Raw genomic sequence first — 72,089 nt, forward strand, 5'->3', positions numbered from 1 at the left:
AACTAATAAGATTGCAGCCCAAATAAAGATAATAGCCACTAGTACTCATTTTGTCAAATACACAGCCTGCCCAGCCTGCATCTGAAAATGCAATGAGTTTGAGACTGCTTTTCTTGAACCACAAACCTTTATCAACTGACCTTTTGAGAAATCTTAACACTCTCTCGACAGCTTGAAAGTGTGTATCCGTTGAACAATGTAGAAATTGACATAGTTGATTAACAGTGAAAGACATATCAGGTCTTGTCCAAGTCAAGTACCGCAATGCACCAACTATGGATCAACATTCATTGGGGATTTGTTAAAAGAGAACTAGTATGATCCAGTTTTCAAGTGCCAAGAGGAGTAGTACAAGACTTATTACCTTCCATATGAGTTTTAATGAGAATATCCATTGCATATTTATTCTGGGAGAGAAAAATGCCTTTTGCAGTTCTAGTGACTTCGAGACCCAAAAAATAGTGCAAGGCACCCAAGTCCTTGACAGGAAAAAGTTGACCAAGTTTGTTAATGAAAGATTTGCAAAGTGTGGAATTGGGACCAGTAACCAATATGTCATCAACATAAACAAGCATTATTACCGCAGATGGTTCAAACTTCACAAAGAAAGAGCAATCAGATTGGGAATTAGAAAACTCAAGAGAAAGCAAGGTTTGAAAAAGTTTGTGATACCAAGCCCGAGGGACTTGTTTTAAACCATATAAAGATTTATTTAGCTTGCAAACATAAGAAGCTTTAGAAGGATCAATGAAATCAGGTGGCTGCTGCATATAAACTTCCTCTTTAAGAGTACCATGCAAGAAAACATTGCTGATATCTAGTTGATTCAAGAACCAATCAAATTGAACTATTAGAGTTAACAAAACCCTGATGGTAACTAGCTTAGCAACAAGATTAAATGTCTCTTGAAAATCAATTCATTCTTATTGATGGAAGTATTTAGCTATTAACCTAGCCTTGTACCTATCCACATAGCCATATAGGTTTCTTTTAATCCTAAAAACCCGCTTGTAGCCTACCGAATTTTAATAAGGAGATGAAGGAATAAGTGTCCAAGTCCATGTGGATTGAAGTGCCTAAAACTCCTCTAACGTAGAATTTTGCTAAAGCTTATGCTTGGATGCCTGAAGATGTGTAGTTGTAACAAAACTGAGAACATCAATGAGATGTTTGGTAGCTGCCAATGCCTTAGGTTTGAAAATACCAACTTTAGAATGTGTAACCATAGGATGTGTGTTTTTGAGTGGAGAATGAGGTGTTGCGAGACTAGAGGGAACATGATTAAAGGCTGCATTGCTGGAAGTAGCACTGCATGGCTGATCTGTGTCAAATGACTTAGGTTGTAATGCTGATGATTAAGTAGATAAACCAGAGATTGATCTTGACTGTGCTGTTAATGGTTGAGTGGAGAGATTGGGAGTTGAAAATGGCAGTGTAAACTGAGATAAGGATGTTGGAACATTGGTTGAAGATGATGCTAAAACAATCTTCAAATCATGAAAGGGATAATGATTCTCATTAAATAGAACATGTTGAGAAATGTAAAGTCTTGAAGTGAGGATCTAGCCATCTTCATCCTTTGCTGGAAAATGTATCCCAGAAACACACTGCAAATTATTAACATCCAATTTTGAAGTAGTGTAGTTTGAGCCATGGGAAGCATGGACACCCAAATACCTTGAGCTTTGAGTAATTTTGAGATATATTGAATAAAACTTCTCAATGAGACTTGTGTAAACCAAAAATAAGAAGTCTATTAATAAGATATAAAGTTGTAAAATTTGCTTCAACCCAGAAAATATGAGGAACTTTAGAGGCAATGATTGAAGTCCTAGCAATTTCAGTTAAGTGCCTATGTTTTTGTTCAACACATCTATTATGTTCAGGAGTGTGAGGGCAGCTATATTGGTAAACAATGTCATGTTGTAAAAGAAAAGAATTTAAAACTGAACTAGTGAATTCACCCCGTGAATCCAATATCAAAATCTTGATTTTATTACCAACAAGATTCTCTACATAGCTTTTGAAGTTTACAAAAATGTTGTACACTTCATATTTAGCTTTCAAAGGAAATAATCAACTATATTTGGTATACTCATCAACAAACAAAACATAGAATTTGCAGCCACTTACAGAAGGGATTGGTGTTGGACACCAAACATCATAATGGATCAGTTCTAAGCTATGAGATACTAAGCTAAAACTAGAAGTAAACGACAACTTATGATTTTTTCCAATTGCACAGTCATTACAAAAGAAAGAACTAGATTGTTTACCACTGTAAACAAGCTTATATATATTTAATATCTTTATGAGAATTAGAAAGGATGGATGACCAAGCCTTTTATGCCAGAGTTGCAGAGAAGCTTTGGCACTGTCAAAAGTTAAGGGAGAATGAGATGATGAGGGTAAGCCATGTAGTGGATAGAAACCTTGACTAACAAGCCCCGAAAAAAAGCAACTTTCCCGAAGAACGATCCTTGATTTTACAGCCATCATAATCAAGAGTAAGTTTACAGTGATTATCCTTTAAAAATTGATATGCAGAAAAAAGATTAAACTTCATATGAGGCACATGGAGTACATTATTCAAACAAAAATCTGCAGTAGGTGACACAACCCAACCCAAAATGTCCACCTGGACTCCGAATTGAGCTGTGATGGCCAACACCTGAAGGGTGATGAAGCCATAAAGTGTAGTGATGTGGAAAATGTGAATAAGTTTAAACCTAAAAGTGCCTAAATATAATGGTGCGCTTATGAGCAGGAATAAACCCATTTTACATGTGATGTCAGAGTATAAGTAAAGTACAGTAAGGTAGGATGAGAATTATACCAACGAAGGTAATCTCCAATACCAAAATTTGCCAAGAATCCTCATCCAAACAAAAGCTCAGCCACTAAAACCTGGAGGCGCGAAAAACAAGGGTGAGTGGGCCTAAAAATAAAGCTTTATAAAACCTTCTAAAAACGTTATTATACCTCACCGTAAAATAAGTATAGTTTCCAAAATATACATTCTACATATAGTATAAAAATGTTTACCATAACTAGCAATATTTCAAGGATGCCATACGTCACAACTTTCGTGAATAAGTACATAATGCTTGTAATCACATATTTTCACCTAAGTAAACATATCACATCGAATGCTCATCAATAGATGCTGACACACGAGTTCATGCAGAGGTATTCTGACATGAATAAGACTGGGTGTGATAATGATATATGATTTAGTACTACAATCACGTGAAAACTGGCGCTGTGCGCAGCACATACGAGTTGGAGTTGCCTATTGCAACCTGTACGATAGGACTGGCACCTATCGTGGATCCAAAGTGAGCATATGGTGCAATGTGCACATACACGTGAAAGACTGGCCCTGGCCCGGGCGAGTACTAACACCGGTGCAGCAATGATGAGCAAATAACTTATATATAATCATGCCACAGCAATTCGACACTTCTAGTCAATATAAAACTATTCAAGACCACAAATATTATTAAAGCGTCCCCTTAATAATAAGCTTACATGTGCATCCCGCGGGATTATTTCATCATTTCCCAACAATAACATTTCTTATAACGTTAATTTAATCATGGCAATCACGTAAAGAATTTATTAATAATTGTATATATGAAAACTAACCAATATATATATATATATATATATATATATATATATATATAAAGAAAAGACCCACTCACATATCATGTCGTCGAGTCAAACCTGTTCGAACTAGAATAGCCGAAGTCGCCGATAATAATCGCACCTAAGCATAATATTAGGACCCATTAGTAAAACTCCACTAAAACAATTAAATTTGGGAAAATGGAGTGCGAATTTGGAATCATGGCGTTGAAATATGCTAAGGAGAGTCCCTGGCAAATTTTGTAAAAAGTCAACGAGAAGGTCGACGGTCAACCCTAAAAAGTCAACCGAGACGCTCTAGTGCTCAACTACGTTAAAACTTTAGAATTTCACTAAATGGATGTCAAAAACGGATTTGGGCATCGAAATTAGTCAAGGAGGGTTCCTGAGAAAATTCCAAAAAATTAACCCAAGGAAAATTCCAAGAATAATATTCTCAAAATATTCTGAGCCCAATTCAGAAATAGGCTGGCCTGGGACAAAGGGGCCTAAGGCCTTTTTTTCCCGTCTTCTTCTCCGGTCGGGTCGACCAGGTCCCTGTCGCGGTTCTGTCGTCGGAAACTAGGCAACAAATTCCTGAGCTCGAAAAGAGCTCAAAACTCAACAATTTGTGATGAAATGAAAGTTAAAAAGGAAGCTCATGAAGTAAGGGTTTGAAATATACCAATAGTACAAGGAGTCATGGTCGGAGTTGGCCATAAAACGGCTTGCAACCATGCTGGTTTCGTCGGAAAAACGTGCAGTAGTTATCCCGAGTTGAGTTCTGTGTAAAAGCTACCCAAAACTTGCGAGTAAGCTCAAGATCGAGCTAGAAATCAAAAATTACAAGAAAATGGAGGAGTGCGAGTCCTTACCGAGGTCGAGAAGTGAGGGGATCACCTGATCCCCGTCGGCATTTTTTGTGCAGCGAGCACTGAGAGAGAGAATGGGTTCCTAGTTTGAGACTAGGAGGAAAAAAAAGGTGCACAACGAGGTGGTGGTCACTGGTGGCGGTGGATCTCGTCAGAGCAGCGAAAGCATGTCGATCGGCGCCACAGTTTGCAAAAGGAGAGAGCAGAGACAGACGAGAAGAAATGGAGAGGAGAAAGATAGTCCCAGTTTATGGTGGAGAATAAAGAAAATGTGGCAAAGAGAGAGTGGGGAGTTTTGAGATCTGTGGGTCCCACAGACCAAATATAAATAATAAATTATTTAAAATATCCTAACAAAAAATATTAAAATATTTAAAAAAAAACCCAAAATTCAAATTTCCTAAAACACCCTTAAGTTTTGTAGTTTCATAAAAACTTCATCGTAGCTCCAAAATCGATTCCACTTATGCCCACACATTCATACCGTCGAGTACTTCTAGAATATAGTAAAATAACAGCTCGTTTGCATCACGAATTGGCGGTCAATAAAGGTCAACAATCTCGCTTCAAGGGCATTTTCGTTCAATCACTCTTTTAAAATTAATAAAATCGTAAAAGTAGGGACATGTTGTCACAGTAAGTGTATGAATAATATATGTACCAGTATGCTAGATATGCATACCTTGACCATCACTAATATAGACCTTATCATGTCCATTATAAGGCACAGAATATTGAACAGATGATATGTCATTAGTAATATGAGATGTGGCACCAGAATCCATGATCCAAGTAGGAAAGGATGGCTTGGAATTGGTATGAGCACACATGGCATGCAGCTTGGCAGGAGGAATTTAGTTAGCAAAAAAGTGATTCCTCCTCTCTAAGTAATCAATTACTTCGTGATCTTGAGAGTGACAAATTTGGCAAGGAACTCGGTCACTAAAGTTGTTGCGATTACTGCCTCCATAATTGTGATTGTAATTGTTAGAATTCCCTCTGTAATTTCTAGAACTATTGTAATTGCCTCTGTAATTATTTCCACGATAATTTCCTTTACCATTATTGTTGTACTGTTTGGGAGAAGGATTGTAGTTTAAAGATTGTGCCACATACAGTTATGGGGTTGGCAACAAAGGAGACTGAGGACTTTGGTATTGAGTAGGAAAAAGCTTGAAAGGGTTAAGAAGCAGAAGGAATAATGGCATTCTTCTTGCAATTCATGAACATTTCTTTGTTGAGTAACAATCCATGAAGCTCATCCAGTGAAATAGATGATATACAAAGCATTATCGAATCAATAAAAGATTCATAGTCATCAGAAAAACCATTGAGAGTAACAGCAATTATGTCACTTTCAAAAATTGGCGCACCAGTAGCCATGAGTGCATCAGAGATATTCTTGATCTGCTGAATATACTCATAAATAAGAAGATCGCCTTTTTGAATAGAATGTAGTCGAGAACACAATTGATGGATGTGAGCAGTAGAAATTCCTCCAAATCTTTGCTTAAGATTGATCTAGACTTCACGAGAAGAGATAACTTCGATGGTGAATGGCACAAGATCTTTAGAAAGTGTGGAATTAAGCCATTCTAGTCCTTTTCATACTAGACATCGAATGCAGGATTCGGAGTTCCAGTACTTTTGCCTGATTCATCGAGGAAAAACGACAACAAATAGATTTCTTGCCATAAACAATTTCGGTCAATCAATACCAACGAAAGATCGAAGCAAACGGTGCATTCCAGATGAGGTAATTATAGCTTCGTAGGAACCATACAACTAATACTTTGGATTGTAATTGAAGAAATTGAGGGAGAAGAGATCACCGACGTGAAATTAGGGTTCATCGAAGAAGAATTAGGGGTGATGATTTTTGGATTCAGAGGTGATGAACTCGAAGAAGTCATTGAATCAAGATTCAAGATTGCGATGAGACAAACTAAGAAAAATCAAAACATCAATTGTGTACATGATTAACACAAACAACTAGAGAAAAAGTAAGAAATACTGACAAATTTGGAGATTGAATATTGCATAAATGCAATGTCCTAAAGATAAAATTCGTCCCTACTTTTGTACTTGTAGTTCAATAAGAGTCTGTCTCCTAGGATTCAACAATCTATAATCCGAAGTCGAAGTACTGCAATCTTCAGATTCTGGCGAACCTTATATATTATGTATTGTCAAGACATGATTCGGAATTGAACAATAAAGAATGAAAGACGCACAAGTTGGTTTATTTTTGTTATGCAAGGGAGAAAATGGTTGTGCATAAATCTCACTTAATAAATTACACAAAGACAACTCTGAGTAGCCAATTATTGACTTGACTTACTAAATGAATAATTCATAAAGATAATGGCAACCGCACAGCAATGATATTAACCAAAAGAGCATCAAAATCTGAAAAATTGTATTTTCCTTCGTCATTTTCTTTGTGAACCGGTTAGGAAGGCAGGACGTGTTTGTTTGCCCTCACTAGCATTCAGTGGATTAGACTAAACTAACTATAAGTGTAATCACGTGTTTGTTCCGCTACGGGACTAGCTTTAGTGGGATTTAAAGGATTCGCCTCGACTAAAAATGTTGCTAAACCGTCTTAGCGAGACACTCTCCCCCCTCTCCCGGCTAAGACCTCGCATCCTCTCTTCTCTCCGTTCTCACGAATAGCAGAGACTATCGCATACAATCACCAACTCCGGCGAGAGCAGACCACCACCACTCTCTCCCTCTCTCCTCGCCCCGAACCTAGAATCATGAACTAGACCACTGCGCCCTCATTCCTCTTTTTAATCGATGTGCATGTCTCTCTTTCTTTCTGAGCTTTATTTTTCAATTAATTTACTTTTGATTGGTTGAGCATTATCGATTAGTAATCGAAAATTGGGTTTTGAATTGATGAATCTGAAATCAGAAATTGTTCATGTAATTTTGTTCTAGATGCGAATTAGGTTTTGAATTGATGAATCTGAAATTGAAAATTGTTCAAGTTAGGTGTAGATTAGTAACTATATGGTATGAGCATATTTATGTGAGTTAGTTAGGTTGTTTTCTTGCATTTACATAGTTAACTTCTATTTATTATAGTGATTTAAGCTATTTTCGTATGTTTGTAGGTCCAAATGGCAAAGTTGGCAAGAAATGGCATTTTGGAGCATTTTAGAGCAGTTTTGAGCTTGGAATGGATAGCATAAGTATGGAGCAAGGTGGATGGACGAATTTGAAGATCAAGAGAGGCTAGGAATGTGCTTAATATCTGGAGAAACAAAGTTGGAAGCATTGAAGATAAGGAATCAGCTACAGAAGGAACATTATCCAAATTACCTTATCTTATCCAAACCTTATCCAACCTTATCTTATCTTATCTTATCCTAATCCTATCTTACCTTATCTCCAGCTGCAAGGGGGATTCCTTATCACATTAAACCACTTCCCATCTGATTTAAGGAGTCCTAAAATCATGCAAACAAGTAACCTTTTCCCCCTAGGAATCTGCTGCACCTCTCTCTCCTTTTCCTCTTTGGTTTCTGCCATATAGTTGACCTTTTCCTTATGGATTTGAAGTGTTAAAATCATTCTCCTAAGCTACTTTTGTGCCGCACCTAAGCCTATAAATATATGTCTATGCCGCATAATTCAATCACCACCCTCTACCATCAGATCACCACACCTGAAGAGCCTAAATTCAAAAAATCCCCATTGTGCTGCAGCAAGGAAAGAAGGAAGAGCCACCTGGAGCCGTGCTTGCCATTCAAGACGTTGGATTGTTGGAGCGTTTCTAGGTGTATTCTATTCTTTGTTTTCAATGTTTAAATTTAATTATTTTTGTTTTGCGAACATGAGAAACTAAATTCGTTTTAGTTAGAGGGGACTTTGAAACCATGATTATATTTGCAATATGAATTGATTAATTCCAGTTGTGATTTCATAAATCATGAATGCAATTTACTTAACTGTTTGATTGATAACTTATTCTTGTATGTTGATTAAGGATGCATACTTAGTTTGCATGCATGAATTTGATGCTAGAATATAAGGGAGTTTCACCTAATCGTTATGAACTTATATTCATAAGTAGTGGAGGTTGCTAGTCACAATCGTGTTAAGTAAATTCCTGGCAGGAGTATCATTCTGTTCATAGTTACGAATGCCTTGTCAATACTTATGATTTTCACAAAGCTTAATGATATTTGATTGTATCTCTATTATGTTGTTCATGTAGGGAACTATTGAAGAATAATTTGATTGCCGATGCGTATTCTATCCAATTCAATGACTTAAGGAAAATATGAGGGTTAATTAGTGTTGTTCATAGTTAATCTGAGGTGTTGAGGTTCATGGTTTGTTGGAAAAGCAACTAGAAATCGATTTGTATGCAAGTGCATCATGTGTGGAGAATGACCCTCTAGCTAGCTTATCACCTATCCATTCACCCCAATTTCGTGCAACTTAGTTTAAGTTTACATTCTATTTGTTTTTACCTTAATTTCGTCCAAAATCCAATCCCCCTTTACTTTGTTGGGTCAAATTAGTTAGAATCTGTCCAAACTTGTGTTTTTAAGTGTTTTGAGTCTTACAAGTCTAAAATTTGTCCAAATAACTCCTTAGAGTCTGTTTTGAGTCTATTTGCTAGCATTGTGCTGTTTAGAGTCTGTTTAGTGTGTTTTGAGTTTTTAGTGTCTAGTTGAGTGTTTCTAAGTCTAGTTTTCTGTTTTTGAGTCTAGTTTAGTGTTTTAGAGTTTAATTTGAGTAGATTAGCATTCCTTCTAATCTCCGGCCTAGAACGATCCCTACTTACACATACTATATTATAGGGTTTAATTTGTGTGTTAGAATATATCACATCACTATAATCCAAAATGGGAAAATGTTCAAATTAGGTGTAGTCTAGTTTCTTAGTTTGACACAACATTACTAAGTTAGTCCAGCTTAGTCTATTCTAAGTTAGTCCAATTTAGTTCGGTAGTCTAGTGTAAGATGGTTCGGTGCAACAAATGTACCCACATTGCATTAGGGAAATTCATTAATGGACCAAAACCCTTTGGTTGTGACTTGACTTAGGGCTAGTTTGGTATTAATGTGCTTTGAAGAAAAAAAACTGCTTCTGTACTCTGCTATGAGAATAAGCAGTTATGAAATAAAGCAGCAGAGTGTTTGGTAAATTTTTTTGTAAAAATGCTTTTTTTTTTTAAAAAAAAACAGTATTATAGTGTTTGGTAAACTATAAATTGGGGTGGTTATCCGCTCATCTACTTCATCCAACATTTCCTCTCTACCAATTTCAAACGCTTCTATAAATTTAATCCCACTGTTCACTCCCTGCTATGCCCTTTTTCCTCATGCCATTCCCTCATCTCTTCCCCACTCTAATTGCAAAAGCCCAAATCTCATAATTCAAGAATTCAGATCCAAAGCAAAAAACAGACATCGGTTCCTGCTTACTCGAGCACCTCAAAGCTCAGCCTTTCTGGGTTCATGTGCTCTTCACTCTCGGCTCTTTCTCTTTCCTCAAACTCTCTTTCTTTCCTCCAATAGGTCTACATAAATTTCCTCAGACCTGCCAAGAATCTAAAAAGGTACGGATCTTGGGCACTCATTACCAGACCTATCGATAACATTAGCAAGGCCTTCACCTTCCAACTAGCTTGGAAGGGGCTCAATATGATCTTGGTAGGTCGGAATCCGGACAAACTCAAGGACGTCTTGGACGCTATCTTGGCCAAGTACGGCAAAACCTAGATCAAGACCATCGTGGTCGACTTCACCGGCGACCTCGACGATGGCGTCAGGCACATTTAGGAGATGATTGAAGGGTTGGATGTAGGACTTTTGATTAATAACGTTGGGATTTCGTACTTGTATGCTCGGTTCTTTCATGAGGTGGATTCGGATCTGCTCAAATGAACTTGATTGAAAGCTGGTTTTTCAAAGCTGAGCTTTGCAGCTTCTTGTTTTTGGTTTTTTTTTTTTTCACCCAAAACTGTGAAAAACAAAGCTGAAGTTGAATGTTTACCAAACACAAAAAAACTCCCATCTTTTTTTTATACCCACTTTTTTTCAGAATCACCTCAATACCAAACTAGGGCTTACTCTTCCTTATAGAAATTCAATTTCACTTCCCAAGAGGCTGCAAATTGACTTGACTTACTAATTGAATTAATGAAACAGGGATAAGATGTTTGTGTCCAAACTAATCATGCCACGTTGGCCGTGTGAAAAACTTAAAACACGTAACCTATGCTAACTCGTCAAACCAATCATGTTTGTGTCCAAATCAGTTCATTTTCCACTTCGTCAATCACGCTACAAAGAAATGTATACCAACATAGGTGACCAACAAAACCCAAATTTCCACGATGCAAGTGAGAATGTATCAATTTTTTTAGTCTTGAAAGTAATTATTAGACTAGAAAACACAATAGTTGACTGACTAGCCATTTACAAGGGTTTCTTATTCTAGTAAAAATGTTAGGTATTTTGGCTAAAATGGTCTCTGATATTTGAAATTGATAGAAGTGGTTCCTAAATTTGTCCATCATCAATCCTTCCGTGAAAAATCACTTTTAAATAAAGACTAAAATGACAAAATAAATAAATAAATACTCCTCAATTTAATAAACAATGAGCCAAAATAATTTTGACAAAATTTGAGGGTAATTTTGTTATTTTATTTCTATACAAAGGAGATTTCTCACGGAATGACAAAAATGATTGACGGTGGACTAACTAAGGGACCAGTTATATCAATTTTAAATCTCAAGGGCCAAAGTGAGGAGTTGTAACAATCTCAATGACTAGTTTAGCTAAAATTCCAAATCAAAATGTATTTGCCCTGCCTTTGGCAAGAACTTTTCATGTGATGCTCCCTCAAAATTCAAAAGGCCAAACAAGACTTTCGTTGAATTGATGAATTGGGGACTTTCTTAGAATTCATGTAAATAGGACTTTTGTTGTATCACATAACTTTTCATGTGACACGTTAAGAGTAAGTCCAGCCCAAGACAGTAGGTAGCCTAAAGTCGAAAATTTGAGTGGGCACCCCCAAAAAAGGCTCCAACCGAGCCTAATAGGCTGGCACCCAGCCCAAGCCAGTCTCTAGGTCAACCCAGAATGTGCTGAGCCAAGGACCGGGCTACATGACATTAGGCTGACGTCAGCCACCTGATATCCTTTTTATGTCGCCAGCGGCCAACAGCATCACAGAGGTGGGGCCCACTATACAGGCGCAATATGGGGTTCTTCCGTGTGGATACATGGACAATGAGGATCGTTGGATTTCCAACGGCTATTTTTTTGGGCCGTTGGATTTCAACAGTAAAAAAATAAAAAATTTAATTTAAAATTAATGGCTACTAACGTGGCACAATGAGGACTGTTCGATTTTCAGATCAACAGTGCATATTTTTTGGCCTAAAAACTTTATAAAATAAATAAAATGTCAGAAATTAATAAAAAAAAATTATAAAGTCAGAAATTAAAAATCAAATTATTATTTTATTATAAAAATTAATAATATTTTAATAAAAATTGACTAGGCTATTTAGTTTTAGAGGTGGAGATGCATTTGGCCAATTCAACTATTCATAAGGTCTATCATTGTTCACTAAGTGGATTAAATGGGCTTGCTCTAAAGAATAGGAAGAAAAACTGTTGTTTATGACCTCTTTCTGTACCAGCATATACTCCAGCAACTTTGGACCATAGGGTGGAGGAGAACGGTATGAACTTTTGCTAACTTGGTATACCCCAGCTCGGAGCTTCTTATTTGCTAACCAATTGTGCCTGCAAAGTGACCCACACAATAATCAGATTAATGAACTTTTGAAAACAAGAAAGTGGAGCAAAGCTCAAGCCTGGAGACTGGGCTGTGGTGGTGTGTGGGCTGCCTATTTGGGCAAAAGACACCTCAACATCGCTTGGTGTGGTCGCCTCTTCTAGCAGCCGTGTTCTAGGTCGAGACCATCGGCCAAGGTTCCGTCGTGGGTGACTGCAAGTCATCGTGGACGGTGGGATTTCAATCGTGCAACTTGCATGAAACCCCGTCTTTTTGTCCTCAACTTGCATGAAACCCCTATCAAGTTGGCAATCACTCCTTGCTGCTTTCAAAACTATACTTGCTTCCTTCCTTCATAAGTGGGCGATTTTCCTCGGCTACAGGCAACGATTGGGAGGACGATGAAGTGTCATTTAAACACACAATCAAGTGCCATTCGTTACAACTCGTCCTGCAATCAAGAGTAAATCCCTTCTCTGACCCTTATTTGATCAATTTATCATCTCAATTTGATCACAAATTTCTCCAGCTTCTGCAACAACCTTAGTCCAACGTGCCAACATTCTTCCACCACCAGAAAACCTCGCGCCGAAGCTTTGAGCGTCCCCTTTGTGAGTAGATAATGCCCTCGACGGAGGGCCCTAGAGCTCGTATTTGACAGAAAATGAACTGGTGCTCATATTCGACGGAATTGTGGATAGAAATTGAACAAATTTGCCATATTGTCAAAATGATTTTGAGTGATAAAACTTTGTTTTTTTTATACGTTTGGATGTATTCAAATCTAACTTTGAATTTGAATCAATTATTGTAATTAAAGAGTTGAGTCCCAAAAAAATAGCTAAGAGAGGAAGTATATTAGCTAAGAGAGGAAGTATATTTAGCCAACCTGATGCCCCTTTGGCCAAATAATAACCGAGTAAGCTCCGTAAAATTATAGCACAGTCATCAGTTAGAAATGAGTTTTTGAGTAAATTAAGTCATTTTTTTGACTTTTAGACTTTTAGCCCTCTTCATTTGAGATGGCCTAAGAAAACAGTCAAGAAGTGAAAACTTGATGAGAAAAAAAATCGGTTGAGTTGGCTTAATTCTTGTTTAAATGTATGGTGAGATATAATATGCTTCCAAAGTGATGTATTCAGCGTTGAGCGCATAAGGGAGAGAATTAGAGAATAGAGATGATAACAAAATGCTAGGAACTAACGAGGAAGGCTCTGCCCACACTATCTCTCTGAGACTCAAGAAAGTGGTAACGAGAATAGATTACAGAGATGGCAACGGCCACTACCTCACGGTGCATAATCTGACAGTTGAGAAGAACAAAACCCATCACTATTCAAAGACCCCAATGACGGTTCGGCACGTCCACCAAACCAGTTCAAACACTACAAATAAGTCAAGGTTAAATACAAGAATCCGACTGGTCCAATGCTGAAGCACCAATGAAGAACAGGGTACCGAAATCATTATAAGATGACCATCATCAACTTGACATACAAAAGTAGCATAACGGCGGTTGGGAGATTGGCCAATGGATTGATCAACGAGCAGGCATCAGAAGCACTCCCAGCAGGGCCACCTATAGGGGATAATCCTGCTGGATGCACTCCGGGGTACACTGAAGGCGACTTGGGTATCCCTCCAATCGAACCATCTGACTGGGGTGCAGGTGCAGAGGCAGGTGCAACCATTGTGTCATGGATTACCGAGGTAGGCGGGGCTTTAAGTGGTGGAAATTTCTGTGGACCTGCATCGCGTTTTGAAATAGAGTTCTTGAGTAACAAATTAATCAGTCTGGTTTCTGGCTCCAAGAAGCCTTTTTCTTTTCAGTTAAAGAAATCACAATGCAAAAAGCGATTGATCTTCTATTTTCTAATAAGATCTTATTTTCAATTGAAAGTAATATACAATCTGCTTATATGCCTTATAACACTAGTAACTGTTTGATAATAATCGAGTCCATAATTTGAAATTAGAATTTTACAGTACTATAAAGAAAAGTATTAAAACATGAACCAAATTTTAACAAAGAAAACGGGCAAAACTTCCTTCGGTTTAAGAAAATAAGACAGCCAATTTCACATAGACATTCATATTTTATGTGATATCCAGAAACCTACAAGTGCAATCAATTTCTATAGTTTTGTTACTTTTAATTAGCCAAGCAGCAAAAAACATAATAGCATCAATACGTTTACCTGGGCAACGGGGCTGAAGAGATGAAGACAATCTGCAGAGGATGAAATCAGATTGACATTAAAGCAGAATTCCTACATTTTGAAACAGCTATAATAAGAGTGAAAAAGTAAAAGCATAAAGGATAATCATACGTTGTGATGATGCTGCCATTCACAAAACCACCATAGTTACAAGAAGTGACATTGCAACCACCACCACTCTGCTGAACTGTAACATTCCCGACCATGAGGTTACTGTTCTTACATTGCATGCTCGAACATGAAACTGCTAATGAAGCAGGCTGGCAGTACAAACTGTAGAAAATAACACGATTGTGTGATTAATACTCAACCTGCAGAAGAAGTTGGAGAACATGTAGATATAGAAGCAAACTCAATTACTTGAGACTCCCAGGCCCACAACTGCATTGCAAACAGTGACTTGCTGTAATGGCATAGCTACCATTGGGCACCATCAAGCCGTAATCTTTAGCATATTTAGGAAATTTTGATGCACAGGCTGCACTCAAGAGAAACAAAATTAAAACATATATAGGAAACAAGTACAAAATATTAGTTACCATTCACCAATAAGTAAAATATACGTGACATGTTTCAAAGACGAAAAACAATTTCCATATGTGACGCACTACCAGCACTCAAAGGAAGCAGAGGTGCATATTTCACGACTTCTTTGAGCAATATCTTTAAAGAAACTCTTTTCCAAATTCATTTTCTCTTTCTTCAGGATAATGTGATGTTTAAGGTTGGTTTGCGTCCTGAGCATACTACTTACATAAAGAAGTCATATACGAAGAGGCAGAGCATTCTCAAGGAAAGGTTGAAGATTTTCTGTCTTGGAATTTATATGGTAAAATATTTTTGAGAACTTTGTAGTCAATTGTTTAACTGAAATTGTTACACAATTACCTAATGGTTTCTTATTAATTATACTGAAGCATATTTCTAGTGCACCAATATATTTTAGCGGCTTTCGTCTCAAGTTGGATTTGCGAAAGAACCAAACCAACCACTTGATAAATTTTAAACACAAAAACTATGTGATGGTTGTCTTGATTATTAATCATTCTACAAAGTCTATTTACGCAAAAGTATATGATATACTTTAAAGATGAAAACTTTATTCGAATCTGTGAGACAGCCAACCATAATAAGGGCCTCAAGGATTCCCAGAAACCGTATAGCTATGGCGGTAAACTAATCTCAAACATAAATGACATGGTTATTAGTCCGAACGTTGAACTAATTAAAACCCATCAAAATGCACAAACTTTAAGAACTCCGACTCTCTACGATGAAGTATCTTATAACAATAACAAGTACAGCAACTGAAACCAAGAACAAAACAGCGCAATTAGAAACCAGCAACACAATCACTCACAAACTATTAACATACCAAATTTCAACATAGAAGTACATTGTAATTAATTAGCTTCCAATTGCGAAACACTTGATAAAATAAGTAAAACTACAGATTACCTGGCAATGGGATTGCAAGTATATCAGCAGCCTTAATAGCAGTACTCCCCATGGCATTCACATTCATCAAATCGGTCAGTGTAGTCGAGTACCGCGCCGCGATCCCCGCCAGCGTGTCCTCCGGGCTCACCACGTAAGACAAGTAGATAGCAGGCAGTAAATTATCAGTCCCATTGAAGCAAGTGCAGGGCAGAGGCACCACAAGGGTCTGCCCCACGTCGAGCACCGAAGGATCCGAAATCGAATTGGCCTCCCGAATCTGGTCCGCCGAGACCAAGCCGGAGTACACCGAATCGGCAATGGAGGCCAGAGTGTCGGAAGGCCGGGTCTTGTAGTGGGTAGACACCGATTTTCGAATCCCGTCGACGCAGGAGCAGGTGATTGGGATTTTGAGGAAGAGCTGGGAGGGGAGGATGTGGTTTTCGACGTCTGGGTACGAAATGTCGATGGCATTGGCGGTGAGGAGAGCAATTGGGTCGATCTGGAAGAGGGAGGCGACCTCCGAGACCTTTTGCTCGGTGTAGACGGTGTACCCGAGCAAGGCGTTGCACGAGTCGGCATTCGAGCAGGGCTCGATTGTCGACTTGGAGGTGACGAAAACAGCCACATTGACTAGAACTATCAGAAAAAGGAAGATTTGGGTTTTGGAAAAGGGTTTTTGAATCGCCATTTTGGGAACTGTTTCTCAAATTAGAGCAAAAATGGAAAGAGGGTTTAACTGTGGTTTAAGAACGAAGCAAAAAAGCTGGGTTTTTTGGGTTTGAAATTCGGAGAATTTTCTGGGTTTTTTTGCTTTTTCTGCTTACCCATCTGGTGCTATTCCTACCCAGCAGAAGAAACAGAAAGATGGGTTCTTTCAACGGCGGAAGCAGGAGGGCAAAATGCTGGGTTTGGAGCTCAAATTTTCAGGATTTTCAGATTGGTTTCTGGATTCGGGCTTCTGGCTTTCAGGGTTTTGGAGTTTGATTCCTGTGAAGCTTTAGAGAGAGAAAGGAGAGAGAGCGGGGAAGAAAGGGAAAGTAGTTTTGAAAGCTGGACAGAGAGAGAGAGCGGAAGATTGCTTTTGTTTTTGTGTGAAAGCTGGAGAGAGAGAGAGAGAGAGAGAGAGAGAGAGAGAGATTGCTTTTGTTTTTGTGTGCAGACACCAGTCGGATTGTTGAGCTTCGGGACGGATTGGTGTCCGTTCTGACTAATTTGTCCTCATCAAATCTACCATTTTTCGCATATGTTTCCAGGTGATCCGACGTCGTTTCTCTTAAGAGGTAAAGTTGGTTTGAAGATTTACGTGGTTTTTGGACTGTGGTGTTTTCGTAATTTCGCAGTTTGCTTTTGAGATTTTTGGGCATCCAAGTGTACCCCACAGTCATGTCTTGCAGGGTAGGGTTTTGATTTCTGCTTTTCAGACATGTCGGTTTGAATATCTGGTTTTCTTGCTGGGGTTGGCCTTGAGTCTCTATTGTTCTATGTTGTCTAAATTAATTAGACTGTTTTGAATAGCTACTAGCTTACATTCATTAATCAAATATTAATTTAAAGGTAAACTAATATCTAACTACCTAATAGTTTTGGGAACTTTAATGTTTGCATTTTCTTGGTTAGTTTGGATTAAAAGTGTATGGTCTCTAGGACTCTTAGTTAAAGCTTGAAAATTCATGTTTGTGCCAGTACTTTATAATATACTCTATACATTAAGGCCAAGGGCTGTGTTCCTTCAAGAACTTGATATCATGAAGCTTTCATGTTCAAAGTGAGTGCTTTCGGCATATGAGGATCTAAAAGGCTTATGGTGAGATCTAGGAAACAATAAAAATGGATAGGTCTATTATAAAGGCTTAACTCAATCATTCCAAGTATGTTATCACTAAAGTTAGTGAATCTAGCGTCTCGGAGACATAACAAAATAGAGGTATTAAGGTCCCTATGTGTTAAGGGTTTTACGGCTATCTGAACTAAGTCGATATGAATGTAGTTGTTATCATCTTTTCTTTGATTTTTAATTTGTTCTGGAGAAAATAATTGACAAGTTTCATGTTTTTTGCTAAGAGCATATGTTTTTTCAACATTTTTAACATGATGTTTACTTCTAAATGAGGCTATTGACCATTTCTTTTTGTAAATATTTTTACTTGAAACTTTGGGAATATTCCAATATGAAAAATTAATAATGTCATCAGTTTGAAAATCAAGTTTTTGTTATTCATTAACAATATCTAGTATCGCACATAAACTGGATCTAGAGCTAGTGTTGGCCATTGAATTAGATCTAAATAATCTACTCATAAAGTTCACAAATCAAACAATCAAAATACAGAAAACTTATACTGATTCACCTTCCTCGCGTATTTGCTAAACTCTTTCCCCTCTCAGGCGCTCCGCTCATGCCTCTACCTAGGACTTATTGTTTGGACCACGTCTTACTGTTTGGATGGGGAGTTGAACAAACAATTTAGAGGATCGACAGATAAGATAGACTGTAAATCGAGAGATATATTATGAACCTAACTTGCAGATTAAAAAGATGCTAATGCAATTACCACTCACTTGGCTCTGATACCAAATGGGGACGGAAACTTACTGTCTATTGACAATGATAGAAATTATGAAGACAGCACTCAAGACTACAGTCATTATGACGAGGGAAAGTACAAAAACCATGCCAAAGGCTATAGATGCAAAGGAAGAACTAGATAAAAGATTGATCGGTAATTACCTTAAATTTGAGAAACTCAATGAATTATCTAGGAGTAAGAGAATCAAAATCAATCATGAAGAAAATATTTCTTATAACGAAAATAATGAATTAAAATTAATGATGCAGATATATTTGAAAAAAAAATTTATTTCAAATTGGAAACCAACTTACAATTTCATCTACTGACGATTGACAAGAAAAACAGTGGTGCACGCAGGCTTCATTTCTTAGAGAATAAAATACAAGTGTTTATGATTTAACTGGATATGGAATGGAGCTGAATATTTGCCTTTGTTCTTTCGAATACGTAGAAGTTCAGCTTTGGCTAGAACCTGCTTGTTCTGAAAATGGGCTCTCCTTTTGTAGGAATGGATGAGATGATTGAGGCCGGGAATCCCACTACACTCCATGTTCCAAAGGATGTAAAGGTTGGCGAATGATGATGCTTTTCACTGTACAAAAGAATTAATTATTAAAAAAACCACTATTAAAATGATGAAAATACCCCTGCTACATTTGATGCATTATGTTGGATTGCTTTTGAAGTTTTTTGTTTGAGAGGCATTTTTGTCTAATTATTTTTGTGTGAAGCTTGTGACACCAAAAAACACTGTTCATTGGGCCCTTAGCTTTATATATAAAGATGAGAAAGAACAAACATTAGGTATTTATAAGCACCCCTAACCGCACCCCTTAGAGTTTTGACGCCAAGAATGCTCCTAGTGGTATTTATAAGCACCCCTAACAATTAATTAAATCTTATCATCATTCATGTAATGTCGTTAATACTATTATGGTATGTGACCTCTTAGGTTAACTAAAGGTGGTAGTAAAATTAATTAATAAATTTATTTATTTCACAAGTCTTGAGTGACACCTACCAACATGTTATGACTACTCAGATCATAAAGAAATATTTGTAAAATAATTATAATACTCTTTTGAACCTTAATTGTAGTTACAACGCAATTTGATTCTTCTATTATCCGTATCTCATTCAAATTTTACACAATATGAAAGAGTGTCAAATCATATGCAAATATCTTTGATCACCATGATGCATTTACATTAAAGTAACTTTTACAAACATAACTTGATGAACAAATACTTGAGCCAAAAATTTACAACGTAAATCTTTAAACGAATATGAAAAAGTGACAAATTCATTATTGCGCGTTCATACATTTCTGTCAACACAAACAGCACATCATCAGGTCCCCAACAATTTAATGCGTAATTTGAATTAACATAAACATCAAATATCTAAAAGCCAAAACGAATTTCCCTCCCGCAAAGGCGGGAAGTACGTCCTCGTTCCCCCCACAATTATCCTCTCTTTTTTACCCCTTTTTTTTCTCTGTAAGATCACGTTTCCGTTACACACTCAAACTCTACCAGTCTTTCTCCCCAAATCCCTAAAATCCCTACAAAACCCCCTATTTCAATTCCACCACCCAATCCCAAATCCCCCAATTCCCCCAATTCCCAATTCCCAATCCAATCCATGGCCGATTCAGCTCAGAACGAGTCGCCGACGACGCCTAAACGGCAAGTTCGCCGGAAACTGGTCCAGACCACATTGTTCCCTCTCAAACCCCAGCAACAGCTCGAGGTAAACGGCGATCTGAAGGCCACGAGAGGTAATGCTGGTGACGACGACTGCGGCGACGACGAGGACTTCTGTGGGAGTCAAAGTAAAACGAAGAGGAAGTCAAGGGGAAAGAAGACGCCTCCCATTAAAGCCCCGAAGAAGGTGAATTTTGTGGATTTTTTTGGGTAATTGATGAGCTTTGTTTCAATTCTGATTGTACATTTGTGATTGGCTTGATTGAATATGAAATTAGTGTTTTTTTTTTTTTTTTTTTTTTTTTTTTTTTGTTGAATTAAATTGTTGTTGTTATTGTTTTTGAATTTAGGACGGTAAGCGATCCACGAATAGTACGCCGAAGAAGAAGATTAATGGAACTGAAGTGGAGAGTGAAGATGCGCCTCGAGTCGTCACTGATTTGAGGCTAGAGGCTAGATTGAAAGCTGAGGTCAATAAATCTGTTTTTCGTCTTATTTTCTTATTGAGTTGTCTTATATGTACCGGTGTTTCTGCTATAACGCTCTTTGGTATTGCATTCTGCTCTATTCATCTCAACCCATATCAGTATATAACCCCAACTTATTCTTTAATTTGATTTTTTTTTTCTCTCTGTTGTATTGGTTGGACTATTAGATTGGAAATTGGGTTATTTAGCATTGTTTTTGTGGAAGCTTTGGTCTTTGGTTTGTTGTTCTAAGTGTCTTCTGTTTATGCTTGATCAGGAAACGTCACGGATATTTTCAGGAATGTTTTCTGGAAAGCAAATACATCCATTTTTCTCAATTTGTAAAGCTGGAAAAAGAAAGCGAGAGGCAACTGAAGTTGATGTTGATTTGAGCTACGTTGGGAGGAAGGATAAAGAGATCACTAGTGGTCCGATTCATGTGTTTGAAAGGACTCAGGTATGGTTCTTTTGGTTTAGCAATGTGCAGAATGTATATCAATATTGTGTAGCTATCACATTAGCTGTTCTTGAAATTTAATGTTTGTGGCCAGTTTTCTTGCCTAAGATGAATGTTAAATTCTACTATTCAGGATGATGCTGTGTTCCTTGATTGGAGAAACTGGACATTTTGTGAGGACACGTTTATGAAAAGTGGTCCAGACATGGAATGCGCGTCCTCATCAATTTTTGAACGCTCTGTCGAGTGCTTAAATTTTGACAAGCTTCCCATTGTTTTCCGACCCTGCAAATTATCGACTTTTCAGAATGTGGTATCCTTAGATCAGCATTGTATTCAACAAGAATTCGCTCATGATATATCACCAACAGTCCCTGGCTTCTTAGTCGATGAGCAGTTGATGCACTATCAGCAGTCAACAGAAGCAGAGGTGCATATTTCAGCACTTATCCGAGTAATTTTTAAAGAAACTCTTTTCCAAATCCATTTGCTCTTTCTTTTGTCAGGATAATGAGATGCTTAAGGTTGGTTTGCTTTCTCAGCATACCACTTATATAAAGAAGTCAGATATCGAGCAGCAGAAAATTCTCGAGGAAAGGTTGAAGATTTTTTATGTGCATTGTCTGGGAATTTGTATGGTGAACTAAGAACTTTGTGGTCAAATTTTTAAGTCAAATTGTAACACAATTATATAATGGTTTCTTATCAATTACAAACTTGTGTGTTGCCCTCGGTTTAAACTAACCTACCAATATATGATGAGATATTGTTCACTCTATTGGTTCATTACTTGCAGGTTGATGTCAAACTATTCCAGTTGTGGTAATCAGCCCACAAATAGCTTATGGACATATAAGTACCGGCCAATGAAGGCTATTGATGTAAGATAGGGATCCATATCTTATTGATACCAAAGTTGTGCGTTTTATAGTTTCTTGTGTCAGACTTTTTTCCTAAGTGCACATAAAATTCCCTTTCCCCTTCAATTTCCTAATTTATCACTCCTAAACTTATGATCTTCTGATGGCATAATCCTGCAGGTATGTGGTAACCATGAATCTGTGAATTTTTTGAGCGAGTGGCTTCGTCTTTGGTATGAAAGAGATTTTCGAGCCAACAAAGATCTCACTAGGTGTTCTCAAAGTGACTCTGATTTAGAAGGTGAAGATGAAGAGGCAAGCATGAAGAAGAATAATGTTCTCTTAGTTACAGGGCCAACTGGGGTATATACAAATTTATTTTATCTAGTTGATCTCCTTGAATTTTGTCACCTCATTCTTGTTTCATAATTTTGTGCCAGAGAATATCGAATCGTTACGGGGCCTTAAATTAATTAATCTTATCTTTACTTGTGTTTAAGACTAAGAGGATGCCATCTTATTTGTCAATCCTTGTAGTACTATTGTTTTGGGGGCTAGCATCTTTAGTTCTGATCCTAGTTTATTTCTATCCTCAATATTTAATAATTTTTATCCATGAGGCTGTTTGCTACCGTTGCAAAAATCATTACGTACACAAAAAGACAAATTCTATGATGATGCTTTTGGTTCATTTTTGGCGCTAAGTGTAGTTTTCTCATCTTGCAGAGTGGAAAATCTGCAGCTATTTATGCTTGTGCCCAAGAGCAAGGTTTTAAGGTTTTGGAGGTAATGAGATTAAAATATGCTTGTGGTGAACATATTGCAGTTCTCCATTAACAAACTATTATTCATTTTCATAACATGACGTGTTTTTAACTATTGATTAGACCAATTTTTGTTTTAATTTGTAAAATAAGCATGCTGTTTAAAAGAGAAATAGAAAAATAAAAAATAGTTGTAGTGTGATATCCATTGTACTAATAAAAGGAAAGCAACAAGATATTGCAAATTCTGCCACTGTCCATCTAACTGCTGACCACCTTTTACAAATTTAAAGCCTTCATTGGTTCTTATCACCTCCTAGATATCACTTTCATGTTGGACCATGGACCATGCAATGCTAAATTATGGTTCTTGAGATCCAGAATTAAGAGTAAGATTCGCATCAAACTGTTAATTTTCGATCACTGGATAAGTCAACTTATGACAGAATTTTGGACTGAGAGATGAAGACGTCCTTAATGGTTTCTGTGTACCTCATTTCTCTTTCCTTATAATAAACGAAGCATCTCTAAATTTAGGAAACACATCAAGGTGATTGCGCTCGGTTGTTGGAACATTTAACAAAGATGCTTGTGGTTGGATCAGTATATGGTGAAGTTAAGGTTTAGCTTCCTGTTCAAACAATGGAGTTAGCCTCATCATTATGTGGAACTTGATCCAAGAAACTAAAACTGGTGTTTTGTGTAATTTCTCACTATCCCTTTTGGATTTTAATAGTATTGACATCAGAGTTGATTTTCTGATATGTTGTCTTACCAGCTCAGTGCATCAGAATGTCGGAGTGGGGCTCTTGTAAAACAGAGGTTTGGAGAGGCTTTGAAATCTCACAATTTTAGAAGGTTTGCCTGTTTATCTTTACATTTGAGTTTGCTTTTGTTTTCATGTTCTTGAGCTGGATGATTGCCTTTAATTGAAGCATGTACTCCCTCGATTTCTAAGTCTCTTATGCTGGAGGAAGTTTATGTTGGGGTTTTCCAGCCCATGATGAGTTGTCCTAAGTCTATTGGGAATTATAGACTTGGAAGATTTAGTGGTTTTCCCAATTGGAGTGGTTTTCCTAATTGGAGTTGTTTACCCAATTGGAGTTAGTTTCTCAATTGGAGAAAGATTCATAACTAGATTCCAATTAGGATTAACAATCCTTATTGAAGAAGACCTTTATTATGTCTATATAAAGGGGCTATTGTACTAGTTTTGAATTTAGGGAGAAAAACAAAAAATTGTATACCACTCAAGGGATTAGAGTGAGAGAATATTGTAAAGTGTGTGAGAGAAAAGAAAAGAGAGTGTATTTCTTGTTCTTGTTATTTCAAGTTTTTTTGTCAAGTCTTAATTCTAGAGACTTGGCAAGATTATTAGTTGTACTCATTATTGATATAGTGAAAGATCGTTGTTGCTGCCCGTGGACGTAGGCACATGCAGCCGAACCACGTTAATTCTCAGTGTTATTTGTCTTGGTTATTTTGTTTTTCCCATTCTTAAACGCGATATTCTCAACCGTTTATACTGAAGCATCAGCTGTCCTCAAGTTTTAATGATTCTGAGTCAAATTGGTAAGAGAAATAAAATATTTGTTGCTGCTTATATTAGGTCATTGATATAAGAAGTGTATGCTTCTCTAGTTGTCCTTGATGACTTATATAGAAATGTTGAGCTTCCAAATTCCAATTCCAAAGATACTAATGCCCAGAAATTAATATTTATCTACTGTATCTGTATGTAATATAAGAGTGGCCAAATTCCTTTCTTTGTTCTCTTTGGTGGTGACCAATGATCTCTAAGGCATTTTTGTCACTTGGATTTTTCGGTTTTGTTTAAAGATTCTTACATATGCGCTCCTAACTAAGTTTCACCCCACAACTGAATTTTTAGAGTTTAGAATATTGACCAAAGCATCACTTCATGATAATTTGATTTGTGAAATAGCAATTCCACTTGGAGGGGAATTTTAAGATGTTTGAAATTCACAGCTGGAAGTGATGATGACGTATATCACCATTATACTCTTTCCCCTTCATCTGGGAAAAGTCTGTTTCTTATCAACAGAAAAATAGAAAGCGCTGATGATGATGATGATAACTGAATTGTTATCACCTTTATAGTTAAAAAGACTGCCCTGGGATCATAAGTTATGTTATAAGATATGATTTTAACGCAGATGAATTTGGATTGATGCATTTACAATGCCTTGTCAGTGGTTGGGCCTTTCATATTTCATAAATTAAATTCTGTCTTTTTGACACTTCTATGTCTCGCTAGAATGTAAAGTTATTTTAAATATATTTTGTCAGACTCAAAAAGCTGTTCTTTTAATAAGAGACTGCCTGCTGTTGGCAATTTCTCACCTTGAGTTTTGGCCTTTATCATTATTGGTGACTGATTTAAACATAAATTTTTTTTTTTTTTTTTCTTCCTTTGTTTATCAAATATACTATTTCCTTCAGATCAGTGGCAAATCCTGAGGGTTCACAGAACAAGTCTACAGTGAAATCCCCGTTTGTTGATGCAAATGGTATGACTGACCATGAGATGGATGATGATGTTATTGAATTGATAGCCGTATCAGATGAAGATTCTCATGAGGCAACTGAAGCGTCTGTAAAATCTGTCTCTAAGGAGGATTATAGCGAAGTTAAACATCTTATACTTTTTGACGATGTGGACATCACTTTTCTTGAAGATCGTGGTTTCATTGCAGCAGTTCAGCAGATAGCTAAAACAGCCAAGGGGCCCATAATACTGACCAGCAATAGTAAGAGGTTTACTGGTTGAAATAGTTGCACTCTTGAACTTTTGTGTTTTGAAATGTGCACAACCTTATAATGATTGTGTTAAATTCTAGGTGACAATCCTGTCCTGCCAGACAGTTTTGACAGATTACAAGTGCGTTTCACGTTGCCATCACAAAAGGAGCTGCATTCTCTTGCATATATGGTATGATGTTCTAGTGCATCATTTTCTGATTCAAATTTCCCTTAGGGGTCACTTGAAATCTATATGTTTCTAAACTCATTTTGATGTCAATATGCAGGTTTCTGCTTTGGAGAGAGCCAACATACAACCTTTGCTGCTTGAGCGGCTTATTGAGTGTTGCCGGGGAGATATTCGGAAGATCTTTATGCATCTTCAGTTCTGGTGCCAGGGTGGAAGATTTAGAAAAGGTTAGGCTTACATTTAGTTGTAGTTAGATCTATATTTTCCACATTATTCTGTTAAGGTTTTGTGCAACTTTTGTTGATCAAGTCACAATACCTGTGGTATTTCACATAATCTGCAATGGGAAGGTTTCATCCCAATCAATGTCCGGGCATATGTAGGGATGGGCAAAATACTCATAGGTTTGGGTAACCGCGGTTACCCGCCCCTTTAAAATTCACGGTTACGGTTATGGGTAACCATTTAGACAAATAAACGATTATGGGTATAACTGTTTATCTGTGAAATTTAAATGGGCGGTTATGGGTATTATCCACGGTTATAACGGGTATCCATCGGTTATGGGTATTACCCACGGTTATACAGGTATCCATTTACCCATTTAACTTAATATATGTAAAAATTAAAAAAAAAAAATTATCGCAAGTGTTCGAAATAAAATAAAAAAAAAGGACTTGATAGTGTAAATGTTTTTTTTCCAAATTTAGCCCTGACAGAACCTACAATTACTCAGGGACTTTGAAAACACAGACACACAGACACACACATACACCGAAAAAAAAAAAAAAAAAAATTAAAAATATTTACTGTTAGTTGGGCTTTTAATTCAGTCGGTGAGTTTTTTTTTATATGGCTTTTAATACATCAAAACATTTACTGTTAGGTTATATGGTTATATAGGTATTACCTGCGGTTATAACGAGTCGATGATAGTTTGTCATTGAATGTGTTTGAAAGTGTTTAGTTTCGGAAAATTTTTCTTATGTAATTTTCAAGTTAAAAAAAACATGTAGACGGGTGAAAAAAGGGGTAAATGGGTAAAAAAAGGATAAACGGGTTCAAAAACTAGTAAACGGGTAAATGGGTAAATGGTTATGGTTAAATGGGTACATGGTTATGGTTAAATGGGTACACGATTATGGGTATGGATAACCGTTTATAAACGGTTATGGTTATGGGTATAACCGTTTATGCAATTACCCAACAGGTAAACGGTTATGCGGGTATGAACATAAACGGTTATGGGTAAATAACCGTGGTTACCCGCCTGCTATAACCGTTGCCCATGCCTAGGCATATGAATTCACATTTTTAGTACTTCACTCGAGTTTATTTTACAGATGATATCTAAATTGCAGAGTTAGACCAAGAGCATTATTTATGGAGGAAAAAGAGGATTCACCCCTAGTCCTACTGATAGCATCGGTGTCCTCTTTTCAAAGTATTGACAAATTCGTGATTTGCTTTCTATTGGAAAAAAAAAAAGTGATTGATTGGCTTTGAAAAATCATACAACCATGATGATTGGGGTTTCCTTGATCATGTTCTCAAAGGAGATAAATATGGTGCATTATTGGGGGATCAAGGACAGTTAATTTTCAGTAATAATTAGTAGGAGGTAATGTGGGAGATTTCATACTAGAGGCTTGGACCGAGGAACCTGCTTTCCCATTTTTTTCTCCACCTTACTTTCATGTTTTGAGTAGATTTGGTAGTGAGAGACAGTGCAACATTGTTGACAGCCTTGTAGTGGGCAAGGGGAGTGCTGTCTCATTTATAATTTGCGGATGACACAATCGTTTTTCATTTTAGTGGAGGTGGGTTTCTATTCTGATAAAAGGTTATTGATGTCTATGGACTAGTCAGGTTTGAAGATGATTTGTTTAAAATTGTGTTGGTGGAGTTAGTGTTGAGGATAGGAAACTGATTTCCCTAGCTAGGAAGATGGGCTGTGAGACAGGAGTGGGAAGAATGAGTGATGGTATTTCGAGCCTCACTTAGTCGAGAATAGTAGAACTCGCCGACTTGGTCTCTGTGATTCACAGAGGGGGAGGGAGAGAAGAAAGGTCCAACGATGGTGGTGATGCCGTCGTGTATTCACAGTTTGGATCTTTTAAGCAGTGAGCGAGAAAAGGATTATTTATGAGAAATTATGATGCACCGGTTTTAGGCTGACCACCTCTAATTTATTTAGATGTTTAGTAATCTAGTTGTAATGTCAAAATGTGTAAGGTATACAATGATTGTCTGAGGATGAATTGTAACAATGAATGTGCGTTGCTTTTATCATTTTTTTTTCTTGTCAATTGCTTTGATAATTTATTCAAGCCAATAGAAATTTCCTTCTTGAGTAATGTTTATTTAGATGATAAGTTAGACACTAGTTTCTTTTGCAACAGATTGGTATACATATACACACAATTCGACCCTCATTTTTTTGTCAATAAAAGTTTATGCCTTGAGAATTCTGTAGAGAAAAAAATAATCTTGGATTTGTCTCTGCAGATACCAAAATGCGAGAGTGGTATGGTTCCCTGCTATTTGATGTTGAGGCTGGCCATCTGATGCTGCCAAATATGTTACCCTGGGATTTACCTTCTCAGTTATCTGATGTAGTAGAGAAAGAGATAACAAAGGCATTATACATGATGGAAGAAAGTCCAAGATCAATGGACGTAATTGAAGAAAATCTTCACGAGATAGAAGTGCAATACAGTTTGGACATGCCTTGTAATGGAATGGAAAGTTTAGAGGCCAAGAAGGTAGAAATGCTGAGCAGGAATGGCTCTGTTCATGACTGCTATCACTATACGGCTCAAACTGATACTGCTTCTGAGTTTTCCAACGATTTAGGTACCCCATTTTCCTCATGTCGGCGTCATGTTCGGAATATGCAAGCTGTTGTAATGTCTGATTCTGAAGACGAGTTTATGACCAATGGATATCCTATGGTTACAGATAACGCTAACGATGAAGTCCTTGGTATTAACCCATTGTCTGAGGAGCTACTTATTTTTGGAGCGGCTAATATAGATGGACCTTGTGAATGTTCAGAACTTGCAGATGGGGTGCACATAAGCGAGACTTGCAACTCAGTTGATATATCATGTGTACCGGAATCGTCTTTTGTTCCTGAAACTGAAATTGACAATATGCCAGAATTATCTTCTCAAACAGTGTCTTCTGACCATTTTGCCAACGCCATGAAAAGAGTATCTTTAGACGATGAATTACATGGAGCCAACAATCTTAATAAACAAACATTCGTACAAGGTAACTCTGCTAAGTGGGGAAGTGGCTGTGCTACAATTGCAGAGTATTCTCACAAGGAGTTTGAGAATCAAAAGGAACATGCGGAGACTGTTGCAAGAGCTTATCAGTTGATGGATGAGTGTAGCCGCATGGATTTTAGCAAGGGCTCGCAGTTTATACAGGGGCAAAAGTCCTCAGCGGTGACAGATTTAGTGCAAGATTCATGGGACAAACTTCGTGGCTCCCGCATTGATCTTAGGCAGTATATTGCATCCGAACAACCCAATGCCTCTCAGATTGTCATGCTTGCTGATCGAATGAGCAATTTGATCTCAGAAACTGACATGATGTTTTCTAAATGCCAATCATTGATGAATGTTAGTGTCAATACTTTTTGGGTTGGATATTAGACCATTATTTGTATTATATCTTTATTTCATAATGGCAATTGGTAATTTCTGCAGGATTCTTTGGAACTATCAATGATCCCCTTGGAGGAGTCAGATGCATACAGTTGGTGTGATGAGCGATTATTGTTGGCGTCCACAATTGCGCAGCATGGGTTTTGCTTCTATGCAAAATGCATTTCTTCTGTAGGATCAAAAGAAGGTTGTGTAGGGAGGGTGGATTTGGCTGGGGAAATGCTGGCTAACACAGCCAGTACGATGGCATTCAGTAAGTTAATCGGGAAGGGTATGACAGCAAGTAAGGCTTCATCTGCCGAAAGAAATTCAGAGACATCCTTGCCAAATGCGACAAGGTATTTGGCTCAACTTCCTTGGTGTGGAAAAATGTCTGAAAACTGTTTAAATTCATAATGCTGTCTTGAAATGCTTGTAATTGTCACCTCTTGGATGAATTTTAAATTCATAGTTTCAACTTTTTATTTGTTCAATTTACCTATGTTCACGTTTCCTGACCATTTTTTCTGTAACACGGGCGTGCATTCATTGCAATGATTGCAAATATTTGTCTTTTAACTCATCTCTGCACTGCAGTGAAATCCAATCACGTGTATTTGATGTAATTCGGTCAATTGTACCTTCAAGAACGTACTCAAATTTGAGAGGTGGTGCACAGCATGAGTATCTTTCTTCTCTGCGCCACATTTCAAGATCAGAAGCTTCTCGGTTATCAGAAGGAGCTGAGAAGACCACCAGAAGTAGGAGGTATGTACTCTCAATGTTAAATTGGCTTCGTTGCAGCCTTTCAAAACAATGATTGTCAATTTCCGTGCAGGAGTTTAACATAACCACATGATTTTCTAACGCAGGAGGGTTGCTCCGCACTACTTAAGTAGGGGTGCACTGATGTTATCTCCTGAACATATATCGTTGCTGGATCAGTATGGCTCATACGGGAAAACCTCCTCTTCATACTGACTGGGACGCAATGTCGCTAATCAGATAGAAACTTTAGATTAAGTAAAACTAACATAGTGAGTTACCGTTTCAATCAAGACGGAGTCATCAGCTCAATAAGGCTGGCATTCACTAGAGTAAAATTTTAGTGACTACTGCTATTTATTTTAAGCCTGTTTCGACGTCAGCCAGCATTGCCTTCACAGGAGAGGTAATTATTCTCCTTTGCCTTGGAATATGATTTCCTTCTCAGTTAACCCATTGTAAAGCATTTTAGTGATTGTATTTTAACTTTGATAGCATTTGGTGCAAAGATGTTTAAAGGAATACCCAATTTTTTTTATCAGAGGTCCAGTAGCACTTTATATCTTATTTCTAGTACTCAAAACTTGAAACAAAAAATGTGGTCATGCTAGCAAGTTAGTTTCACGTTTTCTTTTAAGAAAAAAGGGAGACAACTGGTGGCAAGTTACGGATGTTCACCCTTTCGAGCCTGGAGAGGTTATGGGGAATTTTACCTTGTCTGTGGCTACAGTTAAGTAGACTCATCATCTCGGAGCATCAAACTTGGAATCTCACCTTTTTTTTTGTTTATAGGCAAGTTAGTTTGACGTTAAACATGTCGTAAATGTCCATGGAGGCGGATTTCTCAAGTTAGTTTGGCCTATCGATTGATAAGCGTCACTCTTGACATTGAAGGCATTTTTTTTCAACTAAGCATATTAATGTATAGTAAACCAAATTGTGTCATCCTCCCTTTAATTCTGTTGAAAAATCTCAATGAAGCAGGTGCATCACTCAAAGATGAGGAAACGGGGAACCAGCAACTCTCGTGCAACGAAGGAAAGCTTTCAATTTTATTCAATAGGATAGGTAGTTATTTGACCAAACAATGATGGATGAACATTGAGGTAAACGATTCAATTAGCATAGTGGCTACCCTTTTCAACCCCTATTTATTGATGTATTCTCATGGTAAATCCAGCTAACTCGCTTTTCATGATTCCCTGAAGGACAGCAGTCTCGAATTTTATTTTAGTTTTACTTTAGTTTTGTATTAGTGGGGAGGACGATTCGAATTTCGGCATCTTCGAACATGAAGAAATCAATGTGTCATTGAACGAATAGTCATGTTCACTGTTTTAAAAATTTCCGTCTTGCTCTGCTTAGACCTCGCCTAGGTGCTAGGCGGTTGACCATTATCCCAATTAATTTGAAAATTAAGAAAGAGAGCCTAAAATCGCCTAGCCTGTCTAGACTCATCTAGGCACCCACCTAGATGGTAAATCTCACTTAGATAGAAAATAGATAACTTTCATTTTACGTTATAGTCTAATACTTTATAATCTATGTCCTTCTATTTTTCAATTTATGCATCCTAATGGAATTATGAGTTTTTAAATATAAGCATACATTTTTAAACGATATATAATAAATTAACTTAAATTTGCCTATGCGGCTAGGCTCAAATCTACCGTCCGACTAGCGTCTTTTAGAACCTTAATTATGGTACAGATTAAACGAGTGATTTTTTCCACCTTCATCATTACTTTTCTATATCGATTTTAGTAGCAATGAATTAAATGACAACAAAATTGAATTTTTTACTAAGCCTAAATTCAAAGTAAAGCTCTCATCTATAAATGAGAGACTAACAGAATTAAGGAAACTCGAATCCAAATTCACAATTGTACATAAATGAAACCCAACATAAACAAATGAACTGCAGCAACAGCAAGCTAGGGTTTAGAAACACGTACGGTACAGAGAGATGCTTTTGCAGCAAACGTGAATGTTAGATTTTACGTTATGTGATACTATTTTACAGAGACTTTTCACGAGATGCAAGGAGGCCGATGCTGAATGCTAATTCGTCTGTATTCTACTAGTTTTGAGAGACTCCGTCCAAGACACTGGAACGAACGACTGGCTGTTTCTTTTACTTTTTTATTATTTAGGGTTTCTGGCTCTTTGTACAGTTTTACTTGTTAACGTTTCTTATTGACCATGCAGCCCAAGTTCCCATGTGAGTCCTCATGACAATTCATGTACAGTAAACAAAACTCTTAGTTAAATTATATGTATGACATTGTTTGATAGTCTCTAGTGAGGACTTAAGTAGGTTCCATGTATACGAGATGTTATTTATATCACTAGATTTGAACTAGTATGACAATCACGAGCTGGGTCGTTCAGAGATTTTTGAGGTTCGGAGTGATGTCAAAAAATGTACCCTCACTTCATATAAAAAAATTATTTGTTTTCACACGTAAGATATCGATAAAATTATATTTAGAAAAATATTTCAAACTCAATAATTTAGAAACACAGAATAACTTATTTATTTTGTATCGAGAGAACGAAACAAAAAAACTTCGGGTTTACAAGTAGATAAATTATGAGTTTTGTTTTTCATCTGAACTTTTAAAGTGTTTTTGTATAAATCGTGAGATATTTTTTCTTATTTACTAACCTCGTCAATATAAGACTAAAAAAATAATAATGTTTTCGAGTCCTTAAGTAATGAATGAACATTAAATTAAACATTTTAATGACACGTAATATTATTTGTAAATATGGTCTAAAAATTTAGTATATGCGTTACTAGCTAGTAAATAAATTAACAATCAAACAAAAATTCGTAAAAATTGAAAAAAATAAACATGTACATAGCATTTCGAACTTATGACCTCTTGTTAATTTTAAACAACAAAAATCAATGCTTCTAATTAAACTTCTTGATCATTTAGCCAAATTTTATAGGGAATTGTTATTGGCACTCCAAAATTCTCATTTTACACTCCAAACTTTCTATATTTAGAAAGAAAAATACACTTATGAGGAGTGTAAAATGAGATTTTTGGAATGCCAATAACATTTTCCGTTTTATAAATATATACTGTTATAAAAATAAATTTGTAAAAATTTAAATGTAAATAAGCACACATGGTGTTTTGAACTTAAAACCTTCTCATTAATTTTAAATAACAAAACCACCAATTTTAGTTTATATTTAACTGTTAAATTTTAGTGTTTATATTTTGTTTACTAAGATTTAACGGTTAAAAAATTCATAATATCAGATACCCCAAGTACTATTAAAAATCCTATGAAGAAGTGAAGAAGGTTATAATGGTAACTTCAAGGGAGGTGATTGAAGGGTCAGCGATTTGCCCGGGAGCAATTATTTGAAAGGGACCAGCCTTCTGACTCGATGAACCCCAAAAAACCCAATTCACGAGGGTCCCAAATTCTGACATATCCCTTAAATCTCTTCTTTAATCACTTGAACTAAATTATTTAATTATAATAATTATAGGCTGTCTTACTCTGATGTCAAGCGAGTCACTGTGTGGATGTGCCAAACTCTGATGACTCTCGAGTGACGACCGAACCTGAACCTGAACCTGAACCAAACAACAAGCAACCATTACTTCTTCACTTGTGTTTCATAAAGCCAACGGGCAACTCTCTAGTTTTTACCATACACTCCCAATAATGTCTTGGTCACAAGTGAGGTCACAAATTTATTGTTTGCTAAGATCGGTCGCTTATGCGGATATTTTTTTTATTTTATTTTTTATTATAAATAAGATTGTTTAGATTCCGTACTTGAGAATTTAGGAAAAGTTTGTTGCTATAACTAGTTGTTAAACAAAAATGGTTCAGAAATCACACGTGCACGCATCACTAATTTGATCGTTGATGACAAGGAGTTTAGAATTAAGATTTCTCTAGGTAGGTGTTAGTGTAGGAGAATTCAATTAGGATTCTAATGGACTAAGTTTGTAAAATCATGTGGGCTTCGGTTTACTTGTACTTCAAGTCCGGTGACATATATATTTGTATCTTTGTGAGATGGATGAAATTAATACGGCTATTGCTTCGTTTATGTTTTTTTTAAAATAAAAATAATAAAATAATATTTAAATATGCTAACATTTAAGGTAAAACAAGTGAAATACCTTTGGAGCAAAAACCTTATTTGACCCATCGTAAATTTTGACATCTCCTTATCTATGTTAGCTTAGCTCTATTTTCTATGTCAATTTTGATATCTCGGTTAGAGTAAATAATACATTATTTATTATTGTTATATGTCTGTGTGGAATTTTTGACATTTCTTTTAAAAATGGTTTTAACTCTACTTTTTCACCCCCTTTTAACAGCCTCAATAGTGTGTGGGTCACAGGTGACAATGTCCATGACCAAGTAAACATTAAGACTAAGGTCTAACTAGTTCCTAGTTGTGTAAAGTTATGTTGTATTATTTCGTTATACAACCGATGGTAAAAATAGAGAACCAATTCTTAAACTTTACGTGCAAAGGTAAATCTTTTTAACTAACTGAGTTATAAACGTTTTGCTAAATTGAGTGTAATTGATCTACCACCATATGCTGGGTTAGGGTGAATGGGTGATGATGATCCATGAACACAGATAGAAAAGTCAATTCCCTATACGCATAACTTAATTTGCAAATATGGCAATTAGGGTGCTTCCTACCATGCAATAGTTAATGTGGCAGATTTATTTTCATCTAAGCACATTCAATGGGATGCTTATGTGACAGAGTTAGATAAATTTAATCCTCCCATTTCAATGAAACAGTGCAGAAAGTGAAAGATGTGAGAAGGGGCAGAAATTGAACTTAAATGCATATTACACTTCCAATTCATTTTAGCGTGATGCTATTCGTACATCTATTTTTACCTCTTATCTATTCTTTTTTAATTTCTGCTCTTTGATATTTTTCGATTAATTTGATCTGACGACCAAAATTTGAAAGGAGTGTGTGGATATCATTACTCTTCATTTTATCAATATGTAGATATGGACTATACAATTGTGGAATGAATAATTTACCCTTTTCATGAATTTTTTAATTTGTTTATGTTCGAACCTCAAAATTTCTTTTAATATTGAGAAGAAAAATAATGAAGCAGCTACCTTCAAAGTAATAGAGAGAAAAACAACAACTGGAATGAGAGAGTTGGAAAGAGAATTTCTCACTTATTTCTATCATTCAAAACCTAATAGCTAATTAATTTAATATCACTCGGTCTTTACTTTGTTAGAATTTTTTTATGAATATCATGTAGAAAATTTGTTGAACAAAAGAAAATAAAATTTTAGGCTCCCTTATTTATAAATATCATCAGATAATGGAATATTGGGCAAAAGAGATTATTGGTCATGCTATTTTGTTACATTTCAAAAATCCACAAATAATAATATTAATATTTTGGATTTAGCAGTCTATTTCTTTTTTTTTTAAAATCATAAATCAACTCTTGACTGTATAATTCTTCACAAACATAATTGCCATTTAAAATAAACAATTTATCCAACACCACTCAATACTATGATTTAGTTGTATTCTCTTCACTGGTAAGTAAGAGGTCTCATGTGCAAATTTTGAAGATGGTGAATTTGATACCAGATTAAGGTATCCGTTGTGAGGCTCAACCAAACTCCTTTCTCCTCCTTAGTGTAAAATATATCATTGTACTAAAAAAAATTATCCAACAATTTGACCACCCAAATTTACTTCATGAATTTCATACCCAAACAAAGAAGAAAAATTACTTCATGCATTAAAAATATAAATCATACAAGAAGTGTCTTTGTTAATTAAGGTTTATAAAGACAAAAGGAAAACTCTTGTATGTAATGTAAGAAATCAAGTATTTTCGTTGAAAATTGCTGGAGACAATATTTTGGGAGACCACATATTATCCCATTTTTCTAATATAAGTAGAAACTACTTGTATGGTTTGGCCTTACCGTGGTACAATGTAGTCATTCAAAATGGAGAGTAACGTCAATAGAACGGATTCATCGTCATGTGATATACCGATCTACTAGTATGTACAATGTCATTGATTGTTTTATTGAATGGGTTGCCATAGTGATTATGACCCTATTCCATATAAGTCATTATTTTTAAAAGATATTGTGTCCTTGACATTACACACTTTCGTTTTATTGGTTATGTTATAACAACTTATATATGTCCAGTGAACCACTCGTTACATTTACTTGCTTTTTATTAAAATAGTTACGAGGTCACACCCACCTATTCCAAATATGAAGACTGTTTAGACATCACCCAGGAAGGCCGAGACCTACGAAAGACCACACAAAGAGCAAACACAAGAAAATGGTGCACATAAATGTTGCTGCAAGAACAATTGAAGGGTCTGGGCAAGTTTATCTTTAAGTTGGACCACCAGTGTATATCGTATGCAACTTGAGCATGAACTGACATAAAAATTATAAAAATGATGAGGGATCTGCTGTTAGTATATTTAAAATAGTTCCAAACGAAATCTACTCCTCATCTAAAGTAGAGAGATCTACTTTCATATAATTAGAGACGTTACATGACAAATATCTATTAGATGATTGATAAGCTTTTGTAAACACATGTCAAATAATTGACTGGAGCCAGGGTATCACTTGAATTATGTATTGGCTGCAATAGAGTATCTCTCAAATACAAGAGAAAAAAAAATCTTAAGCGCATTTCAGTGCATAACCTATTGCGTTTCTCTTTTGCCACATCTAAGCAAGGGATAGATTTTTTTTTTTGGAAGTTTTAACGAAAACCTACGGTACTGTTCACTTTAACGAAAAATCATATTTTTACACTAAAAAATCAAACCTAGTACTATTCACTTTAGCCTTTATTTTATCCTTATTATTAAAACTTAAAGTTTTCAAATCCTTTTCATTATTTTTTTTTTTTGTATTTTGAAAAAAAAAAGTAACTAATAGCAAACCATAATTATCCACTACTTTCGAGCAGAACCCAAAGAGGCTAAGGGAATGTTATACTCTATGTTTCAACTAAGTTTCTCTCTTTCATTGGCATGCATGCAATTAGCCAAATTCGATACAGCCCATAGGCATATAGACCTAAGTTCAAATTTCTCTCCACTACATTCCCCATCTTTCATCCAATAGCATAGACACAGATCATGATGAGAGATTAGAAAAATAGGGAGGAGAATCTGAATTATTATTTTATCTCTAAGAGGTCGTACAAAAGATCCTGCCTTTCATCATCAAAATATCTAAAAGAAAACAGAACTTTGGTGATTGTTTTACATCTCCATGCAGAGTCAAGTCATCACCCCCAACGAGTCCTCCTCGTGACACTTTATCCTGCACAAGATAAAAAACGGGAATAGATATTTAGATTTGAATCTTGGGACCTTACTGTTAAATATAAATTTTTTACATAAGAATAGATCATAAAGTGTGGAAAAAAAAAATTCAGTTTATTCACTAGTTGTTGTATGCCGAAGCAATTTAATGAATAATATAGACAAAATTGATTGTTCTATCAATGCAATATGTCGAGATATGTTGAAAATGTATTACATCAAACATGGTAGCCACATAAGAGATTTGTACTAAACATTCGAAAGATTCTCAAAAAACCTTTACATGTATATTTTCCATACTCAGGTAATACTGGGATCACCTTGGTCCCTATTTCCATTCGTTCTTGGATACAAATATTCTTTTTACTTTTCACACTTTATTTTACTGTTCACCACTCTTATTAATTTTTGTCTATTGATTTTATTCAAAGGAAAATTAATAAAAATGGTTTGAAAACTTTGAGTTTTAACGATAAAGATAAAATAAATGGTAAAGTGAACAGTACCATGATTGATTTTTTTTAATGTAAAAATATGATTTTTCGTTAAAATAAACAGTACCGAAAACTTTTCGTTAAAATTTCTTTTATTCAATTCATTTAATTCGAAGATTGTAAGTTAAAAGAAACATGTAAAAAGTAAAAATGAGTGTCAAATATAGCCAGACTTAAAAATCAGGTCTTTGCGTCGTCAGATTTTACCCCATTGCCCCCTCTCTCATCACACTCTCTCTCCTCACCTCTTATTTTCTCATTATAATAGCCAAGAAGCCCTCAACCGAACCCCACAAAGCTCACATACTCTCTCTACGCAGTTACTTAGTTTTAGGCATATTTAGGCAAAAGGGGTGAGAGAAAATGCCCAAACCAAGTGCATTTTTGAGGCAATTGAGTGGAAGGGAGGCGTGGAAATCAAAATCAATGAGGTGGGGTGGTGTTGGAAATAACAAGTCTTGCGGTGGTTTCAGTGGCGGAGTTGGGCTGTCTGAGGGGAAAGGAGGAAGCTTTCAGCAAATGGAAGGGCTTCAAAACATGTATGGCAACAACAATGTTGGTGGTGGTGGAGGATTCGGAATGAGGAAGAGAGTGATGGTGGTGGTGGATGACTCGTCACATTCCAAGCATGCCATGATGTGGGCCCTCAGTCATGTTGCCAACAAGGGTGATTTGCTCACTCTCCTCCACATCATCCCTTCTTCCCATGACTCTTCCTCTACCTCCTCCCCTTCCCTGGCTAACTCCCTTGGCTCCCTATGCAAGGCTTGCAAGCCTGAGGTACATTTCACTCTTCCTTCCTTCTCCTAGTTTAGATGGGCAGCTAATTTTTGAATTGACACTTACAAAATAAACGGTTCAGATCGTTGATGTTTGACAAGAATTAAACTCTACAACTAGTCCTCATAATTACCCAAAAACGGGGATCCCTTTAGATAAATGGCCTGTCTTTTCTTAATCGTTTGCTCTGTTTGATAGATCCTACTAGAAAAGGCTGAGAGTGTCTTCATTGTGTTTGATAGATCCCAATTTTCTGGTCCCCAACCTTGTAATTCTTTTCCATCCTTTTCTTTGCTTGTTTGTTTTTTTTAATCTTTGACTGTTTCTTTTTGTCTTTTCTCTTCTTTAGAGGGAGAAGGGTAATAATTCTCACCAGTGACGGGTCACTCTCTTTCTTTTCAGTGCGAGAAGGAAGAGTGATTGGCTTTTCAGTTGCTTTTGCCTATTTTTTCCCAGAAAAAGATAGAGGGGACATAATTTCTGTTCTGTCACTTAACATTTATTTAGTCATGTGTTTATATTATTATTATTATTTATTTAATTATTTTTTGGGAAAAAAATAATTTTCAGGTGGAAGTGGAAGCTCTTGTGATCCAAGGACCAAGACTGGCAACAGTGAACAGCCAGGTTAAGAAGCTTGAGGTTTCAGTGCTAGTGCTTGGTCAGAAGAAGCCCTCTCCCCTCTTCAGCTGGTGGGTCCTATTCCACTAATCCCTTCTTGCAAAAGCATTTGCTAGGATTTGGATTGGTTTTACTCAAACTAAGTTTTTATTGAAGGCGTGGGTGAAACCGAACCGCACCAAACTAAACCATTGTTTGATATCGCCGAGTTATATAGCTTGCTAAATGATGCTTATTGTGATTTAATTATGCAGCTTGTTTGGAACCAGCTCCACCGAGGATTTTGTGGAGCATTGCATAAACAATGCAGAGTGTTTGACAATTGGAGTGAGGAGGCAAAGCAAAGGTGTGAGTGGCTACCTTATCAACACCAGATGGCAGAAGGATTTCTGGCTCTTGGCTTAAGTGTGTTCTTCTTCACCTCTAATGAGAAAGGATTAAGGATTAGTGTCTAATAAGTGACTAAGATTATAGATTAACTTTGTAATTTCACCATCTAACTATTTACTCACTAGATCATCTTTCTTTCTGTATTACTGTATTAACTATTAAGTAGGTGAGAGGAGTTGATGTACTGAGACTTTATCAAGTGCATTTGCATTCAATCTCTGTTAAAAGCTTTTTACTTTAGATTTCAACTTGATCCAAAGTCTATTAATGTCTGGCTGACAGTTTTTATATGGCTGTCATCATTTGATTTCTCAATTTGATCAATGTGATTTAAATCATATTTATAGAGAAAGCAACATGGTGGTTGATAGTTTGGCAACGTGGAGTTTTTCTTTGGATATGGGGTTGTTAGACCATCCCTAATGAGAGGCTTTATATGGGACTAGAAAAGTGATGGTTATAATCCAATTAAGAACTCTAAGGAATATTTGGGGTTTTAAAAAATATTCAGTCACAATAAGGGGCTATATAGCTTTTTGGTTCTATGAGGCTATATATTTATTTATGCAGTAATTTGATTATGCGGTAAATTTATTTATGTTTGAACTTTTTTTTTAAGTTGATTTATAGAAGTGTTATCTCAAATTTCTATTTATAAATTTTTCAACCTAAAAAAATTTAAATTCTAACAAAGTGAGATTTCTTTACTTATGCACCGTTATAGATTCTCTTATCTTAATCATATCCGTTAGTTTGTTTCTATGAAATCAGACAAGATAAAATTTTATTTTATAACAGTCGTTCGATTGGATCATCTTATCTTAATCTCATCTATTTATTTATTTATTTGATTGACACATTCTTCGAAATCAAACAAGATAAGATTTCTTTTCATAATAATCACTAGATTTGATTATCTTATCACAATTTAGTTATGTTGTTTGTTTATGTTTTCAGTTTAGGCCTCTAAATTACCAATGTTAAATTTTATCCCTATTTTTATGAACTTTTCAATTTAGAAAATTAAACACAAAAAACAACATTTTTTTCTTAATAAATAACACACAAAAAATGGTCGTTTTTGTTTATGTTTTTTTAATAAAACAAACGATTATAAAATAAACTCTTAACATCATGTTCTAGAATTAAAAATAGAGCCCACCCATTCGTTAAAAAAAAAAAAAAAAAAAAAAAAAAAATAGAATACCAAGATTGGGCCCTGAATTTGGTGTTGGTCCCCTTATTTTTTGGGATTAGATGTAGTCTAATTTTTGCTACTCAATGATTGAAGTTGCTAGCCCATATGATGGATGTAGCTCTATTTTTTGACCTATTTGAGATGAAACTTTTAACTAGAGCTATAAATATAGTAGTCTCAATGAGGATAAAGCCCTCATTGAAGATGCTCTTAGGACTCAGGCTGTTTGTGTAAGCTCCTTTGACTGATGTCTTTCTTTGTTAAGCGGTTATGCTTGGGCTTTAGCCCCTTTTGCAACAAAAAGAAATGTTTAGCTAACAACATTTGCAAAAGTCAATGTCACATCATAAAAACTTAAAAAGAGCTTCTTCGGAAAACGTTTTTGGTGAAAATATTTTTGAAAACAATTGTTAACAAAAATGCAAGTGAATCTTAGAAAAACTATTGAATTACTTTCTGCAAGAAGCACTTCAAGTGCTTTTCGAAACCAAAAACATTTTTCTAAAAACACTTTCAGTCATTTTAAAAGTATTTCCAAAAAAATCCTAAACAAATTGTTACAGATTTATTAAGGCTTAATTATTGCCCTTGAGACTAATGTCAAGTCTCATTTTGCCTCTGAAAGTGTTGATTTTCACTTCTTGGGGCAAAGCATGATTTGGTGTTGGTTAAACACAACTTGGAAGTCATGGTTCTGATTTTCGAACTCTTGTTTTCTTTTTAACTATTTATTTGTGGCTCTTGATTCTTCTTTAAGTTATTCAAAAAGGCCAAAATAAAAAGAAAAAGCGTAGAGCGACAAAAAAAAATGCGGAGGTGATTACAACAAACCAGTTGGAGTGGAACGTGCGGAGGGCGAAACGAACCAGGTTTCGATTATCGCCAGGTGATACCGGGCGAGTGCATTTGCAAAACTCCACCCTAATCACCTTTTGTGCTACCGTGCCATGTATGCATGCTTGCTATTTGGCAGCACAAGCAACGTCGCGTGGTTGGCCTACTCTTGGCAATGAGGTCTTCATGGGCAAAATATTACTGCAACCACAGGCGACCTTGCACTTACAAGTGGTTCCAACGTGGTTTTTGCTGTGGTGCGTTTGGTTGACCTTCGTGCTTCCACGAGGTGCGTTTGTTCAAAAAAAAAAAAAAAAAAACAAACACAACGATATTAGTACAGTAAATGCATTCTGGGCCCAATTTCCCAACGAAAGAAGCACCTGGGCCATGAAGGTCAAAATTGCAACAAGAGCCCGAACAAGATCATCATAGTTACGCAAGGGGAAAAAATAATATATTAAAAACAAGATCATCATAGTTTCGTGTCAAATTACATAGAAAAGAAGTGAATAGTATGTTTTTAATGCAATGATGTTTCCTATAAATCATTTTCCCGGTCACGGGAATCTCATTCATGCGGCCTGAACACTAGACCTTGTCATCTAATTTATCATTTACAAGGGGAAGCAGCTCCATACGACCCCGTGGAGTGCGTGGCGTTCGAGGAGTTCCAGGCAGCTGTTGGGAGATCAGGTGCCTCACATACCCGTAGAATGTACATCCCAAAAGCGTTATTCCACAACCAACGGCATTCAAAGCTGGAATCGGGTTTTTGAATATCATCCATGAAACAAGGACGGCAACCGCAACCTGAACAAAAATCCAATATCAGAACGTGATCATTGACAAGATATTTGCTTGGCCAAAAGGGTTATGAATAGATTGACCGATAAGGCCTAACAGTACTTGTGCCGAATAATTTAGCAATGCATCATTAACTCTTTATAAAGCATAACAGTACTACAAGGTTAGTGATTGCGCTTAATAATTACCTTGAGGTTTCCAGCAACGTTGAATGTCACGGCAGTCGTAGAATGGATTACATAAAAAATGGAGAAGTTGAGACAAAATGCCATTACCCCGGAGCTGAAAATGATGATGAGGGATGGAACAAGAGTCTGATGGGTGTGAAGCCATTCAAGAACTCCATTACCTTCAAGTAGCATTGCAGGTACTGCCAAGATCATGGTCGCAAAAGGTGCCATGTAGTACACCGTGTTTATGCTACATTGTATACCCAAAAAAGCCAATAACAAAATATCAGCACGAATCATGGAGCTATGAAATAATGAGACCACATAAAAGTAGAACTATTTCAAACAGAAGGCATGCTTGGGTGAAAAAACAAGCAAACACAGCTAAAATGAAGACCATTAATGTCAGGAAGATCAACAAACAACAACAAAGCCTTTTCCCACTAAGTGGGGTCGGCTATATGAATCCTAGAATGTCATTGCACTCGGTTCTGTGTCAATGTCAGGAAGATCAGTAGAACAAAAAAGATACCAAGGTTGAGGATTTCAAAATATGGAAGGAAAAGAAATGGCTGATATTAATACACTAAATTCTTACAAGGTACAAACAAAATAACAAAATCCCACCATGTTCCTCACAAGGATGATAAGGCAATCCAAACAGTTTAAGACTATAAGCATATAGAAAATTCCAAGACTTCTCAGTTTTACATCATTAAGACCAACTATAATGGTTGGGGCTAAAACCTAAATTTGTAGCCCAGAAATTTATGTTCTAATCCAGAAACAAATTTTGTGTTGGCTTAAAAATTTAGCCCAATATAAATGAATTGTGGCTATTTTTTTTTTTTGGGTACCTTTTTTAAAAATAAAATTTATGTAGATTATCCTAATTTATTTTTATGAAAATTTTAACCTATAGAAATTTAGATTCTGATAAATAGTGAAAAATCACTAAACCTACTCCATGAAACATAGTAGTCATGGAACAACATGGAAAACCACTTCAAACATATAAAACACGTGAAACAAGAGTCGTGCAGTAAAGTCATGGAACACATATGAAAAGCTTTTCTAAACAATATGAAACACATAAATAGTAATAGACATGAGCTAGGTTACTACTTAACTGATGGTTTTTATCCTAGTTCGTCTATATTTGTGAAAAGTTATTCTCATCCAATAGTACAAAGAAGACATTGTTTTAGCAGAAAGAAGAGTCGTATAGGATAGATGTGGATGGCAATTCGGGATCCTACAAGCTTGATCGGCCATTATTAGAGGGTCTGCACAATTTTGGAACATAAAGACCTACATTTAATCATGACGACGTACATAATTTTGCACAATATTATTGTTGAGTACAAAGAAATTGAAGAAGATTCTAATGAAGATGTGGATGGTGACCAACCAACATCTGCGACAGCAATATCAAAAGACATTAAATATCTAGATGCAACCCATATCTGAGAGAGAAATAGTGATAGACATTGAATATCTAGATGAAAACACATATGAGATCCAACATGATAGGCTAACACTTAATGAGTACATGAAACGTCTGAATTGGATTCAAGCTCTCGAAGGCCATGACACATTCCAAAAAGATTTGGTTGAGCATATATGGTACCGACTAGGAGCACGGTCATGATGGTCTTTCCTTAATAAAATGAAGTGTGCTAATGTATTTGTCTTTCCTTGCAACTTAAAATGAAGTGTGCTAGTGTGTTAAGTCTTTCTTTGTAATAAAACTAAGTGTGTTGGTCTTTTTGTTGTAATAAAATTAAGTGCGTTTGTGTGTTACTCTTTCTTATTGAATATGTTTATTTTTTTTTATAAATAGTTTTGGAAATAGACATAAAGAAAAAAAAAAGGGAAGAATCGTACGAGGGAAGTGAATTTTGTGTGGATGTTTGAACAAATATAGGTATTTATAGAGTTTTTGGATGAATTTTGATTTAAATAAAAAATTTAAATTATTTTAGCCGTTGGATTTAATCTATTTGAAAACTAAAATTAAAAAAAAAGTTTGAATCTAGATCAACCAATGGTCCAATCACGTGGGCCGTTGATGGCCAACTAGCTGTTTGGGCTCCGAAATTGGTGGCTGACAAAGCTGTCACTGGTGGATCCCACCCACTGCAGCTTTGCCAAGTGCAAAGCGTGAGGCGCATCAGTGCATTGCGGTGGGAGAAAGGCTAGGTGCATCTACGCACACTGGTGGGACAAATTTTTATCCCAAGCCGGTCTTTTGGGCTAAATCTGGCCAAAATTTAGGCCCAATGGTTGGTGATGGTTTGGGTGGGTTTCAAACTTAATTTTTAGGTTTTAACCCAATGGTTGGAGATGGTCTAAGGGAACATCACCATAAACATGGTTTTCTATACTCAAGACATTTCTAAATGCTCAATCACGCTGAATTGCCTTGTAAGAATCACATGGCTTTCATCAAATTACAAAGAAGCATTTTGTGTCATACATTCTGATAAATCAACAAAGATTCTTCTCATTTGAAAATTTAATTACTTAATAGTCCAATAAAATGAGAAAATGCAGTAGTCAACAAGATATCATATCAATTAGAGCTGCCACTGATAATTGATATCGAAAGGATTGGTATAGAACCTATAACAAGTTTATATCTTCAACTTATAGGCTCGTGAACATCGTATGATAGTGAGAGTGTAATAACAGTGAATCAAGAAGTTTAAACAACATATTTCATATTTGTGCACAAGACATCATGCATATAATAACTTATGAAAACTACAAAAACAAAGTAAGCATAAGTGACAAAAACTTCAAGAAGGTAAAGATGACAATCTAAAGGCAGAAAAATATTACCTGTCAAACTTGTATCCATGCAAAAGCGATTCTGCAAGGATGGTCTTTGTGGAAGTAGCGAGACAACCAAATAAGGCCGCACAAAATCCAAACATATTGAAACTAAGCTCTGTAACTGAAGTAAGTAGAATTCCTCCAACAATGGGTATCAAAGAACACCAAATTCTCCAGTCAAAGTATTTTCTCCATACCAGCCACTGCAAAACAACTGTTTCAAACCTTTGCGGTCAGATGAAGCCACAACACAGCATAACATATTTGGAAGGGGACATCAATTTTATACATGGTTAGAATTTCTGGAGCTCACCTGTGGTTGCAGGAGTGAATGACTTTATGGTCTGCATAAAAGAAACTGGAATGTAACGTAAGCTCACATTGCCCAAAACTATGTTAATACAGAACACAAATGACATGGGAAATATCCTTCTCCAGCGATCTTCAGGGCCAACTGTTATTAGTGGTTTAAGCTTCAAAACCTTGATTACGATGTATGCTCCAATGGCCGAGCATATGAAATGAATGCACGAAACCGTTAGGGGAAACTTAAAATCCAGTTTCTGCATAAACAAAAACACTTCAAAATTAGGGACACCATGCAAACTCATAAGACTGATGTTGAATTATGCAATTTACAGGGAGCAATCTGCCTCAGACACACTAAGGATGGGCCCCATTGGGGCACAACTGATGTGACAGTAAGGTTGTTTGCTCCCAGACCACTGAATAATTTCCCTAAAAACTTAAAGAATTAGGTCGTTAATAGTTCAAAATTTGGGTGATTAGTGCAAAAGCTAAACAATCAAATAAATTATGGCATAAAGTTTGGTAAACCAGCAGTCAAATGTTATAGAACAACTTGGAAAGACAAACTGTATGGTTACACCATTGACGATCTTCTTTTCATTTTGGACAATTATATTATTTATCAATCAAGTCCCACTGCAAATTAAGCATTCACCGGTACCTCGACTTTACCAAAAGTCACGAAGAAAAAAACCTCAATTTGCAGAAACAAAACTTCCTAATCAGGAAGAATGTCACTAGTTATTCCATTCACAAATATCTAATTTTCTCCAAAGTAACAAACTCAAATCATTTAGCCATACAAATTTGGAAACAAGATAGTGTGAAGAATCACAAAAATAGGAGGAAGAATCAAGCCATGAATTCAACCCTGGTAAATTGAACCTTCCTCTTGAAATAAAGTTGGATTCCACCATAAGACCAATTGGCAATATGGAGAGTCCTTGCAAGGTTTATCCCTTCACCGATGTGGGACTCACATCCTCACACCTCTCTCCTAAACTACGACAACTAATTCTACCATTCTGAAGCCTACTTGCAACCAAACCAAAGGTAAATCTCATAGTATTATGTTACTTGTGGCAGACAAACATGGCAGATCACATGGTAGCATGGTAGTTCCGTAAAATATAACCAAATCCTGTTCAGATTAAGTTAAAAATAAACCAATGAAACACTCGATGGATGTCTCGCCCATCCCCGAACGTTTGGAATTCATTCGAGTGCCTGTTCATATTTCTTCTAATATTGCTCATGAGATTCCAATAAATCGATATCACATTTCCATAATTTAACCATCTCAATAAATTAGAATTATACTGCAGAAAAAATCAAAAGAGAAACGGAAAAATTCAGCTAAATTCATAAAACGAAAAACCCAATTCATACGTGCAAGATTATATCAAAACCAACAACTAATTAGGCAAGCAATTAAGAAATTAAGGTACCAACAGAGAGGAATTAAACATCTACACGTACCAATAATCAAAAAGCAAAGTTAAGCAACCCCAGTTCACAAAATGTAAGAATGAAATGCTTAAAAATCGAAGTTCAGAAAATATGGAAAGGCAAAAGAGCAGAGACCTGAAAGATCCACTTGTTCATGACAATCACGGTGACATTGAAACCCCACCACTGAAGAATTGCGAGGAGAGATCTAATGACGCTCCACTGGCACAGCCGAGACTCCTCCATCTCAGACCCAGATCACCCAATAAAAAGAGACCCAGATCACAAAACGCACCCGCAAATACTCCTATCCCACTCACCTCACAATTTCCAGAAACAAAACCGACCCAGATGGGTTTTGTTGTAGAAACAGAGGAAAAACGGAGGAAAAACGGAGTTGTGGGAGCTATGGAGAGATGGGGGATCAGGGATTAAGAATCCTAATTAGGAATGAGAGCTTAAAGGGTGTGAGATTGTTGAGGTGAAGCTGCCCTCTCTCTCTCTCTCTCTCCCCCCTTGTGTGTGTTGTGTTTAAACCCATGTGATTTGTCCCTCTGTTTCCATTTCTTTACGTTGGAGTTCCTAAAACGTTATAACTCTCACGCCATGGAAATGTTATGCCTCTCTCTCTATATATCTGTTGTTGTAGTAGACGTGTAGCCTTTTTTATTTTCATGTTACAGGCCGAAGCGCGAAGGGGCCCAAGCCCCACAGACTCACTCACTATTCAAGTATTCAGTCATACTGTGTGATTGGGTTGTGGGTCCCACTACTAGGCAACGGTGGTCTATGTTTCCGAACAACTTAGATAGAATAGGTATAAGTTTATTGTGGCAATTTGTGTCAATGATACAATGTCATGTAGAAACGGATTTACACATATTTTTGTATTGTTTGTTTGCACAAGACGACATGCAAGCAACGTACCTGTGTTGTATAAGTCCTTCTCTCAACATTCGTTTAAAGGAGCTATTCGGTGCAACAGTTACATCATTATTGGGTATTACCAAAGTCCCTTGTGTTGTTGTTGACATTATAGTATACATGTTGTTCAACTATAGTATAACAATTAAAATAGTAACATCATGTGACAGTATGATTGTCGTGTCTAAAACGGATCATTTCACTTAAAACACTTTAGATGTTCTAGGGGTGGGTGGGTGGGTGGGTTCGGCAATGACCGGAATTTTCAACTCTTTTGATTCATTATTGGGGCTTGGACTTGTTTGATTTGATTGAAACATTTGGGGCTGCTCTTTACTCAAGTGTAGAGCAGCTTCCCCGCGACGTTGGAAACTTCTCATCATTTGGTTACAGACATACACAGTTTCTTCCACTATCCTAAAAAATATGAATAACTGAGTGGTTTTATTCTTCATGGTCCTTGATTAAAGATTAATCAGTGTGTACTTACATTTGCAAAACCATCGTCGACCATCATATTGTCTTATAAACTGGACGGATCGAAGAAGACGGTAGGCAAAAGGCGAAAGATACCATACATAAGTTTTAGAGAGGAGGAAACTTTTACTGAATTTACTTTGTATTTTCATTAACAAAAGTTACATGATACATTTGGTATTTATAGTGCTAGACTATGCTGGCACTTCACATATTTGCCCTCAACTATTCTAACTCATTGGAATATTTGGTGAATAACTAGTTATAGTCGTGGAGGTCAGGTTAAGTCAAACAATCAATCTTCAATAAATTGGTATCATATCCGTCATCAAAGTGAGTCGAACTTATAATAGAAAATGTTAAAAAATAACTATGTATTAAGCCCTTTTTGGGTTTTCACCAAAATACCATTTTAGATTTCGAAACTATTATGTTAATTTAATAGGAAAACAAGTTTCAAACCCAAAACGCATTAGTAAGTTCTCAACACTATTCACTAAAATTTTGCAATATGAATTTCTCTAATTTTAAGTATCGAGTATCCCTAAAAAAAAAAGTATGGTAGACTTGACATTCGTGTCGTGTTTCTCATGTTCATGTCATACCCGATAGCTTAACGGGTTGTGTCGTGTAATACCCGTTAAAGTAAACAGGTAATATGACCCGACTCGAAATCAACCCGTTACTATTGTCAGGTAATATGACTCGACCCGTTACCTATTAAGAAAAATATATTTTAAATCAATAAAATTTAGTATATACATACTAAATTTTGGAGTTGACCCCTTAATGAGAGTTGTAAAGCTTTTCATTACGAGTGATTACATTTTTCACACTTCTACAATAATTATTATTAATTTTATTAATTTTGCACTCAAATAAAAAACACTGTTCATGAGATTTGGAGGGTTTTAAAAATCTAAATGACCATGTAACCATCGTCTAAACGTTGAGGGTGCAATTATAAACGTTTGTTATGCTTTCGTATCTTTCAGACTTATACATTAATGATTATAAATTTTGTTTATTTTGAACTTACTTAAAAATACTATTCATGAGATTTTGTGTGGTTTTAAAAATTTAAACAATCGTATACCCATCCTCAAAGCGTAGAGGATGCGACTACGAGTGTAACATCCCACATCGCCCAGGGGAGTGGATCCCCTAAACCTTATATGTATATTCTTATCTCTACCTAACATGAGGTCTTTTGGGAGCTCATTGACTTCAGGTTTCATAGGAACTCCAAAGTTAAGTGAGTTCGCGCGAGAGCTATCCTAGGATAGGGGACCCACTGGGAAGTTCTCATGTGAGTCTCAAAAACAAAACCGTGAGGGCATGGTCGGGGCCCAAAGCAGACAATATTGTGCTACAATGGAGTTGAGCCTAGGATGTGGTGGGAGCCCAGGTCGGGATGTGACAATGAGCGTTTGCATATTTTTTTTATATTTTTCGCACATGTAAATTAATTATTATAATTTTTTTTAATGTGTTTGGTATTTTTAAATTACTTGATATTTTTATTTTTAATGTGTTTTATGATTTTTAATCTCAATCTTTGCCTATAATATACTTTAAAAATAAATAAAACTTAAATTTTAAATTTTATATAGAATAATAATTAATAAACAATATGTACATATTCATTATATCTATTGTATTTTATAGTAAGTTTTTTTTAGTAGTTTAAAAAATTAATCATCAAAATAACTTTTTTCTTATTGTGTTTACTTGCATGTCACTCTCGTGTAAACCTGTTAAGAACATGTTATTAACGTGTTATTATCGTGTAACCCGATAATGACCAGATTAGGTATTGTGTTGATCCGAAATCTGTTATTTTCGTGTCGTGTTAATGGATCGTGTAAGAAATTGTCAGGTTTAAAGGTTAGAGTAGAATACTAGTACACAGCGCCATTGAGTAATAATTGATAAAATCATTTTTTTTTTCCTTTAAAAAATAAAATAAAGCTCCTTCTAAAGCAATGCATACGATAAAATTTCTTAGATTTGTCATTAACAAGGATTATAAAATTTATAATTCGAGTTGCGTTTCATTTTGACATGTTGAGTTGTTCAGAGCCTCGATCCTTGTGTCAAAAGGATACAAGTGCGTATATAGAAATTTCTGTTTCTGTTATAAGTTTCATGTCGGCACGTATTTTGAAGAGTTTTAGGTTATTTGGACTAAACAACGACTCATATGTGTGTGATAGTAATATTAGGGTAATTAAATTTATAAATTAAATTTGTAAACTAAATAACGTGTCATTAATAAGAAATAAACTTATTAATTAATACTTAATTAATAATTTAATCATCTACATATAGTTTGTAAATTTGATTTAAAAAAATTTAGTTTCGCTAGTATTACCCATACGGATTATTGTGAATATTTGGTCAGGTCATGTCTAAAACGCTTGCAATTTTTTTGTCAGTTTTAGATTGGTTTTGTGTGATGACTCATGAGAATGTTCCTTCAAAACCTCGAGCAAATCAGTGTCAATGGAAAATATGGTTAGTTGGTTACATGTCTGTGCCAATAATAAGAATTGGGGTTGGAGGTTAGCAAATTAAAGAGTGTGCAGCTTAGTATTATGGTCTAACAATATTTTTGTTTATTTGTAAGCGTGAAGTTTTAGATTTGAATATCATAGTTGACGAGTTAGATACGAACTTACTTCTCTACTCCTTAGTATATATATTGTTGCATAAAATTTTAAAAGGTGTACTCAAACCAATTTGGTTTAATTTTTACATAATCAAGTGCGAAGTTTGAATAAGGGTTCGAGTTGGATAAGTCTTGAATTGTTTGGTTTAAATCGTTTAAGATGTTATATTATCATATTGTCAATCTGAATAAAAGATTATACATATCATATTGGCACCTATTCCTTTGACATGAAAAAAATGCCAATTGTGAAAAGAACAAAAGGAAATGGATACAAAAGGTGATGATTTGATACTGTTTTGTTTTTCTGGAAATTGTTATGGGGTACTCCACAATAAGCTTCTCATTGTCAATGGAAGTCCACCGCATGGCACATTCTTCAACTCTTATTTTAAAACCTTTTTTTTTTTTATCATGTTCTATACTCTAATCCCTAAAGTATAAAGCGGTCTTTTATTTATATTCTAATACGTGAATTGATTATATTGTGTGACTTATTCATGTACTAAATAATAACTCTTTATCATTCTTGTTCAAGCCTTTACAAATGGGGCATGAAAAACTTATTTCGAAGTTAAATAATGTCTCAAATGGTAATTATACATGGACTCTCAACTAAAAATTCATTACTATTGGTTTCTCAACTTTAATCCAACTAGAGAAATGGTCCCTCAATATTAACCCAATTGGAGCAATGATCCCTCAACTTTAACCCAATTGTAGCAATGATCTTTCAACTAAAAATTCATTACCATTGATCCATCAATTCATCAAAACGTGTAGCTATTGTCTCTCAACTTTAATCCAACTTGAGAAATGATCCCTCAACTTTAACCCAATTGGAGCAATGGTCCTTCAGCTTTAACCCAATTGTAACAATGGTCCTTCCAACATAACTCATTTTGAGAAAATTCTACACGTTTTGATGAGTTGAGGGACCCCAATTATAGCAATGGTCATTCCAACATAACTCATTTTGACAAAATTCTTACGAATTTGACGAAAGGACCATAGCTACGCATTTTGATGAGTTGAGGGACCAATAATAATGAATTTTTTAGTTGAGGGACCATTGCTTCAATTTGATTAAAGTTGACTAATTATTGTTACAATTTACTCGTAGTTTTTCCTATATTTTTATATCAACTTACGAACATGGTACCAAAATATCTGAAAAGAAAAATATGTCATCTACTTTTATTTTCTTTTAACTTTGTAATAACTAATGAACATGGTACCATAATATCTTATTTGTAGTTTGGTACCAAACATTTGGTGTCAAATTTTATGCATTCGGATTACGATAAAAATTTGATCCCTAATTTAGATTTTGTAATGTGCAGCCAGTGATTGCGGTGGAAAGGTCCAAAGCTATGAGTGATGGTTTTTTGACCACTAATAAAGTCATTTCGTTTGCTAAAAAGCCACTCAAGTATTACAATTATTATTATAATATATAATGTAGTGATATTCTTCTTCATTTGTGAGAGGCTTTATGTTTGACTATCATCAAACACAAATTTGAACTACATTATTGCTAGCATATTGTGAGGCTTAGCCTACTCTTCGCCCATTTAGTGTAGATAATATCGTTTGTGTTGTGGTCTATGTTTAACTGAAAAGGAGAGGGGCCAGGTGGCATAGAGAAAATATAGAGAAAGAGATGTGTTTGTAAGATTGTGTAGATGATGTAGATGATGTGTCATTCCCCCTACGGAGTGCCTTTATTTATAGTAATAAGAGAGAGAAGAAATCCTTCTCTTCTAAGGAATACAAGTCCTAATAGGGTAGAATAACTAGAATCAAATCTAATATAGGATTTACACAATCATACTTAAATAAGAAGTTTATAACAGTTTGAGAAAATAAATAAATAAATATATATATATATATATATATATATATATATATATATATATATATAAAGTATAGAATTCAAATTTTCGGGGTTTGTGACTTCCAATTTGGAAGCAAATATTCATAAATCAGTTTCTTCTTAGTTTGTGATTCCACGCCAAAGAGAAACCAATGTTCTCCTTTTTAATAAGAGAAACCAATGTTCTCCTTTTTAATACAATCATATATCAACGTTGGAGGATTATAACTAAGTAAAACAATGGGCAACAAATATAATTCAGTATTAAATTCGTTATTTATGAGAATTGAATTTAAAATTATTTATTTTTGATAAAAATAATAGGGTGATTTGGTATAAAATCAATAAAAAGTTACAATATTAACAATATATCAATCATATTTATGCTAATTATAAATAAGTCAGTCATGTATTGTAATACTTATGCATTTAAGAAAAACAAAAATGACAAAATGTGCCATTACAGCTGGCATCCACTTTAAATGACACTCCCTTTCTCATATTTTCATATTTTGGAATAAGTCAATACAGATTCAGACACTGTAACACAGTGTCTATTTTCTGATTCTGGTTTTGTTTTTTTTTCTATCACTCACATGCCTCTTGTTCTTCACACCTCACGCAACTCCTATTTTTTACATTTGGATTCAAACATTGCAATGCAGTGTTCATTTCCTATTCTGTTTTTTATATTTTTTTTTACATTTGGATTCAGACACTACAATGTAGTGTCCATCTTCTAGTTCTATTTTTACATTTTTATTCAGACACTGCAATGCAGTGTCTGTTTTCTGGTTCCTTTATTTATTTGTTTTTATTTACGTTGTGATCTAGACACTATGTTGCAATGTCCGTTTTCCGGTTATATTTTTTTCCATCTTCTATGCTTTGCACTTTGTGCGACCTTTTACATTTAAATTCGAACAGACGATGTGTTCGTTTCTTGATTCTGAATTGCAGACCGTAAAACTCTTTGCAAATGCACCCTTAATTCAAGAGGATTTTGATGGACAATACCCTTAAGATAATCTCCATGTCCAATGTCACATCCCGGCCCGGGCGGGACCACTTCCCGGGCCCGCTTCACTACCGTAGCACAATATTGTCCGCTTTGGGCTTACCATTCCCTCACGGTTTTGTTTTTGGGAACTCACGAGCAACTTCCCAGTGGGTCACCCATCATGGGATTGCTCTAGCCCACTTCTCGCTTAACTTCGGAGTTCCCATGGAACTCGAAGCCAATGAGCTCCCAAAAGGCCTCGTGCTAGGTAGGGATGTGAATATATATTTAAGGATCACTCCCATGGGCGATGTGGGATGTCACAATCCACCCCCCTTAGGGGCCCGACGTCCTCGTCGGCACACACGCGACCAGGGTTAGGCTCTGATACCAATTTGTCACATCCCGGCCCAGGCGGGACCACTTCTCGAGCCCGCTCCACCACCGTAGCATGATATTGTCCGCTTTGGGCCCCGACCACGCCCTCACGGTTTTGTTTCTGGGAACTCACACAAGAACTTCCCAATGGGTCACCCATCCTGGGAGTGCTCTCGTGCGCTACTCGCTTAACTTCGGAGTTCCTATGTAACCTGAAACCAGTGAGCTCCCAAAAAGCCTCGTGCTAGGTAGGGATGAGACTATACAATTAAGGATCACTCCCCTGGATGATGTGGGATGTCACATCCAAAGCCTTTGAAGGTTTGCTGGATATCTATTACATCTTTTTTTTTTTTTTTGTCCCTTGTGTTTTGTTTTTGCTGCTGATAATTGCACTTTTTTTTTTGGAATTCCATTTTTTTCTCTTACCATTGTGATTATTTTTGGTATTGGGGAAATTTCAGAGCACTGGGATTAATCGAACTATTTATTACAATTTGATGGAAGAGAGAGAAAGATGGAGAGAGTGAAGAGAAAGAAGGGAAAAGAGAGATGATATAAAATTGGGAGAGAAGGAAGTAAATAAGGAAGAGATAAGGAATGGAATAAAGTGAAGAGTGAAGGGTGTAATAGTTATTTTATAACTAGCTTATATTTATGTGGCATGCTCCATTGACCTATGCATAATTATTATAAATATTTCATTAATTATGTTCAAAAATAAAATTGCCCATTGATATATGGCTAATTAGTAAAGTTTTTATTGACCTTTAGCCAATGGAATTGTTATTGGCATTCCAAAAATCTTATTTGGCACTCCAAACTTTCTATAATTGGAAAGAAAAATACACTTATGAGGAGTGTAGAATGAGATTTTTAGAGTGCTAATAACAATTCCCTTAGCCAAATATCCTAAATTAAGAATCGCTTACATACAAGTGAAGATAAACATAATTAGACAGTATTCTAAGTAGCATAGTAAACCAAAAGTTAATCAGCACGAAAATAATGTTCTTAAGAGATATCCCTTTTGCGTATAATCTACACCTACCACCACTCTTTTTTATTCCTTCTGAACGACAAAAGCCACACCTCTTTTGGCTTCTAAACGACAACATCCACCTCTTTTCATGCATGCAGATCCAGTGAGACTGTTTTTTTTTTAAATTTATTTATTTATTTATTATTTTTGTTACGACAATTATAAGCATAACCAGAAGTGAAATGTGAGATCCTTGTTAATATTTGAGAAATTAATGAAGTATATAAAGTTGATATTTCAGAAGCTTACTTGTCTAAGAAGGATTATATTTCTTGCAAAATTTTGCGCCACATGATGTGGATCACACATTTATAAACATATATAATACAGTTTTGTAATGCAATCACCCCTTAGGGGTGAAATGCAATTCTATCAAATATTGCAAATGCTGTCTGATTATGTACGCACTAATCTAGCTCAATCAAGGTCAACGTTGAGCCTTCTTAATTTAGAGAGTCATGTTGATTTTTTTTTTCTTCAAAAAACGATAATTTGATATTTTATTGATCATCGAAATAAATACAAAATGTCAATTGGATACATTGTTTCAGTATGAAAATGATCTGGAGTGAATTTGCATAAACAGACAGCTATAGTAAACCACTAAATAGCTACCACATGTATAAAAAGACAAACGACGCCCATACCAATCCATCACAAAACAATAGACACAACAGATAAGTATCAATGACTACAATAGGTCATCGCTAAGTATCAGGGCCACATAAAATCATCACGTAAGAACAAGATCATATAAAGTCATAGTCGGTAAACGAAACCACATAAATCATTACTCAAAGGAGAACCACATTGTTATGACACATTCTATAATATTGATAAATCTAATATATAATATGGCAAGTCTCGCCTCTATTTAAAGAGTATCCGCAATTAATATATTACGATTACAAACTTGCAAATAAATTACTCTTGTTGTTAGAAAGGTGTAGTTATTGGGAATTAGAATCTTGTGTTAGAAAGGTTTAGTACGTACGTGATAGGATTACAAACTTGCCAATAAATTAGAAAGTGTGACAAAATTGAGGTTCTAAAATATGCTAAGTGCTAGTCGGGTGGTGGGTAAAAGCTTAGCACCTAGGCATCTAGATAGGACCCTAGGTGGCCTTTGTTTTTAGTTTTAGTTAAATATATTATATAACATATATAAATAAATGTCTACTATACTTAAAAAATATATAATTGTATTGTGATATATAAATTGCAAAATAGAACGACAAATAAATTATAAAGTACTAGAACATATTAAAAATATGGGGTACAAGCATACAATGAGTGTTCATCCAAGTATCCAACAAGTCTTTTACAATATCTGGAATAAATAAAATACAAAATGAAAGTTATCTATTTTATATTTTATGTCCAAGTCAGAGTTGCGACCTAGGTGAGCGCCTATGCAAGTCTAGGCCTCTTTTATTATTTTTTAAACACTTAGGGATTAATTGTGGTGGTGGCCAACCGCCTAGTGCTTATGACTTTTAAAACATGGGATAAAATAAGTAAAAATGATTTTAAGTACAAAGAGGAAGTAAAACATACCGAAGTACGTAATAAGTGAGAAAATGTGTTACGAGTTTTTCTTTTAACCAAGAAAAATTTGACTACTCACCCTTTTGAAAGATGCAATCACCTTAAAATTACTAGTATCTGGTGATCGTTGTTGATTTATATTCGCTTATCATTAGATATTACTAACCAATTTTTTTTAAGAATTGTTATGAGAAATGATGCATGATGACTTTTTTGAAAAATCAATAAACAACACATCATGTTTAGCTTACTACATGTATACAAGAGGCTACCAAACCCCAAACCCCAAACCCCAAACCCCAAACCCCTACCATCCATAAGATTGCGAATTTGATGGCAACCTCTTGAAGGTGGCAGCTAAAGTAACTTGTTAATTGATGTGCCAATTTGCCTCACTTTATGTATGGTGCGTGTATACTAGCACTCAAACAAGTGTGGACTTTGACTTTAAGCCCTGAAAATTCTCTACGTTTTGCTGGTTTTCAAGTCAAAAAAACTTAGGGAATACTTGGCCACTTTAGTGTTCATTAAGCAACGAAATAAATACTTTTAGACATATCATGAGCCTAATTTGTAGTTTCTACTGCCTTTTGAAGCAACTCAGTCTAAATAACGAATCCATGTATAATTACCATTTGAGACATTATTTAACTTCAAAATAAGTTTTTCATGCCCCATTCATAAATGCGTGAACAAGAATGATAAAAAATTATTATTTAGCACCTGAATAAGTCACACAGCATAACCAATTCACATATTAAAATATAAATAAAAGACCGCTTTATACTTTAGGGATTAGAGTATTGGACTCATGCCCATAACAATTTCCTGAAAAAATCAAAACAGTATCAAATCATCACCTTTTATATCGATTTCCTTTTGTTCTTTTCACAATTGGCGTTTTTTCATGTCAAAGGAATAGGTGCCAACAAACCAAACCGATGATACATGCTTGTTCACAAGCTCCTTTGGGATACATATTATGCTTGACAAAAAGGTAAAAATAAAAAAACATTATTGATGAACGATTGTATAATTTATTCTAAATTCATAGAAACTAGTCAGGATACGAGTTTAGGCCAAAATGCAGGTCTCCTATGTATAAGGAGAAGGTTGATCAAGTGGGTAGAAAATGACTCAGGATTGTGATAATTAAGCTGGATTACCGTATTAAAACAATTTGTTCATTTCATCCCCTGCCTATTTGTGCTTGTTGTAGGTGAGAAAACCAGACTTGACAATGAATAGAGGTTGGATTAACGTCGCTGTCCATTTACTAATGTCAACACGTTAATTGTGCCAACCCTATGAAGCTATGTTCTAAGCTCTATCAATAATAATCCTTTTCTTAGTTATTGAAGCTTTGGAAATCTTCCATTTTTCTTTTTTTGTACAATTATTAATGTTGACTTGTTGAGGAAGAGAAACTTGAACGTAATATTTCGAGTTTACGAATAAACACTCTTAATTATTTGAATTCAAGAATTTAATGTCTTTACAGTATTTCTTTGAAATTTTAGAGACATTTTAGTAATATCGAGAGTTAAGATAAAATTTTGATAATTCGGTCCAATAATTGACCAATTTGGTCATAAGATTCTTTGTAGTAGTTAGTCAATATCTTCAAATTGAAAGACAGTAAAAACAATTCTTTGAACTTTGCATTTTGTTAGTTAAAAACTTATTCATGAACCCTACCACAAAAAGAAAAAAAAAAAAAAAAAATCCCGCCGCTGACGCCGACCCCAGCCTTTGGCCTTGGGTTGGTGGCAATCCTTTTTGATAATTTCGTTCTTTTTTGTCTTCTTGTTTTTATTAATGATCGCTCTCTCGTTTTGTCTAGAAGAGCCTTTGTGGTTGTTTTGGTTGCCACTCTCTCTTTCTAAGCCGAAACCCGGACTGAGCCACCACCCCACCTGCGTGCAGCCAGGCAACCCAGCTGAGCCAAAGCCCAACTGCACCAACCAGTAGCAACACAAAGCTACGAAAAAAGAAAAAAGAAAAAAAAAAAAAAAAAAAGAGAAAGGGGAGGGGGCAATGGCCCGTCACCTTGGTTCGCGTGCAGATTTCCTGCTAAAGTTCTTTTTCTCCATACAAAAAAAAAAATTGGGTTCTTTTGAACGGTCAAACTAAGTTTCATTAAATAAAAAGACTAGTACAAGAATGAAAGCTCAAAAGGCAATTCATAACCTAAATACAACCTAACAGAAAAAAGAAAATACAAAAGAAAGGCCTAGAAGGAGCTAGCTGAAAAAAGAACAAAAAAACTAAAAGGGAAAGGAATCTAGCAGCCACTAGCAAGTTGGAGGCGCCTCCATCGCAAGGCCACCACCACCAAAAGAACGAATTAGTGAAACAACTGGATCAACGAAAAATGGGGGTGAGCAAACCACTCGCACAGTGAGCGCATAATCCTACTGAATAGTGCTAATAGCACTTTAACAGCCACTCAAAACCCCAAGTGCTCCGCTAACAAGAAACACCCATTTAGAGTAGCAGTGGTTGGTGGTTGAGGACACGTGACAAAATATATCATAGGAGTAAGAGAAGTGCATAAAGGCCCATATTTGAGACAAGCTCAAGGGAAGTGAGGCAAAGCTCAATGAAATTGAGACAAAACTCAAAGAAAGCCAAAAGTAAAGCATTGCATAAACTAAAAGGGAAACAGAGAAGGAGGAGAAGTTGGTTTTGAAAAAGAAGGCTGGCAAGGGGGAAGGATAAAGGGCTGAGATGCAGTAATAGGAAAGGGACAGAGGATATGGGAGGGGAGGATTTGAGGGAAAAAGTAGAGGAGATGGGAGGAAAGCATGAGGGTTAGAAGGAGGGATTAGCGGGCTGCTGCCCACCCCAAGCAAGAGCAAATTATGAACCTTGACACGTTAATATTACATCTTAACTACTTTCCCCTTTATATTGCTCCTCTTCAAATTAATATTACATCTTAACAAGTTTTCTCATACTTTTAATGCTGGATGAAAGTTTTAGCTTTTAGCTTTGGGAATGTTATGATTCATATTGATCTCACTTGGATTTCCTATTTTGAGGTTACTGACAGAAATCCAACGACAACTCAATTTAACTTTATAGGCAAGTGGCTTGTAACTTTGTTGGTTAAAAGTATTCATCTTTGCACCTTAAGTTTTGTGTTCGAATCCCCCTTTCCCTCTCCATAGTTTAATGAATTAGGGTAAATTATCCTATACTCTTAGGGCTGAGCTCACCAGATATGCAAAGCAAATGTTCTCGTTACTTTTGTTCTTTCAGTTTTCTCTGTGTGCTTGAATAGCAACTAATGATTTGTATTTAAAGTGAGTATCCCCTGCAAAGCTTGATATCAAATGATAATACATGCTTCTCATAAGCCGTGGTAGAAATAAAGTATAACTCACAAGTGAAAGTGGACTGTGTTGTGGTTGTGTTACTACACAAACAACGGAACAGTTCCAACCATTTTACATATGATAACCTGAAGGTGGAGGATAACGGAAAAACTTCCATCTTTTATGGTCTGGATCGTATTTAGCCTATGTCAATTTTTTTAGAGAACTTAGCTGCATCCTAAACCGGAATGTCATCCCAAACCTTCAGGTAGCATCATAACATGGGATGTGACCAGATGACTCCACCATTTTACACTTCACATTTGACAGATGCTCATTCAGTAAGGGCCCTCTAGTTAACTCTATCTTTCAAACAGTATTTTCTTGAAGACTGACTAACTCATCAAAAAGCGCATCATTTTTGGCCAGATACTGTTATGCTGCATGTTCATTACTAAAAACCTTTAGTCCTATGAGGTAGTTACTTCCTTCTTTGGCAATGACCCCGTGTTCACAAGCCAACTGCAATGCCTCTGATTCACAGCCTAAGCCTCTCCCGAACTGTATCCCCAGATCGGGCTTCTTCATTGCAGGTGCTAAATTATTTTTCACAACTTGCACAGAAATCCCAAGACCTGTAGCCTAAAACAATATGGACTTTATACTCTGATCAAAGAATACAACCCTCAGAAGATCAAAGAATACAACCCTCAGAAAGAAAAGTGAGAACAGTGTTTCTGATAAAGTTCACATATAAATAAGTTGAACACCCATACAGGGTAGAGGGTACCTTTTCTGTTATGGCAATGTGAATATTTGAAGTACAAATACACAATCGATTAAGAAGATTACCACCATATTCTAACTAAATCAACCTAACACGCACAATAAACAATAGTGTTTCAGAAAGTTCATTTAACTGTGAAGCGACAAGCTCTACTAGTGGTCCTAATGCACATTCACTTATTGAGGATACCACGCTCTCTTGGCACTCAGTTTTCAGGCAACAACAAGAGATTGCAGCCACTGAAATTCATGTAAAAGTACATAGACTGCAGGAGCAACCTTTTATTTCATTGCTTTCTCTTCGCAGTTCTATTTTATTCTAATTATTGTTCTTTGGTTTTGCTCTTTATCCTTTAAGAATACCTCTCCCTTTTTATCAGTTTTCCTACTCAACCAGTTAATGTTTCAATTACCAAAGAAAAGCAGGTGATACTCTTATTGAGTACTCACACTGCTCAGAACATCAAAGAAACTGTCGTATAAACAAAAACAAAAAGCAAATATGACCACTATATTGCCCAACACAATATGGCTCATCGAAAGAGATCAACAGCACAACAGCATGAAGCATCAAGTAGTATCAGCCGCAACATGTATTCTTGTAAAAAGCATACATGAAACATCAATAATTTTATTCATGTAAAAAGCATATCTTGATACATGCATTCTTGTCATTCTTAAACAAATAAAGAATTTACCTTATCCCCGGTCTGAAGCAACTGTATTCTCTTAAGTCTCAAATGTACCACCTGCATAGAATTTCAAGGCATTTCCACCACAAGTAACCTCACCCATAGGTCCAAACTCTTTCCCTGACTTTGGACTTGATCTAATCTGGATACAAAAGAAATGCTACATAGTAAATATTATTTCTCCTTCTGCAGATAGAATTTTTAACAGACAACTAGTAGGTTAAAATGTTTTAAGTACGGTGATGATAACCTGGTTAATAAGAATGTATATTTCGTAATGCTTGGGTTATGATTCTTGATTGTGCATCTCGGTATTCACTATCAATTTCAGTATCAAGTTCGCACTGGGGGACCAGGGCAGCTACCTGAAATAACAAAACATGCCAAGCCATATTAAATTGATAGTTTCTATACCCTCAAAAGACAATTAAATGATTAATAGTGATTATCTACATCTATGACAACACAGCAGCGTAAATTCATTAACTAAAGAAAAGGAAAAACATGTTCAGTAATGAACTCTCCAAGCTCCATCCAACACTGAACTCACTTTATATATATCATTAGTTACTAGTCACAGTGCATTGCAGTTCCCAGGTCTATCTTGAAATAAGAGGTAAACTTTCTAGATTCTAACATTTAGTAAACAATCTGAAAGTGTCACGGTTCCTATGTAACTTGATAGCATTACTTTGAAATGACAGGCTCCTTCAAACAGAAATGATAGCATCACTTGATAGAATACATATATGTATCGACATGTTAGTTTGTCTGTAAATATTTGGTCCACTTAAAGATTGGCGTTAAAAGGTCAATAAAATAAAGATTAGTGTTGAGAAACAGGCACATGCATCTTTTCTTCACCGACAATGGGAAGCAAAGTGATGGACAGCCGTGTTGGTAAGAGACATCCAAAATATCCAATCTGAACAAAGAGTAGCATCAAAAGAAGCAAACTCTCCAATGAATAAGCAACAATCATGTTCAGCGTCAATTACTTACACTATCAATTACAATTGCATCCAAATAACCACTTTTAGTCAGTGTCAACAACACATAGCATATTCTCAGCCAAATCGGGACGAGAAAAGAGAAGGGCTTTGGTGTGCCCTGCAAGTGAACAATCCATGGCATTCTCTATATCAAGATACGCACAAAGTCCAGCCAAAAGGACAGTCTAGTTAAGCAATTTTATTAACAGACTTCAAAGAGACGATATAGAACAATATAACAGAAGGCCATTATTCATTGAATTAGGTTGCATGTCTATAGAGGGAACGTAGATGTATAAATTTGAGGACCTGGAGAATACAGTCCACCAATTAAACTCTATTGCCCTCTCATGCCTAAATCACTAGATATTAGTTTCGTGTTTCGCCTTGTATTCTACGGTCTACCTCAGAGGGACGCTTGATGTTCGTGATTGTAAAATAAAGCCGTTACGGAATAATACAGAGACGTAAAAGTATATCAATGGCCGGTTTGGAGTTGCTTTCACCGGACCATTCCTATAGTTCTTATGAATCGCAAATTTCAGCTTTTCTAACAGTTGCTCCTTCCGCTTGCAAAACCGTTTGTACCACATTTCTATTCCCAGTCTATTTGACTTAATTGTAAATTTTGGAGCCCAAGATGGCCTATTTTGGATTCAGCCCCTTCTAGAGATGTGTTCAGATTGTTCTAATCTTTAAAACAAGCTATTATGGGTAGGATTTGGAGGAGATTTAGTTCTAAAACGTGGCTAGACAGGTTTGTGGCATATTCTCCTTGTTAATCTAGGAGAGTGTGTCCTAGTTGATCTTAATTTATTTTGTTTGCTAGTTTTATTCTAAGACATTTTTCTAGGTAGGATTTTATTTTATATTAATATAAATAAGGCTATTTAGCCATTAGGGAAAAAGAGAAGGAGGAACACATTAATTTAGAGAGCTTTTGACGATTGAAGTTTATTTTCAAGGTGTTTTCTTTCCATGTTCTTAATAGTATGTTGTTTTATGATTGTTTGTAACTAGTTTCTTTTGCTAGGACGAGGTCACGAGCCTTCGCAAAAATATGTAGTTTTTTTTCAATTTACTTATGATAGTATGCATCCAGATTTTGAATTTTGAATTATCGTTTTAAACTATCTAAGTGTCTTAGTGATTCGCAAGATATTTAGAAAAGTAATTTGACGCAATTTTGGTCGAAAGGTTCCCTGAAATTGGCGCTGGCTTCTTGTGGTTAATAATTTTCATTTCACTTAGGATGAACACTAAGTCTTTAAGGGTTGCATGGTTTTTCAAAGGGTGTTCATAAAACTTAATGAGTCTTTCATGTTAATATTTGATCCGAACATCCGGACGGGTTTCTTGTTAGATGTACGTTCTATATTGGAGGTTCCAAGTAGGATATATATTAGGAAAACCTAACCTTAAAGATACGCATGAGTAATTCATAAGTGATTGGGAGAACTACGTATGATTGTTAAGGTGACGACATAACTCTAGTGTCTCTTTAAATTGTTTTTAGTTGATTTATTTAATTGTCCTTATTTTAAATTCGTTTTTAACATTTTAAGTCAGAAAATCAACCTTTTCAAAAAATTGGTTTCAAGTAATTAATTAAGAATTGTTTTCAAGTAATTAATTAAGAATTGTTTTAAATACAAATTATTCATTCAATCCCTATGGAAACGACCTTGCTTGAGCCGTTTATACTACAACTACCTTGTTCTCTTACAAGTATTTTAAGTATTTTTATCCCTACTTTTGCAGGTGGTAAAAATCCTATCACTTGTTTGTACAAAATTACTTTAATGGCCACATTGTTTTCTTTTCTAATATTTTCTTTCAGTTTTGTATTAAAAGGGTATAGAAGTAATTTTATTAGTTTTGATTGACAAACCGTGTTTTATTAATAGGCTTAAATGTTAAAATGATCCCTGTGTTTTAGTCATTGGGTCAATTTAGTCCATGTGTTTTCAATTTGGCCAATTTGGTCTTTGTGTTTATCTCCGTTAGCCAATTAAGGACATTTCCATCTAATTTTTGTAAAAAAAATTATAAATTATTATAAACTTATTTATAAAATTATAATTTATTTGATTTAAAATATTTAAAATGAAATAAAATTAAAAATTAAATGAAAAATTATTCTCCTTCCAACTCTCTGACCTCCTTCCTAACATTACTCCCTCTCTTTTCTATGTCAAAACTTTAATCATTTTTCAGATTGGAAGTTTTATGTATTAAATGTGTTATTTCTCATTGATTTGCATTTTTCTGCAAAGAGAAAAGGTAATTATTTTTCATATGATTTTTCTTATGATTTTTTTTTTAACAAACGATACTATCTACATTAGAGGAAAAGGGGTTTAGCCTCACAATGGGTTATCAATAATGTGGTTCAAATTCACATTTGGTGAGAATCGAACCTAAGACCTCTCACTTATAAGTCAAGAGGAAATACCACTAGACTAACAGAGTACAAACATGAGGACTAAATTCACCATATGGATATAACACATGGACCATTTTGACATTTAAGCTTTACTAATATGTATATTTCGAAAAGTTCACCCCATATATATATATATATGTATGTATATTGTTTTATTTCATCCTCAATTTACCAATTTTTTTTTTAAAGAATAATACGATATTTCATTCATTAAAAAAGAGCATTACAAATATATCATGAACAATCAACTTCAAAAGGGTCCTTGTAAAATAGATTTAAAAATATTACAAAAAAAGCATCACCAATCACAAGATTATGCAGATGAGTAAAACCATAAAACCTTGTATTACACGAAGATCGCTTGAAAACAAAAACTCTCAAATCATATTGGGATAGGGAGTACAATAACCATAGGTCTAATCGCATCATCTAATCACTGCCATGATCCCCAAACACCAAAGGAAGTAAATCCAACAAATCAAATAGTTCCACTCTCCACACAAAGATCCAAAGAGATATAAAAATTAATATTAAGCAACTCTCCAATTGAGAGAAATATTCAAACTAGCTAACTCTCTTAAAGAGAGAAATCAAAACTAAACTCCAAGACGATTCCTGAAAATAATAATCAAAATAAAAAAGGATTAAATCATGTCATTACTCTACATCCTCCCAATTACCTTAAAGAGAGCCTTAGCACTGTACCCGCTAAACACAGAGGGTCACACTGGCTAAACCTGATCTCGACACACGACATCTTTCACGACTTCAAGCTTCAAACTTGATATCCAATGCGATAACTTGATCTAATTATAACCTTGTGTAAGTTGTGTTGGTTATGTGCGTGGGCCAAAAGGCGATGACTATCTAGACGACTGCAACGTTTCACTACGACGATTTCACACCAAAAAAACAAAATTAAAAGGAAACTAAGAGAGTAAACAGACCGACAAGAGTTGCCAAGAAGATTGCGGCTGATCCCAAGGCCAAAGGCTAGAATCAACGACATAAATTTTTCTTTAGTTTTTGCTGGACTAAAACTTAAACCTACATGCAAGTCATATGTAAGTTACTAGTCGTCCTAAAAACAAAATATGGGCTCCGTTCTTATGTGGGACGTTACATAAAGGGGAAGCGAAGCTAACACATTTGTCTTAAGAAGCGTATTTTTTAATTTTTATTTGTTGCCCTTAGGAAATTGAGAATTCCTTTACCTCTTGCGGAATGGAGTTGGAAACCGTCTTTATAAATAGGTTATAGTAGTACTAATCCGAAGCCAATTTTGATTAGAAGTTCACTTGTTATAAATATGTTGGCCGGTGCTACTATATCCTCTCCAAATTTAAAGATACAATCCTCATCCTTCTTATATATACAAAGCAAACAATTAAGCTCTTCTTATATATACAAAACAAACAATTAAGCTCTTTATTCCTTTGCCCTCTCTCTCTCTATCTCTCTCTCTCTCGACACATCATGGATTTCGACGCCCGTACGCCTTGGATTGTAAGTGTAACATTCCTACCTTTTATCGCCGCCTTCATATTACTATGCGTCCGGGCACTCTGCAACCTCTACAAGGAACGTAAAAGAAGGCTGCGCCAGCAAGCGATTGATAATGATATTGCATCAAGAAACCGGCGTTATCTTGAACAAGAACGAGTAAGACGTATACAGCAGGACTACATTGTGGTTAATATTGTTCCGTTTCCTGTGAACCCACCGCTGCCGCAGGCCTCAACTGTCTTCATGTGTACCAGTGCTACCAGTAGTAATGCTACTAGTGACGACTGTGCAATTTGCTTGGACGAGTTTACTGAGGGGCAAGAGTGTCGGTTGCTTGACGATTGTAAGCATTCGTTTCACAAGCTATGCATCGATGAATGGTTAACCACCAGGAAAACCTACTGTCCCCTTTGTATTGCTCCGGTTCAAATTACTAATTAGTTTTTTGATACTGCTACTTTTAATGATGTTGTTGCTTGTCCATTCTTAATTATTTAATGGGATTTATTATGTAATTAGCTTTCTTATACTTTTAATGATGTTGTAGCTTGTTCATTCTTACTTAATTAAAGGGATTTTATATTAATATTGCATGAAAATTTTAGCTTTTAGTTTTGGAGTTACTAGCAGAAAAATAGTTATAATACAGCTAAGCAAATACATAATGGCATTTTCCCAAAAACGTTATCATCTCAATTAATGTTAATTTATGAATTACATACTCTTAACATGCCTCCTTACAAGTGTCGAATTTTCAAGTCTAACATGTAAACAACACAATTAGGTGATGTGGAACGTGATGCTCTTTCCTTCTAGGGTTAGGTTTCCAATCATGTATGTGGATGCAAATTTCCGTCTTCTCCTTCTTGGACAAAATTGCACCTACAAAACAAATCACACATTTGGTCAAGGCCAAAAAGCCTCACGCACCCATGCTGAATTGGGGGAGGGGGGGGGTTCGGCCGAAGAACCTCCAATGCCAAAGTTAGAATTTTGAGGGAAGAGTGTTTGGAGAATTTTTTAGAGTTTTGCAAGAGACTTGGAAGTAGTTTTTTTTTTTTGAGAGAATGGAGAGCTATTTATAGGGATATGGCCGACCCTATTGGGAGAATAGGGACCGGCCATTTGTGGTAATTTTTGGGTGTAATTTGTAGTTAATTAGCCATTAATAGATTAATGAGGTAATAAATCCACTAATTGACTAATTAACATAATTTAAAAGAAATGTTTTGGGGGTTACGGAATAATTACATTGCGGAGAATATAGGATGAGGGTGGATGAAATAGTTTTGAATTTGTTACCTATTTTGGGCACTTTTGACTTTGTTAAGGGATGATTGCCCGCTGCTCGCACGTAGGAATCCCAGTATGCCTCAAGGGTATTTTTGTCCTCTTTTATCCAAAAATTCACTTGTCACCTGTGATTATTTTTGGCTCCACAATGTACTTGCAAGCTTGTACGCCAAGTTACTTTGCTTGCATGCTTGTCAATCAATATACAATTAATTCATTATGGACTTTCCACATGGTATTCATGTCCATCTTTCCTGAACCCTAATTCCTTGCTCACCTTGTTCTTCAAAACCCTGACCCTAATTTTCTGCCGTCTTTCTCCCCTTCCTTTTTCCTCCATGGCTTCTGGAGATCCTCCTCTGCTGGTTCGTCTACATCCGTACCCAACGTTACCCAGTTTCTCAAACTCAAGGAGTCTAACTACCTTCTTTGGACCTACCAAATGAAGTTGTTCCTTGTCGACCATGATCTTTATTAGTTTGTTGATGGTACTTGTGCCACCCCACTGCCATTCCTTCGGGCTCTGTGTAATGCTCTTTCGAAGCCCAACGTTGCCGACTTTCTACATAAATTTCTTTGAAGGTGTTGCAACCATCCATGATACAATTGTATGCCCCATGTATGGACGTTGCCAAATTGAAGGGAACTCATTTCCGCTCACTTTTTTTTCTCTTTTTGCACACTTCAGTTTATCCTTGCTTCTTGATTATTCTTTAGTTTATTCATTCAATGATCAGACTTAAACATAGTTACAGAGAGAAAACGAGTTTACTAAAATTTAGGCTATACACCCATTTTTACTACTCACGCACCTCTCAATTTTTGACCGTCGAATTGAATGAATTGAAGATCTATGAACAAAAATTAACAAGGATTCGTGAGAGGTAAAAAAGGATAGGTGAATAGTAATACCCTAACTTTATCTTATGAAAATGACAAAAAAAAATTAAAAAAACGGATGAACATCCTCACCACTTTCTCTCCCCCTTGCTCACCTATCCTATCAATCACTCTCTCTCCCCCCTTCACCCTCACCCTTCCCTATCCCCATCCCTCTCTTCTTTCACTCATCGCATCAACTATAGAGTAGATACCGTGCCTAATTCGTTGTTTAGAGGAATCAATAGATTAAAGAGTATATACCATACATTTATTTAGGCTGACAAATATAACGTCTCATTCTGTTTTATACAATTGTGCGTGTTGCTTTAGGAAAGTGATTAGTGGTGGATACTGAAATCCTAACTCGTCTTGTCATTGTTTCAAATCTTATTCCAAATCCATTTACTTTTAATTATTTTTCTCTTTTTCTATTTTTACATTTTCAATTTCAAATCATCTTCAATCTATTCCGTAAAATCTCTTTTGTGCATATTTGTTAGTCTTGTGAATAACTTAATTTACGTTCTTAGGAATCATAATCTAGATACCTGTCAATCTTCGTAAGAATGATCTCGTACTTGCTTTCTATACTATGTGTTTGTTCTTGTGCACTTACAAGTTTAAAACCTGTAATTAGTAGCTTAATATTTAGATTGCTAATTGCATAACAAGTTTTTGGTGCCATTGCCAAGGATTGTCCCCTACTCAATGTCTAAAATTTATATTCCTAACATCATATTTTTGTCTTAGTTGTAGTTTAGGAGTCATCACTTATTTTATTTTAATTATTTTTAGTTATTTATCATTTGTTTTTTTTTTTTGTCTTATTGCATAATCCTTGTGCCTAGTTTTATGAAGTTTTCTTGTGTTGTTGGTTTTGCAATGCATGCAAGGAAGACTCTCCACTCCATCTAGCAATTCTTCCTATTGACCCCAAGTTTGAGCCTACTCTACGCAACCTAAAACAAGAGCGTAAGTAGTGTGCTAAGTCCAAACCAATAATGGCCGAAGAAGTAGCACATCTTAGAGTTTTGATGCAGGATAAGTTTCAGTCTAAGAACATTGAATTTCCATCTTGTATTGCCTTCCAACCTAATGTTGAAGGGAACATGCACTTTTCACTGTAGCTGCTTAGCATGGTTCCCCATTTTAGTGGCAAAGCAGAGGATGATTCTCATCTTCACTTGATAGATTTATTCAATTTTTGAAGAACGTAGGACGTTCAAGGCCTCACTCTCGAGCAGATCAAGTTAATTTTGTTTTTGTTTTCATTGCAATCTAATGTTAAATTGTGGAATAATTCTTTGGAACCATGATCAATTCAATCCTGAGAGCAATTGGTAACAAAATTGTTGAATAAGTTATTTCCTACCCAAAAGACCAATCAACTAAAAATGGAGATTGAACAACACATACTTGATATTTTTGAAACTCTTCGGAAGGTTGAAATTAACATTCCTTTACTTGATGCAATTAGACAGATTCCATCTTAGAATAAGTTTTTAAAAGATTGTTGTACTAAAAAAAGAAAGTTTTAGGAACATGAAAATGTTGCATTAACTGAAGAAGTAAGTGCGGTTTTGTTGAGAGGTTACAACCTAACTAAAAGATCCATGGAGTTTCACTATTATTGGAAATTATCATTTCGATAAATCTTTGTGTGATTTGAGTGCAAGTATTTTTCTAATGCCTTTCTTCATTTAAAAAAAAAAAGAAAAAAAGAGGTTTGGAGGATTTAAAACTAACATCGGTTTCTTTACAACTTACAGATTGATCAATCAAATAGCCAAGATGAATTATTGAAGATGTTTTAATACGAGTTGCCAAATTAATCCTCCATGCTGATTTCTTAATTTTAGATATGGAGGAAGATAGGGAAGTTACAATCATACTAGGTTGTCCATTTCTGGCCATTGCATGTATATTGATTGACGTTGAGAAATGCACTTTTACTATGCATGTTGGCGACGAGACAACCAAATTTAAAGTATTTGGAGCAAGTCAACATCTGCAAAAGATTAGTACATGTAACATGATTGACTCTGTTTATGAAGATTCATTGCTTCCTCTAATTGAATCTTTCAAAAGGCCTTCTAGCAACAATCAATTGACTAATGAAAGAAAATTGAGTTCAACCGTCAAAGATGAAGGGTCGGGGAGCAAGAAATTCGTGAACAAGAATAAATTTGATGTGTTCCCCCATTTTAATGATCCATCGCCTTTTACTTAATTTGAAGATAGAGAGCTTGCTGGTTTTATTTTTATGGAGATCAAAGATTGCATCCATCCAACTAAGTTTCTCTACATTCTCCTTTATTTACTTTTCTTTTCATTAATTTGTTTTGTTAGGTTTTTAAATTGTTCTTTTCCCCATTATATTTTTGTCCATTCTAATTGCTAGTTTATCTTACAATATTGAGGACAATGTTGGTTTCAAGTTTGGGGGAAGGGAAAACATTTTAAATTTGGTTTTCATGTTTTCATTTTATTTAGTGTAAAAAAAAATTAAAAAAATAGGAAAAAAACAAAGAAACAAAAATAAATGTTTTGCCGCTCATTTGGAACGACTATAAAAGCAATTGTATAGCTTCATCCCTCATTAAGGTTTTCTTTTAGGAAAGATGAGAGAACTTTTGCTTTGTTTCTCTCTAGGACTTTGGCCCTAAGGGAGGGACTATCTAGCAATCTCTTCCTCCCTTAGTCACTCATCTTCTTCCTACACTCATCTTTGGTATCGGAACTTAGAGGCTCTCAATTTTGGGTGCTTTTGGAGAATCCATTCCTCCAATCCAAATCCAAGAATATATGGAGCCAAGAAGCAAAGTTCTTCCATCCACATCAATGGAGCCAAGGAGAAAGG

At 35.6% G+C, this 72,089-nt stretch overlaps 4 protein-coding genes and 1 pseudogene across 6 annotated transcripts; 2 read left to right on the forward strand and 3 right to left on the reverse strand.

The window, feature by feature from the left end:
• Nucleotides 1-13,529: 13,529 nt before the first annotated feature.
• Nucleotides 13,530-17,192, reverse strand: LOC137734202 (lysM domain-containing GPI-anchored protein 1). The gene is made up of 5 exons (XM_068473507.2): nt 15,960-17,192; nt 14,862-14,979; nt 14,613-14,774; nt 14,481-14,512; nt 13,530-14,029 (listed from the first exon to the last, which is right to left on the reverse strand). The coding sequence occupies exons 1-5, from the start codon at nt 16,627-16,629 to the stop codon at nt 13,749-13,751; spliced, it is 1,263 nt and encodes a 420-aa protein (XP_068329608.2). The 5' UTR covers nt 16,630-17,192; the 3' UTR covers nt 13,530-13,748.
• Nucleotides 17,193-19,870: 2,678 nt separating this feature from the next.
• LOC137746807 (P-loop containing nucleoside triphosphate hydrolases superfamily protein) lies at nt 19,871-31,372 on the forward strand. 3 transcript variants are annotated; one of them, XR_015956725.1, is made up of 17 exons: nt 19,871-20,404; nt 20,568-20,687; nt 20,962-21,141; nt 21,275-21,571; nt 21,648-21,739; nt 21,938-22,022; nt 22,182-22,364; nt 22,728-22,787; nt 23,544-23,623; nt 25,229-25,536; nt 25,627-25,718; nt 25,816-25,945; nt 28,227-29,350; nt 29,438-29,733; nt 29,972-30,142; nt 30,247-30,545; nt 31,124-31,372. XR_015956725.1 is itself a non-coding variant. In XM_068486819.2 (16 exons), the coding sequence occupies exons 1-16, from the start codon at nt 20,156-20,158 to the stop codon at nt 30,353-30,355; spliced, it is 3,576 nt and encodes a 1,191-aa protein (XP_068342920.2). In that variant the 5' UTR covers nt 19,871-20,155; the 3' UTR covers nt 30,356-30,677. The 3 variants fall into 3 exon arrangements, 1 of the variants encoding a protein (XP_068342920.2); XR_015956726.1 differs by having other exon boundaries at nt 21,684-21,739; nt 29,972-30,143; nt 30,245-30,545; XM_068486819.2 differs by lacking the exon at nt 31,124-31,372 and having other exon boundaries at nt 30,247-30,677.
• A 6,797-nt stretch (nt 31,373-38,169) lies between these two features.
• On the forward strand, nt 38,170-40,044 carry LOC137728939 (uncharacterized). The gene is made up of 3 exons (XM_068467754.2): nt 38,170-38,780; nt 39,351-39,472; nt 39,656-40,044. Exons 1-3 carry the CDS (start codon nt 38,364-38,366, stop codon nt 39,804-39,806), a joined length of 690 nt encoding a protein of 229 aa, XP_068323855.2. The 5' UTR covers nt 38,170-38,363; the 3' UTR covers nt 39,807-40,044.
• Nucleotides 40,045-42,270: 2,226 nt separating this feature from the next.
• LOC137707478 (EamA-like transporter family protein) lies at nt 42,271-48,043 on the reverse strand. Its single transcript, XM_068446358.2, has 5 exons — nt 47,532-48,043; nt 45,952-46,201; nt 45,645-45,852; nt 42,819-43,050; nt 42,271-42,636 (listed from the first exon to the last, which is right to left on the reverse strand). Exons 1-5 carry the CDS (start codon nt 47,640-47,642, stop codon nt 42,415-42,417), a joined length of 1,023 nt encoding a protein of 340 aa, XP_068302459.2. The 5' UTR covers nt 47,643-48,043; the 3' UTR covers nt 42,271-42,414.
• Nucleotides 48,044-60,994: 12,951 nt separating this feature from the next.
• Nucleotides 60,995-63,695, reverse strand: LOC137726153 (DNA repair protein recA homolog 2, mitochondrial-like; annotated as a pseudogene).
• Nucleotides 63,696-72,089: the final 8,394 nt, after the last annotated feature.

This window comes from Pyrus communis, chromosome 15, assembly GCF_041283825.1.
Source record: "Pyrus communis isolate YQ-2024b chromosome 15, ASM4128382v1, whole genome shotgun sequence".
Lineage (NCBI taxonomy): Eukaryota > Viridiplantae > Streptophyta > Magnoliopsida > Rosales > Rosaceae > Pyrus > Pyrus communis.

Excerpts from the sequence above, each read along its gene's own strand:
- LOC137734202 (XM_068473507.2), bottom strand. The coding sequence starts at position 16,629 with ATGGCGATTCAAAAACCCTTTTCCAAAACCCAAATCTTCCTTTTTCTG. Across the intron at positions 14,980-15,959 it reads ACTTGCAATCCCATTGCCAG|CCTGTGCATCAAAATTTCCT; the intron begins GTAATCTGTAGT and ends TCTTGAGTGCAG. Across the intron at positions 14,030-14,480 it reads TCTTCAGCCCCGTTGCCCAG|GTCCACAGAAATTTCCACCA; the intron begins GTAAACGTATTG and ends AACGCGATGCAG.
- LOC137746807 (XM_068486819.2), top strand. The coding sequence starts at position 20,156 with ATGGCCGATTCAGCTCAGAACGAGTCGCCGACGACGCCTAAACGGCAA. Across the intron at positions 29,351-29,437 it reads AATGCCAATCATTGATGAAT|GATTCTTTGGAACTATCAAT; the intron begins GTTAGTGTCAAT and ends TAATTTCTGCAG. Across the intron at positions 30,143-30,246 it reads AAGACCACCAGAAGTAGGAG|GAGGGTTGCTCCGCACTACT; the intron begins GTATGTACTCTC and ends TTTCTAACGCAG.
- LOC137728939 (XM_068467754.2), top strand. The coding sequence starts at position 38,364 with ATGCCCAAACCAAGTGCATTTTTGAGGCAATTGAGTGGAAGGGAGGCG. Across the intron at positions 38,781-39,350 it reads GCAAGGCTTGCAAGCCTGAG|GTGGAAGTGGAAGCTCTTGT; the intron begins GTACATTTCACT and ends AATAATTTTCAG. Across the intron at positions 39,473-39,655 it reads CCCTCTCCCCTCTTCAGCTG|CTTGTTTGGAACCAGCTCCA; the intron begins GTGGGTCCTATT and ends TTAATTATGCAG.
- LOC137707478 (XM_068446358.2), bottom strand. The coding sequence starts at position 47,642 with ATGGAGGAGTCTCGGCTGTGCCAGTGGAGCGTCATTAGATCTCTCCTC. Across the intron at positions 45,853-45,951 it reads ATTCACTCCTGCAACCACAG|TTGTTTTGCAGTGGCTGGTA; the intron begins GTGAGCTCCAGA and ends GGTTTGAAACAG. Across the intron at positions 43,051-45,644 it reads CATGGATACAAGTTTGACAG|CATAAACACGGTGTACTACA; the intron begins GTAATATTTTTC and ends TATACAATGTAG.